The 72,089-nt window shown below is 39.2% G+C and overlaps 2 protein-coding genes and 1 long non-coding RNA gene across 3 annotated transcripts; 2 read left to right on the top strand and 1 right to left on the bottom strand.

Moving 5' to 3' along the window:
• The first annotated feature begins 21,126 nt into the window (after nt 1-21,126).
• Nucleotides 21,127-50,245, top strand: LOC110865068 (pyrophosphate--fructose 6-phosphate 1-phosphotransferase subunit beta). Its single transcript, XM_022114272.2, has 16 exons — nt 21,127-21,424; nt 23,207-23,362; nt 23,873-23,994; nt 24,079-24,132; nt 24,683-24,786; nt 26,686-26,794; nt 47,249-47,312; nt 47,393-47,481; nt 47,567-47,698; nt 47,799-47,969; nt 48,385-48,500; nt 48,604-48,715; nt 48,914-48,998; nt 49,115-49,159; nt 49,290-49,358; nt 49,902-50,245. Exons 1-16 carry the CDS (start codon nt 21,253-21,255, stop codon nt 49,976-49,978), a joined length of 1,677 nt encoding a protein of 558 aa, XP_021969964.1. The 5' UTR covers nt 21,127-21,252; the 3' UTR covers nt 49,979-50,245.
• Nucleotides 24,850-26,384, top strand: LOC110865059 (glutathione S-transferase T3-like). The gene is made up of 2 exons (XM_022114262.2): nt 24,850-25,281; nt 25,560-26,384. Exons 1-2 carry the CDS (start codon nt 25,005-25,007, stop codon nt 26,354-26,356), a joined length of 1,074 nt encoding a protein of 357 aa, XP_021969954.1. The 5' UTR covers nt 24,850-25,004; the 3' UTR covers nt 26,357-26,384.
• A 3,784-nt stretch (nt 50,246-54,029) lies between the features above and the next one.
• On the bottom strand, nt 54,030-56,909 carry LOC110935936. The gene is made up of 3 exons (XR_002589577.2): nt 56,700-56,909; nt 54,519-54,653; nt 54,030-54,144 (listed from the first exon to the last, which is right to left on the bottom strand). It is a non-coding gene; the product is annotated as an uncharacterized LOC110935936 (long non-coding RNA).
• Between the last annotated feature and the right edge of the window lie 15,180 nt (nt 56,910-72,089).

The raw sequence follows: 72,089 nt of genomic DNA, 5'->3' as shown, positions 1-72,089 counted from the left end.
CATCCCGGTTCGTGATTTCAACTGGTTCCTCGACGAACTGCAACCGCTCGTCGATAGTGAGTTCCTTAAAAGGAATTATGAGGGTCTCATCTGACAGGCACTTCTTCAGATTCGACACGTGGAATACGTTGTGAACTGCACCGAGTTCAGCTGGTAGGTTTAGCTTGTAGGCCACTTTGCCTATTTTCTCAATGATCTCAAACGGTCCGACATACCGCGGATTTAGTTTGCCCCGTTTGCCAAAACGAACCACACCCTTCCAGGGTGAGACTTTAAGTAAAACCCGGTCCCCGACCTGAAATTCCAAAGGCTTCCTACGCTTGTCCGCGTAGGCTTTCTGACGGTCGCGTGCTGCCGCCATGCGTTGTCGTATCTGTGCAATCTTTTCCGTGGCGTCCACTACAATCTCTGGACCCGTGATCTGACTATCCCCCACCTCTGCCCAACAGAGAGGTGACCGGCATTTACGTCCGTACAATGCCTCGAATGGAGCGGCTTGTATGCTGGTGTGATAACTGTTATTATACGAAAACTCCACCAAAGGGAGATGCTGTCACACCCCTAAAATCCACCTGCGGAGTATCATCCGCTTGAGGGCGTGACTGACCAGGATCTAGCCACCAATTATACTGAGCATTGATTAATAGCAAAATTATTCACCAACCAAAGTAGTTAGTAAACATCACAGTTTAAGTTCGATAATCAGTTTAGATAAACAGCGGAAGCATAATCCAAATAGTTTTAAAGACAGGTTCATAGTTCAAGATAATTAAAACCCAACACGCGGGTTTTGATGACCACTACACGTTCCCAAACTGCGAGCTCCTGAGTCACTGGTTACCTGCAAAGCATGCAGTAAGGTGTCAACAATAATGTTGAGCGAGTTCACTAGTTGTCCAGTTTTTAATTACCAAAAACTTGTTTCACCAGTTAATTTATCCGTTTATACATGCCATGGGGAGCTACCCCAAAAGTAAGCGACTAAACTGTTTTTCCAATACCGAATACTAGGTAACCGCACGTTTCCGCAGAATGCCCCGATGTCAATGTTCTATCATCATTGACGGATGCCTGAGTCCATTAGTTCACTCCCGATCCCATACACGGGCACGGTGTGAGGTTGGTAAAACCTAAATAGCGCTATCAACTAATAACCCGTTCGCCTGGCCCCGGCGACTAATCGGTATTAAGTAGTAGGGACTTAAGTGATAGAGTTTCGTTTAGTGCTGTTTGTTGCATTCCGTATAAACAGTAATTAACTAAAGGTTCCCAATAACAAGGGAAGAAAAGTAAGTTGTATCCCTCACAAGGGGATAGTGTTGTTTTTAGTTCCGTTTCCCAAACCACCGGGAACGCATGCTTTAAGTTGTGAACTCACCTTGGGTTGCTCGGTAGATTATTTACTCGGTCAATCACGTTGGTCACCACGTCCTAGCATGGTTACCAATATAGGTCAAGTTGGGGTACAAGTAATCACGTATATGATACACGTAATAAACACACATAATACATACAGTTATCTGTTGGGTTATTGGGCCGGCCCTAATATTTGCACAGTCATACAGAATTCAGCAACACATAGTCCAGTCAAACAGGTAGCCCAAACAAAACATGCTGTGGCCTAATAACCATAGTAGGCAGCCCAGTCGAGACAAGGCGGTCTCGACTCGAGAACACGCGGTCTCGAGTCGCAACCAAAAGATCTCGAGTGATCACGTTTTGGTCTCGAGTGGTGCTGGTCAGGAGTCGCAACCTCAGAGGTCTCGAGTCCAGTCTCGAGTCGAGATCATGAAGTCTTAAGTCGAGACCTTGCCGGTCTCGAGTTCCGGAAGTCCGTCTCGAGTTGTCATGTGGTGATCTCGAGTCGCAACCGAGGGTCTCGACTCGCAACCCCGGATACGTGCACAAGAATCCTTCTAGAACCTGTTCAATGTACTATCCAATAGAATTGCAGCTTCATGATATTGTGTACTATCCAACCACAATGCACAAACATGTTTTCTTGTCTAATTCTCATTTCAAACGGATCAAACACAGCACATTCAAACATTCAAGGCATATTCATGTCATATTCAAGTTGTTCATCATTTAGGGTTTTCAAACATTTAACAAAACCTCCTATGTTGCATTGAATCATCAAAACAGTGATCACCAACCAGAAATGCATTCAAAATCACATAATTTTGAATCACATATTCATTCAAAAAAAATCACATATATTGTAAGGCATTTATTCATTTCTACATTTCACAAGTCAAGCTAGTATGATAACCATCAAAACCATATGCATCATTCATCACATAACCATCATCTAATAAACAAATAACCATCTTTTATCAAACAATCACTTTCATTATAGATAAACAACAATTTCTCATGTTTTTGGCAATAAGCATCTAAAGAAGGCACTAACCGGCTAGAGGGTATGAATGGGTGATCCTCCGAATGATGGTTTTCCAAACTTGAACCGAGGATCCTAGGGTTGCCGGTTTGAATCCGAGAGATAATAGAAGAGGTGGTGCTTGGTTGTTAGGGTTTTAGTGAGGGAGAGAATGTAAGAGTGTAAGAGAGAAGGTGGGTGAGGGGTTTTATATCCATACCATGGTAATGCACTCTAATGGGCTCTCAAGTGGACTCGCAAGGGTGCGGCCCAACTGATGTGGGTCACTCGAGACCGGGTGGTCTCGAGTCCGACCTTGCGGTCTCGGCTCACTAATATACAAAAATATGTATCTATATACTCACATACTTAATACAAGCATCACATAACACGTCAAGGTAATTCATGAATTTCTAATTAATATTATACGTACACGCATAGTTAATATACATAGATTGCTCGGGAAAACCCAAAGTGTCACATTATCCCCAAGTTTTAGGAACTTTCGTCCCGCAAGTTAAGGCAGCCACTGTCAAGCTAGTATGAGTGAGAACGTTTCAACAGGGTGTCACATCATCCCCCCGTTAGCTTGGAATTTCGTCCCGAAATTCGGTTGTAGCTTCAGTGCTGGGGTTTTCGTTTGGGAACAACTGGGGATACTTGCACTTCATCTGGTCTTCCCGCTCCTAGGTGAACTCTGGGCCACGTCGTGAGTTCCACCGGACTCGCACGAGAGGTATCTGGCTACGTTTGAGGGTTTTGATCTCTCGATCCGTGATCTCAATCGGCTCCTCAGTAAAGTGTAGCTGTTCGTCAATAGTTAGTTCCTTGAAAGGAATTACAAGCATTTAATCTGACAGACACTTCTTCAGATTAGATACGTGAAATACGTTGTGTACCGTACTCAGTTCTTCAGGCAGATTCAATCTATAAGCAACCTTACCGATTCTCTCGGTAATTTCGAATGGTCCGATATATCGCGGATTAAGCTTGCCCCGTTTATCAAAGCGAACCACACCCTTCCAGGGTGAGACTTTAAGTAGAACCCGGTCACCGACCTGGAATTCTAGTGGTTTCCTACGCTTATCAGCGTAGTCTTTCTGACGGTCCCGAGCTGCCGCCATGCGTTGTCTGATCTGGGCAATCTTTTCCGTTGTGTCTTCCACCAGTTCTGGGCCTGTGATTTGGCTGTCGCCAACTTCCACCCAGCAGAGAGGTGATCGGCATTTACGACCGTACAATGCCTCGAAAGGTGCTGCCTGAATGCTAGTGTGATAGCTGTTATTATACGAGAATTCTACTAGCGGTAGGTGCTTTTCCCAATTCTTGCCAAAGTCGATCACACATGCCCTAAGCATGTCTTCTAGGGTTTGGATGGTCCGTTCAGACTGCCCATCCGTTTGTGGGTGATAAGCGGTGCTCATGTCCAAACGTGAGCCAAAGGATTTGTGCATAGCTTGCCACAAATCCGAAGTAAAACGAGCATCTCGGTCGGAAATAATTGAGGTTGGCACCCCGTGCCTCGAAACTACTTCCTTTAAGTAAACCTCCGCCAAGGTAGAAAACTTGTCTGTCTCCTTAATAGCCAAAAAGTGTGCGGACTTGGTCAGTCGATCTACTATTACCCAAATAGTGTCATTTCCGCGTTGAGACCTAGGTAGCCCTGTGACAAAATCCATGGAAATTTGTTCCCATTTCCATTTCGGGATTTCTGGTTGCTGGAGTAGGCCTACTGGTTTCTGGTACTCTGTCTTGACTCTTGCGCAAGTCAAACATTTGCTGACATATGTTGCTATGTGGGCCTTCATGCCAGGCCACCAGTATGTAGTCCTCAAGTCATGGTACATCTTATCCGAGCCAGGATGTACTGAGTAACGAGACTTATGGGCTTCGTCCATCACGAGTTCACGTAAATCTCCATAGAGTGGAACCCAAATGCGCCCTGTTACATAGTAAGCGCCATTTTCTTTTTGTTCTAATCGATGTCTCGATCCTCGCAGGGACTCAGCCCTGATGTTTTCCGGTTTCAATTCTTCGACTTGAGCATTTCGAATCTGAGTAGGGAGGTTAGACTGGATGGTAAGTTGCAATGCTCGCACGCGCTTTGGTGTAGTGTCCTTTCGGCTGAGGGCGTCTGCCACAACATTGGCTTTGCCCGGATGGTACTTGATGGCGCATTCGTAATCATTCAAGAGTTCGACCCATCGACGTTGTCGCATGTTTAATTCCTTTTGCCTAAAGATATGTTCGAGACTCCTGTGATCGGTGTAAACAGTGCACTTGGTACCGTACAGGTAATGTCTCCATATCTTAAGAGCAAAAATCACTGCTCCCAGTTCCAAGTCGTGCGTAGTGTAGTTTCTTTCGTGCGTCTTAAGTTGTCGAGAAGCGTAGGCAATAACTTTCTCGCGTTGCATCAACACGCAACCGAGCCCATGGATAGACGCATCGCAGTAAACCACAAAGTCGTCAGTGCCTTCAGGCAACGAGAGAATAGGAGCACTACAAAGGTTATCCTTTAGCCTTTGAAAAGCCGATTCCTGAGCTTCATTCCACTTGTAAGCAATACCTTTCTGAGTGAGAGTCGTGAGGGGTTGAGCAATCTTTGAGAATCCCTTGATGAATCTGCGGTAGTATCCTGCTAATCCCAAGAACTGGCGGACTTCGGTTGGAGTTTTGGGCGTAGGCCAGTTCTTTATAGAGTCGATCTTAGTCGGGTCGACGTGAATCCCGTCCTTATTGACCACATGCCCAAGGAAATGGACTTCTCGAAGCCAGAAGTCGCATTTCGAGAACTTGGCGTACAATTGCTCATTGCGAAGGAGTTCGAGGATAAGGCGTAGGTGCTGTTCATGCTCTTCTTGACTTTTCGAGTAGATCAGGATGTCGTCGATAAACACAATCACGAATTTGTCGAGATAAGGCTTGCACACCCGGTTCATGAGGTCCATAAAAACCGCAGGCGCGTTAGTCATTCCGAAAGGCATGACGAGGAACTCGTAATGACCATAACGAGTCCTGAAGGCAGTTTTGGAGATGTCTTCATCACGGACTCTCAGCTGATGATAACCTGATCGCAGGTCAATCTTGGAGTAGTAGCTCGATCCTTGCAACTGATCGAACAGATCGTCAATTCGCGGGAGAGGGTAGCGATTCTTGATGGTAACCTTGTTCAACTCACGATAATCGATACACATTCGGAAGGTGCCATCCTTCTTCTTAACAAAGAGCACCGGCGCTCCCCAGGGTGACGAACTAGGATGGATAAATCCTTTATCCAACAGTTCCTGTAATTGCGTAGAGAGTTCCTTCAGTTCTGCAGGGGCTAGTCGATAAGGCGCACGAACTATGGGTGCCGCTCCGGGAGCTAGCTCGATTTGGAATTCGACCTGATGGTGGGGAGGGAGTCCAGGTAGTTCCTCAGGAAATACCTCGGGGTAGTCACGTACTACTGGAAAATCTTCAATCCTCTTTTCCTTTTCTTGTGTGTCAGTGACGAGTGCTAAGATAGCGGTGTGCCCTTTTTGTAAACACTTCTGGGCTTTTAGAAACGAGATAATGCCTGTGACTTCTCCGCCTTTGTTACCTTGAACGATGAGGGGTTTGCCAGAACGGCGAGGAATATGAACCGCTATCTCTTGACAGAGGATCTCAGCGCGATGTTTGGATAACCAATCCATACCGATGACGACGTCGAAGCTTCCAAGTTTGATAGGGAAAAGATCGATACTAAACGTCTGACCATACAATTCTAGCTTGCAGTCGTGGATCACGTGCGTGGCCTCGATGTTTCTACCATTGGCTAACTCGACGATGTGCTTAGAACTTAATAATGCATGTGGGTGCTTAAGTTTCTTACTAATGCGTAGGGATACATAACTAGCATCGGCTCCAGAATCAAATAATACAGAAACATAGCGATCATCAAGTAGGAACTTACCTGCCACAACGTTGGGGTCATTCCTTGCTTCCCCAGCTCCAATCACGAAAGCTCTTCCCCTTGCACCATTCCCAGCATTGTTGTTTTGATCGTGGTTCCCAGCTCCCTGGTTGTTGTTGCGATTCTGGTTTAGCTCTGGGCAGTCCTTTCGCAAGTGTCCCACTGCCCCACATTTGTAACATCCACGGTTGTTTCCTTGTTGCTGCTGCTGTTGGGGTTGTTGCTGATTCTGCCTTGCTGGGAACTTACTTCTACAATCCTTGGCTTCATGCCCCATTTTGTTGCATCGCTGACACTGACCTTTGTTACACGCCCCATTGTGGTGTATGTTACACTTGTTGCACTTACGGTAGCTTCCCCGATAGCCACCCTGTTGCTGAGGGCCTTTGTTGTTTTCAGTTCTCCTTTGCTGGGCTGGAGCCTGAGTAGAGCTAGCATCCTTGCCCAGATTTCCATCCCACTTTCGTTTGCCATCACTAGAAGTTCCTTCCGTAACACTGATCCTCTTGGGCAACTTGCCCTCCTCCACAGCCTGGTTGGTGAGTTTGTGGGCAAGGTGAACCACGGGCTGTATGGTATTGAGGTTGGCCGAGGTCACATGGCTCCAGATTTCTGGGACCAAGCCTTTGATGTACAATTCGATCCTCCGATACATAGGTCGGGACATGTTTGGGCAAAGTGCAGCATAGTCGTTGGACAGCTTGGTATAGGTCTCAATCTCTGACCCAACCATCTTGAGACCATAGTACTCGTCCTCGAGTTTGTGGATGTCATCCCTGTGACAATACTCTTCCTTGATCATATCCTTGAAATCTTCCCATGCAGTAGCATTAGCAGTCTCCAAACCAAGCATTTGAATTTGCGCCTTCCACCACGAAAGCGCGCTTCCCTCAAGAGTACCAGTAGCAAACTTCACCCAATTAGCAGGGGGACATTCGCAGACAGCAAAGACAGCTTCCACCTTCTCGATCCAGTGCAGAAGACCTATGGCACCCTCAGTGCCATTGAAAGGAAGAGGCTTGCAATCCATGAAGGCCTTGAAAGTACAAACACGTGGTTGCGCAGGCGCATGCTGACCTGTTGTGAGAGCGATACGAATGGGTTTAGAGGTGGAAAGACGATGCGATGGTAGGATCTATACATCCTAAAATAACGAGTTTTACCTCCAGGGTGAGCTGCGAAAGCTGCAGCCACCGTGTTGATCAGGTTAGTGAACTGAGCCTGAGTCATGTTGACGTTTCCTCGTCCGCGTCCACTCATTGTCTTCATAACCAGAAAACATAGTATGAGTGTGATGTCATAGTATAGCGAGAATGAGATAGAAGAGGGGAGGCGTATCTATCTAGCTAGGCAAACTAGTACGTATAGCAAACAAGCAAGTAAACACGGGTCCGAGCTATGAGGTCAGATAAGTCGAGTCTTGCACTTGGAGTGTAGTGTTGTCACGAGTCACGGGTTATAGTCTGGTTTTTCTCAAAAAGATTTTTCCCCTTTTTAAAACCAAGTTCTCTATAACCAATGGCTCTGATACCAATCTGTCATACCCCCAAAATCCACCTGCGGAGTATCATCCGCTTGAGGGCGTGACTGACCAGGATCCAGCCACCAATTATACTGAGCATTGATTAATAGCAAAATTATTCACCAACCAAAGTAGTTAGTAAACATCACAGTTTAAGTTCGATAATCAGTTTAGATAAACAGCGGAAGCATAATCCAAATAGTTTTAAAGACAGGTTCATAGTTCAAGATAATTAAAACCCAACACGCGGGTTTTGACGACCACTACACGTTCCCAAACTGCGAGCTCCTGAGTCACTGGTTACCTGCAAAGCATGCAGTAAGGTGTCAACAATAATGTTGAGCGAGTTCACTAGTTGTCCAGTTTTTAATTACCAAAAACTTGTTTCACCAGTTAATTTATCCGTTTATACATGCCATGGGGAGCTACCTCAAAAGTAAGCTACTAAACTGTTTTTCCAATACCGAATACTAGGAAACCGCACGTTTCCGCAGAATGCCCCGATGTCAATGTTCTATCATCATTGACGGATGCCTGAGTCCATTAGTTCACTCCCGATCCCATACACGGGCACGGTGTGAGGTTGGTAAAACCTAAATAGCGCTATCAACTAATAACCCGTTCGCCTGGCCCCGGCGACTAATCGGTATTAAGTAGTAGGGACTTAAGTGATAGAGTTTCGTTTAGTGCTGTTTGTTGCATTCCGTATAAACAGTAATTAACTAAAGGTTCCCAATAACAAGGGAAGAAAAGTAAGTTGTATCCCTCACAAGGGGATAGTGTTGTTTTTAGTTCCGTTTCCCAAACCACCGGGAACGCATGCTTTATGTTGTGAACTCACCTTGGGTTGCTCGGTAGATTATTTACTCGGTCAATCACGTTGGTCACCACGTCCTAGCATGGTTACCAATATAGGTCAAGTTGGGGTACAAGCAATCACGTATATGATACACGTAATAAACACACAGAATACATACAGTGATCTGTTGGGTTATTGGGCCGGCCCTAATATTTGCACAGTCATACAGAATTCAGCAACACATAGTCTAGTCAAACAGGTAGCCCAAACAAAACATGTTGTGGCCCAATAACCATAGTAGGCAGCCCAGTCGAGACAAGGCGGTCTCGAGTCGCAACCAAGAGATCTCGAGTGATCACGTTTTGGTCTCGAGTGGTGCTGGTCAGGAGTCGCAACCTCAGAGGTCTCGAGTCCAGTCTCGAGTCGAGATCATGAAGTCTTAAGTCGAGACCTTGCCGGTCTCGAGTTCCGGAAGTCCGTCTCGAGTTGTCATGTGGTGATCTCGAGTCGCAACCGAGGGTCTCGACTCGCAACCCCGGATACGTGCACAAGAATCCTTCTAGAACCTGTTCCAAATGTACTATCCAATAGAATTGCAGCTTCATGATATTGTGTACTATCCAACCACAATGCACAAACAAGTTTTCTTGTCCAATTCTCATTTCAAACGGATCAAACACAGCACATTCAAACATTCAAGGCATATTCATGTCATATTCAAGTTGTTCATCATTTAGGGTTTTCAAACCTTTAATAAAACCTCCTATGTTGCATTGAATCATCAAAACAGTGATCACCAACCAGAAATGCATTCAAAATCACATAATTTTGAATCACATATTCATTCAAAAAAATCACATATATTGTAAGGCATTTATTCATTTCTACATTTCACAAGTCAAGCTAGTATGATAACCATCAAAACCATATGCATCATTCATCACATAAGCATCATCTAATAAACAAATAACCATCTTTTATCAAACAATCACTTTCATTATAGATAAACAACAATTTCTCATGTTTTTGGCAATAAGCATCTAAAGAAGGCACTAACCGGCTAGAGGGTATGAATGGGTGATCCTCCGAATGATGGTTTTCCAAACTTGAACCGAGGATCCTAGGGTTGCCGGTTTGAATCCGAGAGATAATAGAAGAGGTGGTGCTTGGTTGTTAGGGTTTTAGTGAGGGAGAGAGTGTAAGAGTGTAAGAGAGAAGGTGGGTGAGGGGTTTTATATCCATACCATGGTAATGCACTCTAATGGGCTCTCAAGTGGACTCACAAGGGTGCGGCCCAACTGATGTGGGTCACTCGAGACCGGGTGGTCTCGAGTCCGACCATGCGGTCTCGGCTCACTAATATACAAAAATATGTATCTATATACTCACATACTTAATACAAGCATCACATAACACGTCAAGGTAATTCATGAATTTCTAATTAATATTATACGTACACGCATAGTTAATATACATAGATTGCTCGGGAAAACCCAAAGTGTCACATTATCCCCAAGTTTTAGGAACTTTCGTCCCGAAAGTTAAGGCAGCCACTGTCAAGCTAGTATGAGTGAGAACGTTTCAACAGGGTGTCACAGATGCTTTTCCCAGCCGTTGCCGAAATGAATAACACATGCCCGAAGCATGTTTTCAAGAGTCTGGATCGTTCGCTCAGACTGCCCATCCGTCTGAGGATGATATGCTGTGCTCATGTCTAAACGAGAGCCAAACGCTTTGTGCATCGCTTGCCATAGTTCTGAGGTGAATCGTGCATCCCGATCCGAAATAATGGAGGTGGGCACCCCGTGCCTCGAAACAACTTCTTTAAGATAAACGTCTGCGAGCGTGGAGAACTTATCCGTTTCCTTAATAGCCAGGAAGTGTGCAGACTTGGTGAGTCGATCCATGATCACCCATATGGTGTCATTCCCACGCTGGGATCTGGGTAGGCCGGTAACAAAATCCATGGAAATTTCTTCCCATTTCCATTGCGGTATCTTGGGTTGTTGAAGTAGGCCCGCTGGTTTCTGATACTCCACTTTGACCTTTGCACATGTCAAACACTTGCCGACGTAAGTAGCGATGTGGGCTTTCATGCTAGGCCACCAGTATGTAGTTCTGATGTCGTGATACACTTTATCCGACCCTGGATGTACCGAGTAGCGGGACTTGTGAGCTTCGTCCATTACCAACTCGCGTAAACCGCCAAAAAGTGGGACCCAAATACGCCCCGTTACATAGTAGGCGCCGTCTTCCTTTTGTTCCATTCGTTGCCTTGAGCCGCGTAAGGCTTCAGCTTTGACGTTTTCGGGCTTTAATGCTACCATCTGAGCAGTTCGTATCTGTGCAGGAAGACTGGACTGAATAGTGAGCTGCAAGGCTCGTACGCGTCTAGGTAGAGTGTCTTTCCGACTGAGAGCGTCAGCCACAACATTGGCTTTGCCTGGATGGTACTTGATGGCGCATTCGTAATCATTAAGCAGTTCGACCCATCGTCGTTGACGCATGTTCAATTCCTTCTGCTTGAAGATATGCTCGAGACTCCGGTGATCGGTGTAAATAGTGCACTTGGTACCGTACAGGTAGTGTCGCCATATCTTGAGCGCGAAAACAACAGCTCCCAGCTCTAAATCGTGCGTCGTGTAGTTCCGTTCATGAACTTTGAGTTGACGAGAAGCGTAGGCAATAACTTTATCTCGCTGCATCAATACACAACCAAGCCCCTGTATCGATGCGTCACAATAGACCACAAAATCATCCGTGCCCTCTGGCAATGAGAGAATAGGTGCGCTGCATAGTCTATCCTTTAGGTACTGAAAGGCAATTTCTTGTGTATTACCCCAACGATAGGTAACACCTTTCTGTGTCAACATAGTGAGCGGCTGTGCGATCTTGGAGAAGTCTTTAATAAATCGTCTGTAATATCCCGCCAAACCCAAGAATTGGCGTATTTCCGTTGGTGTACGCAGTGCGGGCCAGTTCCTGATCGAATCTACCTTGGATGGATCGACATGAATCCCATCCCTGTTCACCACATGGCCTAGAAAGTGGACTTCACGAAGCCAGAAGTCGCATTTTGAAAACTTGGCGTACAGTTGTTCCTTTCGAAGAACTTCCAAGATAAGGCGTAAGTGCTGCTCGTGTTCCTCCTGACTCTTGGAGTAGATCAGAATGTCGTCGATGAAGACAATGACGAACTTGTCAAGATAGAGTTTGCACACCCTGTTCATTAGATCCATAAATACGGCAGGCACGTTCGTTAACCCAAATGGCATGACAAGAAACTCGTAGTGACCGTAGCGAGTTCTGAATGCTGTCTTGGAGACATCCTCCTCCCGGACTCTCAGCTGATGATAACCAGACCTTAGATCAATCTTGGAGTAGTAGCTCGACCCTTGCATCTGGTCGAATAAGTCGTCAATACGAGGAAGAGGATAGCGGTTCTTCACTGTGACCTTGTTCAGCTCACGGTACTCTATGCACATCCTGAAAGTGCCATCCTTCTTTTTCACGAATAGTACTGGAGCTCCCCAAGGCGAAGAGCTTGGACGAATGAAGCCCTTATCCAAGAGCTCTTGTAGTTGCTTAGACAGTTCCTCCAGTTCAGTTGGAGCTAAACGATACGGTGTGCGGGCTATTGGTGCTGCTCCTAGAGCTAGTTCAACTTGAAACTCGACCTGGCGATGAGGCGGTAGACCAGGTAAATCTTCAGGAAACACTTGAGGAAAATCACGTACAACTGGGATATCCTCTATCCTTTTCTCTTTCGCTGATGCATCAGTAACAAGTGCCAAAATGGCAGTATGACCCTTTCGTAAACATTTCTGAGCCTTCAAGAAAGAGATGATGCCAACCACAGCGCCACTCTTGTCGCCTTGAACTTCGAGAGGTTCCTTTCCCGTACGAGGAATACGAATGATCTTCTCCTTGCATAGGATCTCCGCCTGCTGCTTGGACAACCAATCCATTCCGATGACGATGTCGAAACTACCCAGAACTATAGGAATAAGATCAATCGAGAAGATCTGACCCGCTAGAACGATGTTACAACCCTTGACTACACGTGTGGCTTCTACGCTCTTACCATTTGCTAGTTCTACGACATGTTTGGTGTTTAGGGGTGTTGATGTACGTTTTAACATTTGGCTAACTTTCAAAGACACGTAACTTGTATCCGCACCCGAATCAAATAATACTGTAACATAAAAGTCATCAAGAAGAAACTTACCCATGACTACGTTGGGATCATTTCTGGCATCACCCTGCCCCAACACAAATGCACGACCCCTTGCTTCATTGCCGTTGTTGTTCCCGCCATTGTTGTTGTTGTTGCCATTTCCCTGATTGTTGTTATTGTTGTTGTTGTTCTGGTTCCTGTTTAGCTGAGGGCAGTGCCTTTTGAAGTGACCTTCAGCACCGCAATGAAAACACCCCTTGTTGCCCTGTTGCTGATTCTGCTGCGCTTGAGGCTGCTGCTGATTCTGGTTAGCAGGCCGAGGGCTTCTACAATCCTTGGCCTCATGACCCATCTTGAGGCATCTTTGACAGCGACCCTTGTTACACTGGCCACTGTGGTGTCTGTTGCAGTTGTTACCCTTTGGGAGGTTCCCTCGATAACCACCCTGCCCGTGGCTGCCTGAGGAGTGCTGTCTGGGACTCTGATAACTGTCAGTCTTTCGCTGCTGAACCTGTGACTGAACTGAAGCTGATCCCTTGCTGGAATCCCCATCCCATTTTCTCTTGTTGTCACTGGGAGTAGCAAGTGTAGTAGCAGTGGTATCGGTAGCAGTAGCGCTGATACGTTTAGGCAGTCTGTTCTGATCCACTGCCTGATCTGTGATACGATGAGAGAGGCGCTGAATAGCCTGAATGTTGTCAAGATTAGCCGATGTCACATGGCTCTGTATCTCTGGCGCTAATCACTTGAGGTACAACTCAATGCGCTTGATTGGAGGGTCCACCATAGTTGGACACAGCACAGCCAGCTCGTTCGACCGTTTAGTGTAAGCTTCGATTTCTGACCCAGTCATTTTCAAATGATAAAACTCATCCTCCAGCTTGTGGATGTCTTCCCGAGTGCAGTATTCACGTTTAATCAGTTCCTTGAAGTCATTCCAAGGGGTGGCGTTAGCAGCTGCCAACCCTAAGATCTGCACTTGCGCGTTCCACCAAGTTAGAGCAATCCCCTCTAAAGTACCAGTGGCATACTTGACCCTGCGAGCCTCAGGGCATTCACACATCTCGAACACAGACTCGAGCTTTTCAAACCAATGGAGGAGTCCAACCGCTCCCGCCGTGCCACTGAACGTGCTAGGACGACAATCCATGAAGTTCTTGAAGGTACACACAGGTTGCTGAACGTGTTGACCTAATGTGTAAGAACAGAATGAGGTTAAACATAAGAGTTGATTAGAAACGTAGGATCTAAAGATCCTAGGACGAGTTACGACTGCAGGGTATACCTCCTGCGTTTGCAGCTGCAAGTGCCGCAGCAACTTGTTCATTGATAAGAGCCGTCAACTGGGCTTGTGTCATGTTAATACGTCCGGCCATTGATCTTCACATCAAAGGCAACATAGGTGAGAAAGGTTCGCGAATAGTGCGATGACAGAAGAGTGTAAGCACACAGGTGTTCTCAAGCAATAACAAGTAGTGAGCAAAGTAATGTAAGCATACTACGAGCAAAGTTCTATGCAATTCTAACATGTAGGCAATAAACATAAACCTTATTACCTAGAATGTCGAGTCTTGCACTTGGAGCGAAGCGTCGTTGTGGATCGTTGAGCACTGTACTGGTTATAGTCTGGTTTTAATAAAAACGTTTTCCCATATTAAAACCAAGTTCTCTATAACCAATGGCTCTGATACCAATCTGTCACACCCCCAAAATCCACCTGCGGAGTATCACCGCTTGGGAGCGTGACTGACCAGGATCAAGCCACCAATCATATTGAACATGTAATTAATATATAAAGTAAATGCCATTCAACCACCAATATGAAAGGTGTTCAAAACATAAGTATGTTATCAATGTTTAGCGGAAGCGTATGAATAAAACCCAACATAGATAAGTATGTAATGTCATAAAGTGTTTAACAAACAATCACGATCCAAGCCCACAACGACCAGCTCCTCCCTGTGCAAGCTCCATGTATCTAACGACCTGCAAGGCATGTAACAGAGGATCAACAACTAGTTGAGCGAGTTCACAGAAAGTAAATGCGTAATAGTATATGCGTTTGTAACATGTGGCTCTACTGGGCCGATAGTACGTTCTATTGGTGGGGGCTTCCCATGTTGTATAACCACTAGACCATTCGTGACCATAAGTGTTCTACGTATCCCGAGAACAGTAACACGTACAAGTTTACGTAGGTCTTACGTAAGTAATCCTTCACAACCGAGGATAGGGGTACGCGGGGGTTTACGTAGGTTTTACGTAAGTGCCTGACATAACCGAGGCAGTAGTGAGTATAAGTTCACGTAGGTTTTACGTGAGTGTCCTTCGCAACCTGAGGACAGTGAGCAATACAAGTATACGTAGGTTTTACGTATGTGTCCTGCACAACCGAGGACGATGGTATGGTAGTCTAGTAACAGTGTAAGTACAGTTCTATTCAATCTCAATCCTTCAATCCCAATTCCCGTGCCCTGGGAATCCTATGCCTTAGTAAGAGTGTGAACTCACCTTGGTTTGCTCGGTATGCTAGGTTATGCACTCACAAGTAATCAGTCAAGTCCTATTGTGTGCACGTGTAATAAATCAGTTCATGTTCGTATTAATACGCAGGCAGTCTATAACATAAAACGTTTGACAGTTAATCATCATGTATCACATCTTTCACGTACGATTATCTCCCGTATTCATTGATCACATAAAACACACTGTCGTACATGTAACGCACACATGCAATCCTAGTCATGATAGTTCATCCATTCATCTAGTGCCATCTAATAATCGCTTAACATGTAAATAGCCCAACGGTACATCATATGGACACACATAATTTTACTCGTGCACACAACAAGTCTAGTTATTAACCATGTGTAGCCCATCTACTATGCAAGGCCCAATCAGGTAAAGCTTAACCCAACCGGCCCAACCAAACTTAGTCTATACATTACACTAGGGAAAGGTCGAACAATGGCTTCCCTACTTAAAGTTCGGACAGGGGGGGGGGGGGCCTGATGTCAAAAAAAAACTCGGTCAAAGGCTTCATTCCTTATAAAAATTCGGACAAGTAACATCATTAAAAAGGTCGGACCATGTCTATTTATATCAAAAGTCGGACACCCTTGTTTCACTTAACAAAAGTCGGACATAGCATGAACATCTCAAAACTCGGACATGGGGTATTGTTACAAAAAGTCGGATATGCTTACATCTATATAAAAGTCGGACAAAGGGGAGGCTCACAAAACTCGGACATGGCTCCTCTTTAAACTCGGACAAGTGAGCCCCCATCTAAAACTCGGATGTGTGTGATATGTGTGCAAAACTCGGACCCCTTTATGTTGTTTAAAGATCGGACCAAGTGGCATGGGTGAAAGCTCGGACCATAACCCCTAATAAAGGTCGGACTAAGGCTTGTCACTAAAAGAATTCGGACCATAACACATCATATAAAGCTCAGACACTTAAGGCATCAATAAAAGTCGGACATGATTACTATAATGAAACTCAGACAATCATCATGCGTGAATTCCAAACATTTCACAGAATCAATAGGATCAGAACAGTTACGTTTTCACATTTCATGACGAAGAGAACCCTAATCGCATTGAATCTGTCTAGCATCAATTCAATTATCACATCAATCATGTATTCTTAATCACCAGACAATTCGATTAAACAACCATTCAATGTCATTATCATTATAATCAGAATTAAATCAAAAATCACAGAACATTATATGGAGAATTAGGGTTTCCAAGGATTCACAAGAATCAAGAATTGATACAATCAAACAATGATTTAGGGTTTACAAGTATTACAATAATCCATAAACAATTACCTTGAATGATTCTAGAGAAGGAGAGGAATCAGGAGTGATGAATATCTTGGTGATGATGATTGCCAGAGAAAGTGAAAGTACGTGCTTGGATTTTTGTGAGAATGATTAGTGAAAAAGGGATTAGGGTTAAGTATAGTTTAAGTTTCACTAATAATTCTTTACACCCTTTATTATTATATTTTACAATAGTGCACCATCTCAAGCAATTTCACAGTTTCACCACCAAGTTTATGCATTTGACAAATCTTTCACAATCAACACATAACTATGTATAATCACACAATACACTTCATTGTACCGAAACGTATACCATTCCATAACAACTAATTGTGCAAATAATTAACTACACAAACAATGAACGTGCAATAAATGCGAAATAGGAATCTTGGAAATTCGAGTTGTCACAGAGGGGCCTACCATATTATGCATTAATAACTTAATTAATTATCTTTCAATATTCTGACCCTTTGGGATTGTATCCTTGCTGACTCAAACCACTGGGTTGAGGGTAACGTCACCTTCAAAAGAGGGGCCTACTACTATAACTAAGATAATCTCTTAAAAAGTGCAAAAGTGCGGAAATCATCAAAGGTTACATTAAAGGTGAATCGGATCCAAGTGATTCATCTTGTCTATCTGTTTTATTTTTATTTTTATTTTTAAGCATTTTTAGTTTTTATTTTTCATGTTAAAAAACCTTTTCTAAAAATTTTGATTTGATTAGACGTTGAGGATAAGCCGGTACTAAAAGCTCTTGTGTCCTTGGACGACCTGGGTATCTTACCAACGCTATACTACGCTCACGATGGGTGCACTTGCCCATATGTGGGTTTAGTGTTAGTATAATATCGTGTTTTATAAATTTAAACCTTGACTAATGTGTTAAAAAGGGCTTAAAATATCAATAAAAATATATAACGCTACACACGCATCAGTTTAGGATGAGCCAAAGGTTATTTTTGCGCATTAATGATAATTTGGAAGCTAAGTATGACTACTTCAAGCAAAGAATGGATGCAAGATGATATCTAGGATTCACCTCAATTCAAAAGGTAACTTCCGCCTTACGTATACTCACCTACGGAAACACTTACGACATCAACGACGAGTATTTGAAGATGGGGGAGAAAACAACACGTGATAGCGTGGAACATTTCTGCTTAGGTATATTTTTACTCACTTTTATATATTTATTTTTATTTTAAAGTACAATACAAATAAAATACGGTTATATAAATTTTTAGGTATATGTCAGTTTTATGGAAAACGTTACTTGAGAAATCCAATTTGGAACGACCTTCAACAAATATACGAGGTGCATTTAAAAAAACATGGAATACCCGGCATGATTGGTAGTTTGGATTGTTGTAAATGGCGTTGGTATAATTATCCAACTGCATGGCGAGGTCAACATACACACAGTGACCAGAAAGGACCAACGTTGGTTTTACAAGCGGTTGTGTCATACGACCTTTGGGTTTGGTCGGCTTTCTTTGGTGTAGTCAGGTGCATGAAAGACATTAATACCTTCGAGTGTTCACCATTATTAGAGGGTTACATTTCTAGCACGATACTGAAAGTCGATTTTCATGCAAACGGGAATGACTACGAGCATGAATACTCTTTGGACGATGGTATATACCTGGAGTATTCGGTTATTGTGAAAACGTTTTTTGAAACACTCGATATGAAAAGACAATATTTTAAAAACTACAAAAGTTTTCGCGAAAGGACATCGAGAGGTGTTTCAGGGTTCTTCAACAATGATGGCAATTTATATAAATCCTTGTCGTATATGGGATAAGGAAAAAATTCGAATGGTCATGTATGCTTGCATCATAATGCATAATATGATTATAGAAGAGGATGGAAAAACAATATGCCAAAACTATTTTCCAGAAGATAAGCAACAATGGAAGAGAGAATTTTAAATGGTCAACTATTGCGATCTAAGGAAATACATAACGCGTTAAAAGCGGATTTGGTCGAGCATGCTTGGGCGATTCGCCTAATTCGACACGATGGCGACATCGAACAAAACTATAAGGAAGAAGAAGTAGAAGAATTCGAAGCTGGGAACTTTGTAGACGGAGATTTGGATGTTGGAGAAAACAAAGAGGAAGAAGGAGAGAATGACGATGAAGACGAAGATTAAATGTAATTTTTAGGTAAATTACACTTTTCGTCCTTTATGTTTGCATCAGATTGCAATGGACAGCCTTTAACTTCAATAATTACAGTCACAATTCTTTATTTACAAAACCCATTACATCCTCGGTCCTTTAATCCTAACTTGGTTACTTTTCATGGTTAAATCTAGTCATGTGATTTGCACATGAGGGTATAATCGTCTTTTTAGCTATTTATTAAACAAATAAGAAACAAAACATTAATCCATATATGTGTTAAAACCCCTTTCAAATCAAACTCATCTTTCTCTCCCTACCAACCACCACTAACCACCATCACACCACTAACACTAACCACCACCAGCAATCACCGTAACATTCTTTATTTCTCTCTCTCTCTCTCTCTCTCTCTCTACGTCCTTTTCCGTCAACCATCCCAACACCACGAGTACCACCAGCCAATCTTAATTTTTCTATTTTCTTGTTCGATTTGCGGCAGTTGATTGGTGATTGGTTGCTATAGGAGGCAGGTATTTGTCAAAGGGTGGAGGAGAGGCGTTAAGAAGCCAGATCTGTAAATTGCAGATCTGTCGAGAGGGTGGAGGAGAAGTGTTGTTGCGGCAGGGGAGTGGCGGTGGCAGGGGAGTACCTCCAGTCGACCTTAAGGTTATTGTGATGGTTTCCTAAGGGTTTGCTCCATAATTGTCTTGGGAGGTTGTGTTTTCTTATATAGTGTGCAAAAAAGATTACTATTAGACCAATCTGCTACAAAGCAGGAGGGGTATTAGGGAAGAAAACTGTAACTTGCCATTGTGTAAGGAAAGATAACTTTTTGGTGCATTCAACGTATTCAAAGGTTAAAGCAAGATATAATTCATTATCTTTGTACTATGAAATCTAAATTGCATCATTGTCATCCTCTACCATCAAAACTGCCATCATCGGCCTTTTCTGCATAAAAACCAGTTGTATCAACTTTTTCTTCAGCGTTGGCAAAGCAGCACAAGAAGGGTTAGAGACGGTGGGTGTGGTCGAAGTGGTGGCGGTATGGTGTGGTGGTGGTGGCGGCAGGATGAGGTGGTGGTGGCAAGATGTGGTGGTTAGGGTTTTAGGGTTAGGAAATGAGGGAAGATGAAGTGTTTATGCATTTTTTTTTGTTTTATGTATTAAACATTTAAGTAAAAACATGAATTGACCAAAATACCCTTAAGTGAATAAACTTAAATTGATATTTTAACCTGGTTAGTTCTATAGGACATAGTGTGTAACATGTTTTGCAAATAAAGGATTGTGACTGTAATTATTGAAGTTAAAGACTATCTGTTGCAATCCGGTATAAACATAAAGGACGTGAAGTGTAATTTACCCTATTTTTTTATCGTAATGGTTTTATCAAATAGTGTAATCTCTTTTTTTAATTTAATAAAAGTTTTTTTTAAATAAACTGGAGATTAAATGAAAAAATAGAAAATTAATAATTAATAATTAAGTAATGATGGGTATGGGGCTTTATGACTACACCCTCTTGTGATATAAAGCCCCATAAAGCTCATCTTTTACGGGTTTCGTCACTTATCTCATAAGGCCCCAGAAAAGGTTTTATCACTACACATATCATAAAACTAGTAAAGAGTTATACGAAAAGCAATGTTTTAAAAACCGGTATTTTAATCGTACCGGGTTAGACTTAGAAATGGTTCAACCGGTTGAACTAGATTGTATCGGGCAGTTCAACCGTGTTGACTAATTAACTCTATAAATCCATAAAATATAATTTCAACTCAAAAAATAATCCAAAACTACACCATTACATAATAAAAAAATATTCCAAAAATTAATCTATAATCAAAAAATAATCCAAAAGTAGATGATTAAATACCCATTATATAGCAATTAGCAAACATTGTAACAATTAACAACATGAATGATTGAACAAAATTCAAAAAAAGGTAAATCTAGATGATCGGCTGAAGAACTTAATTTGAAAACACCAATGATTTTCTATCTTTGAGTAAGGAAGAAGTTTGATCAATGTAAATTGTAACTGTGTGCGCTAAGTTTTACAGTTTAACTAAGAAGGTAAATAGTCACTTTTTTATGCACTTAAAAATTAAAAGTTCAAAATTTTGACATTTGGCCTGGTATGAACTGGTAACGCTATACCGGTTTAAACCGGTATAACCTAATTTACCGGCGGTACAACTTCTTTGTTGTTTTCCTAATTTACCGGTATGATTCATGCCGGCCAAGTATCCGACATCCGGTTTAAGTGGCCGATTTAAACCGGTTTTTAAAACATTAAGGAAAAGTAGCAAAAACCTGATTGGACGTCCGTTAACGCAAGCATCTGCTAAAATATCATAAAGTTTTGTTCGTTGATTTCACTACTTGTGATATTTTCCATTGTTCGAAGGCAAACGCAGAAACAGAAACCCCAAGCAAGCAAGCAAGCAAGTGTCCACTATCAATGGCTCCGCTTCCTAACTGCGGTGGTAAGTCTCCGATGACTAGCCGTTTGACTTCCGTCTACAGTGAAGTTCAGAACAGCCGTCTCGATCATCCTCTTGCTCTCCCTTCCATTTTCAGAAACCCTTTCAAAGTCGTCGATGGTCCTGCTAGCTCTGCTGCTGGAAATCCAGGTTATTTACTCATTTCAAATTTCCTTTTTTTTTGTGTATGTGAAAGCGAATTGTGATTCTTCTGGAGTGTATGTATTTCATTGGTTGATGAAACTAGAGTTCGATTGTTTAGTTAGTTAGGTTGATTTTTTTTTACATGTTGATGATTAAGTATAAACATCTCAAGTCATCTTATATTTGTAGGGCTAAGCGAGCCTAGGCTCGTGCTTGGCTTGGCTTGTTTACGACCCAATCATTTAACAAGTTGAGCCCAAGCCAGACTCATAAACACTCGACCCAACTTATTTATTTAAATTTTCCTTTATATTTTCGCATACCAGTAGAATGAACTTTTCAACAACAATAACAACCATGCCCAGTAAAATCCATAGTTATTAAAGGCGTTAGGTGCACCCAAGGCGCATAGGCCTCGCATGGGGCCTAGGCGCAAGGCGCAAAAAAGCGTGGGCCCGAGAAAAAAAAGTGCACAACAATAAAAAATTAAAATATTTTTGTATAATAGAAAAATAATACTATTCTTCAAATAAAATAAACTAAAGCTATTATATAACATTTAAGATCGTCTATTTAATACCAAAAGTTATAAAATGCTAGTTTATTAGTGTATAAAAGTAGTTTCGTTAGATAAAAGTAGAAATCTGGCTATAATCTTGCCGGAATTTAGAAAATTTGGCCGGAATCTGCACATGAACCATCACATGGAGAATTTAAGCGCAATTGCCTTGACTTAAGGCGCAATTGCCTCGCCTCGCTAGGAAATTGGGCCTAGGCACAAGAGGCGATGGCTTTTAACAACTATGGTAAAATCCCACCAATAGCGGATCAATTGGTAGGGTGTGGGAGGGTGGGATGCATGCACACTTTACCTCTACTCTTGGGGATAGAGAGACTGCTTCCAGTGAGACCATCGGCTTTAAAACATCTAACAAATATATAAATAGCACATGCGGTGTGTGTGTGCACGTATGAAGCTACCAATATAGCATGAGTGGTGAAGGAGTACATGGTAAAACAAGACAAATATCACCTCACCAACAACCTATACATATAGATAAAAGATTAGAATGAACTTGTCAACAAAAGAATTTATTTTTTATATATAAAAAATTAGTGTTATATATGTGTGTATATATGTATATGTGTGTATATAAATTTGGGCTTTAGTTTAAATGAGCCTATGAGTCGAGCATACCTCGGCTCGGGCTTGTTTACAAACCGAACTGGCTTGGCCCGTTTATTTAAAACGAGCCGGAATGTTGAGCTCAAGCCAGCTCATTTATTTTTAAAAAATGTATTTTACACACACACACGCGCACACACACACACATATATATAAACAAAAATTATATTTTTAGCCTACACATAGCGTAGAATCTTCAAACAAAAGATTTATAATTTACATGTAATTAATTTAAGCTTTGATTTAAACGCCAAACGCGCAAGCAAATGAGTCATGCCTACCTCGCCTCGGCTCGGCTGATTTACAAACGACTTTTTCGAGGAAGGTTTGAGCTAGCTGCGAGCTTTTTAAACAACCTAATTGATGGCTTATACATAGTTATAGTTAAATAACCCTTTTAAGTTTTAACACACTGAGTTGAACTATTAAAGTTCGTTTACTCATATTTACATTATACGCCCTTGATCAATTACAATTTAACTAATTTACCCAAACTCAATATTACAAAATAACATAAGCTTGCTGAAACATCAAAGATTCTGCTATTTTAAGTTGCCATAGAAGGATTTCAACTTCAAATTTTGTTTGTTTTAATGTTTTAGATGAAATTGCAAAACTTTTTCCATCACTATTTGGGCAACCATCAGCAATGTTGGTACCTAGTGAATCTAATGAACGAGGAACACCTTTGAAGATAGGAGTTGTTTTGTCCGCCGGGCAAGCTCCAGGAGGACACAATGTTATATCTGGGATTTTCGGTTCGACTTTCATACTTTCATTGCCTATTGTTTATTTAGTTGAATTATGTTTATTATATATTTCTGTAGAGGATGGACCATGAGAAAACTAGTTTAAATGAGAAAACCAAAAAACTAACTAAAAAAAGCCTAAAAAACATGCCAATTTTTTTTTACAAATTTTTATAAAAAAATCGCTAATTTTTATGCATGGAAAAAAATTTTCAAAAAAATTTTTTTTTTTTTGTTGTATTACACATGTGCACTATTACGGATATAGTGCACATGTGTAGTACCCTTATAATGCACATGTGCAGTACAACAAAAAAGTTTTTTTTTTTTTTGAAAATTTTTTTCCATGCATAAAAACTAGCGATTTTTTTATAAAGAATTGTAAAAAAAAAAAAAATTTGGTATGTTTTTTAGCTTTATTTTAGGCTTTTTTAGTTAGTTTTCTCATTTAGATGTAGTTTTCTCATGATCCTCTCCCTATTTCTGTATCTAATATTTTTTTTCTCGTTCTCGGTGTAGATTACTTGCAGGAACGGTGCAAAGGAAGTACAGTGTATGGATTCAGGGGTGGGCCAGCTGGCATCATGAAGGGAAAATATGTAGTCTTGACTCCAGAGTATATATACCCTTACAGAAATCAGGTAGAATATTGATAAATTACTCATCTGAATTGTATGGATTTTTTGTTAAATTTGTTGATTTGTTTAATTTACTGCATCAATCAGGGAGGTTTTGATATGATTTGTAGTGGAAGAGACAAGATTGAGACTCCAGAACAGGTGTCAGTCATTGAACCATGCCTTATATGTTTCAGATTTTGCAGTTATTAATATCCATGTAAACACGATCAGTTTTATTAATGAAGTGCAACATAGTTATTAAAGGTGTTAGGCGTACCCAAGGCGCATCGGCCTCGCATGGGGCCTAGGCGCAAGGCGCAAAAAAGCGTGGGCCCGAGAAAAAAAAGCGCACAACAAAAAAATTAAAATGTTTTTGTATAATAGAAAATTAATACTATTCTTCAAATAAAATAAACTAAAGCTATTATATAGCATTTAATATTTAATACCAAAAGTTATAAAATGCTAGTTTATTAGTGTATAAAAGTAGTTTCGTTAGATAAAAGTAGAAATCTAGCTGTAATCTTGCCGGAATTTAGAAAATTTGGCCGGAATCTGCACATGAACCATCACATGGAGAATTAAAGCGCAATTTCCTTGACTTAAGGCGCAATTGCCTCGCCTCACTAAGAAATTGGGCCTAGGCGCAAGAGGCGATGGCTTTTAACAACTATGAAGTGAAAGTAGAAAATTTGGGTACTGGTTGCAGTTCAAACAAGCTGAAGACATAGCATTGAAGCTTGATTTGGACGGGCTTGTAGTTATAGGTGGTGATGATTCAAATACAAATGCTTGTCTTCTTCCACATAATTTTCATGGATCCGTTCAACAACCCCGATACTCCCAACACGCCTTCGAACAACCCGAATACTCCCACTAATCCGACCCAACCAAATGTTTTTTCGGTTCCGGGGTATTATCCAACGCTAGAACCGAACCAATTCTCCCAATTTTCATCGAACGCTTTTGCGTCATTCCAACAATCGCCCAACCAATTCACTCAAATCTCCCAAAACCAAGCTCTTCAACAAATGATGATGCGGGGTGCTTGGAACTTTCCACCCCAACCGATCCCGACACCCCCCGTTCAACCCCAACCGATCCCGACACCCCCCGTTCAATCCGAACCCGAAGATGATGTGGAGATTGTGCCCGAAACCCAACCGCCAAAAGGGAAAGGAAAAAGAAACAAAGGGAAACAAGTAGCGGGTGATGAAGCGTCGAAACCGAAGGCGATTAAATGGTCCCCAATCGAAGAAGAAGCATTAGCCAAGGCTTTCATTGGCACTTCCGACAACCCGGTAAAAGGTTCGTATTTTTTTAAAGTTTAGTTTTTAATTTTTTTAAAGTTTAGTTTAATATTTTTTAAGTTTAGTTTTTAATTTTTTTAACAGTAGGTTATGTTTAGTTTAGTTTTTTAGTTTATTTTTTAGTTTAGGTTTTTTAATTTTTTAACAGTTAGTTTTTTAATTTTTAGTTTATTTTTTAGTTTAGGTTTTTTAATTTTTTAGTTCATAACAGTAAGTAATTTTTTTATTATTTTATATGTTTTGTTTATTTAATTTTATTTGTTCGTTTTTTTATAGGTAACAATCAACCGGGTGACGGGTTTTGGTCCAAAGTATTGACCAAGTTTCTCGCCATGATGGACCAAGGCCCGTATAGAGATATCGACTCGGTTTCCTCGAAGTGGCGAAAGTTGAACACGACCGTTAATCGGTTTTGCGCGGAGTATAACAAATTATACACAAGTGACCGTCGTAGCGGGTGGAACGACGAAGATGTGTTCAAAATGGCATTGGAAAAGTATAAACAAAATCATGGTTCCAACTTTCCTCACGTTCGCGCGTGGATGGTTCTAAAAGACGACCCAAAATGGTCGCCCATTCCTAACGAGGTGGCGATGGCGAAACGCCAAAAAACATCGGAAACGGGTAGTTTAAGCGCCGGTGGGTCGGACGCGAGGTGTCACATTAACTTAAATGATGACGCCGACTATGACGAAGACGAGTATAACGTACGTGAACCCGACCGTCCACCGGGCCGAGACAAAACAAAAAAGGAGCGGGCCAAGGGAAAAGGAAAGGAAACGGTGGACCCGAACATGGTTGAGTTTATGGAACACCTAAAAGTGTACAACGACATATCGGCCCAAAAGTCGAAGACGAAGGAGCGGGCCGTCGAAGAAAAAAGCCGTGCATCGGACGAGAAGTTAAAAGAAAAGGTCCGATTGTCGAATGAGAAAATCCGAATCTCCGATGAAAAAATTCGGCTTAAGGAATGGGAAATAATGATGATTAATGTCGAGAACGAACCCGAGCCGAGACGTTCGATGTTGAAAAAACTACAAGACGACATCATGAAAAAGCATCAAATTATTTAACTTTATGTTTATTTTTATTAAGTCTTTTTTTTTAAGTTTATGTTTTTTTTTAATATTTATGTAATGTGGGTTTAATATTAATGAAAATATTTTATTAGTATATTTGTCAAATGTTAAAAAAAAATAAAATAATAAAAAAATAAAAAAAACATGGTGAGGACTATGACTAGGATCATCCTACCATGCCTTGTAGTTTTGGAGGATGGAGCATCTTAGTGAGGATTGTGACGTGTCGCCTACGTGGCGGACCATCCTCCAAGGATGGTCCATCACCATACCATGTAGTCTTATAGCTGGTCCTTGCTGCATCGTTTGATTATTGTATCCTACAGGAGTAAAAAGTTGAAGACCCGAGTGATAGGATGTCCAAAGACTATCGATGGTGACTTGAAATGCAAAGAGGTTCCTACAAGTTTTGGATTTGACACTGCATGTAAGGTAATTCCCGTTTATTAGACAGTCATAAACATAATTCGTATATATATATATATATATATACTAGCCGTTTACCCGCGCGATGCGGCGGGAAACATATCACTTAGGTTGGTGAGTTTAGGGCTATGTACGGGACGGTTTAAAACGGTTGCCTATAATTGTAATCACATTTAAGTGCAACAAAAGGTGTATAGGCTTACAATAAAGGATCATGAATAATACATGTGGACCAGGGTAACCTTCTGTTTGCCAACCCAAAGGCCACTTCACATTTGGCTAATCCAAAGTGTTGTTTCTGGTTAGATACTAAAGGATTCTTGTTTAAAGTTAGAAGATAGCAGAACAAATGACCAATAAGGAGAAAAGTGAAAACAATGGCAAAAGTAGAAGTGTAACAACCTTTAAGCAACTGATGTATGACTTTCTTAAATTGACATTAAAATTTTACACATCCATAAAAAGATGAGTTTTGGATTAGAATTCGAAAATCAGATCCACATAACCGTCGTATAAAAACAATCATATGTTTAAAAAGATTCAACTACCGCTTTTAAAGGGAAGAGGAGGTCTAGATTCTCTTCACACTCGTGGACTAATCTTGTAAGAGGTTCCGTTGTGAAAAATGGTTGACGAAGAGCAAGTTGTGTGAAATGTACACGCAGTAATCCACCCGTTCGTTTGTCATACTTTTTTAATATCTTGATGATACCTGTAATAAACCCAAAACAAATAGAAAGGTTTATTCAAATGATATGTAATGGATAAAGGAATTATCATTTTGACCCGACTCATTTGTACCTGCAAAATTTAAGGAGTCGTTTTTAAGAAGCACCATCTCGCCGTGAATGGTGACAAATTCTTTCCGTATCGCCATCAATTCATCACTGAATTCAATTTCGGATGTTAAGACTCCATCTTTGCAGCTTTTCTCCTTCACTCGCTCGATTCTATGTTTTAGCTCCTGGTAAAATCACCAAATGAGCAGGACCATTCGATATATGATAAATCATTGGATTTCCATCACTTAAGATTATGAACATTATAACAAAAGCACAAAGCATTTCAACACGTACTAAGCCGGTAATAGGCTAACTTAATAACCTCTTAATCAACTTAAAGACAGGAGAAAGTTATTAGCAGGTCATCATTAACAACTAATAAGTGAAAATTTGTACCTCTTTATACGCGATATGGGATGTGCATCACAAAGAAATTCGTTTTCTTTTCATTTTGGGTTGAAAAATCCCCAAACTGAGATATATCATACTGATGAACATCCCTAGGTCCCAAAGTAGCAGGCCAATAAAATAAGCTCCAATTCCAAATCATGAAAGTTATAACTTTCCTCGTAATTAAGGACATACAAAGGATTCATATTTCTAACTCATAACTCGCTGGGACGGTTTGTCACAACTCGCTTCCTTGTCTTTGGAGTCTATCACTACCAAAATCATTCCTATCAACACTTTTCATGTTCCTAGTTAGCAAATCTACATCATGGCATGTTGGTTCAGATTTACATTAAAGAATAAAATCTAGCAGCCAGGTCGCAAATGGAAGATCTCGAAAACCTAATATTAAAAATTTAAAGAGCACTATACAAGAACACACAATCTATGTTCAAAAGACCCCTAGGTGCTCAGGCGCAGCCCAGCGCACCAAATGTGTTGCGGCCTGAAATGTGAGCTTTCAGGTGATGCTTCAGGGCATTTTCTGGCCAAAATTCCAGCCAAACGTAGCCCTAAACAAACCTTTAACATGCCTAAAACCCCTAGAAATATACTATACACCAAGCTTAAAAAAGCTCTCGCCTTTTAAACGCCTAGGCTCCAGGCTTTGTGGGCTTTTGACAACATAATAATCAGGTGAATCCACTGTTGCAGGTTAACTCACTTGTTACTCATATAAAAGGTATTAGTAAATTGTATTAAAATTGTTTGAACTATAAAGATAGTTCGTAAATATAAAACATATACATAATTATATATTCCTAAAATGAAAAAAAAAAAGATGGCGCATGCTGTGTAACTGTCAAACCGCCAGAACGAAACTGTGAACTGAACCATACACATTTCAAACTGATCGACTTGCTTCGATTTGAGTGATTGGATTGGTTTTAATGGTTTATCAACGCCCTTAACACTTTGTAATTTGGGTTGTCCCAGAAAAAAATGAGAACTAATATGATGCATACCTGCAGAAAGAGGCTAGTTAATCTTGGGTAGTCGAGCTTCAAGATTTCCAATGAGCTATAGTTGCTGAAGTGGAAAGCATGTAAAAATTAGCCTTTTAAGTTATTAGAGCATTACAACAATAAAATATAATACCTGAGATTGAGAAAGCATAAATTAATACAGGCCACATCAACTTCTTTCAAATATGCAGATAACGAAATGTTTAACGATGACAAATTAGAAAACCAAGCAACTGACAGGATGAGTACTTTCTTGATATTTGGACAACCAACACAGTTGAGATTTTGTAAAAATCGTTGAGGCTGGTTAGAGCCCATAGATGATAGATATGCCCAATCAGCACTAAAACGCCAGTTTAGGTCATGCATTCAAACTGACGTGAGTTAAATGAGTACAGCAAGCAAGAAGCTCCTCTATGGAAGCCTGACATAAGGTCCCGTACGATAAGTTCAATTCCCGCAGGGTCGGGAGAGCCGCGTCTTTGTAAAGAGGTTCGACACGAGTGCATGCTTGAAATTTTAAAACCTTACAAAAAAAAACAGTGAAACTCATAAGCCAAAGACCAGAAATATAAAATAGAGTAAAATATCATTTTCGTCCCTGATGTTTGGCCAGTTTTGCAACTTTCGTCCAAAGGTTTGTTATTCCACATCTGGATCCAAAAGGTTTAGAATCTTGCAATTTTCATCCGGCTCGTTAACTCTATCCATTTTCCTCCGTTAAGTCAGGGATATTTCCGTCTTATTTGTTAACTTAAAGGGCAATTCGGTCTTTTTCACTTTATGTACAAGCATTTTGCATAATATACAAGTATTCAAAATACCCTTAACGGAGAAAAAACAAAAATATCCCCGACTTAACGGAGAAAAATGGATGGCGTTAACGAGCCAGATGTAAGTGGCAAGATTTCAAACCTTTTGGATCCAAATGCGACAAAACCTTTAGACGAAAGTTGCAAAACTGGCCAAACCTCAGGGACGAAAATGGTATTTTACTGTGTAAAACTAAAACAAAAAACAAAAAAAATTTCAGCATCCAGAAAATAAACCTTTAACTGCAGACAGGAGGCTAATACAGGCTGCAAATTGGTTAAGAACGTGTAGGAAAGATCGAGCGATGTCAAATTTTTAAGCTGGCGGAGAGACAAGAGTCCGTCAGAACCAATAGATGGGCATGACATTAGAATTAGCGATTCAATGAGAGTACATGATGCGGTAGTTGCAGATAAGCAGTCGCCTTAGAGAGTGTGAGGTAGTTGAACAGCTATTGGTTTCTTGTTTATTAAATATTTCAAGCGATTTAAGATTCTCCAAATCAACAACTGAATCCTTTTAGTTGGTAATTAACTAATAATATTTATTTTCTATTCAAAATCCAATAATATGGTAGCTCATCACTCTTTTTAGACCCTATGTACTGGTACAATTATACAAGATCAGCATGCTTTAGCATACCGTTATTATAAATATTAAAAAAAAAAACCTAAACTGGATATGAACAAAAAGTCAAAAACATACTCAACGTTCAAGACCCGCTTGCCCAATCAAAACTTCTTTGACAACATGTGGAGCGTCAAAAACTTGGTCAAGCCTTGAATATAGGCCCATGGATAACATCTGCTTGTTTCATCAGATTGGAAACAAATTAGCTCCATAAGAACATGGTTTTAAAAAACGGTTGAGGTGTGCGCCTCGAGGCGCGCCTCAAAGCGAAACGGCCAAAAAACGATTCTGACCTCAGGGGGTTTATACTGTTTGTGCGCCTCAAAGGGGCTGAGGCGCTAAAAAGGTTGCGTCTTGGAGGTTTTAGATATTTGTTTTTGATGTTTTTGATGTTTTTGCGTTTTTGTATCAATTTTAAGCAGTTTATGTCTTTTTGTGCGTGTTTTTTTATTATTTTGATGAATTTGATGATTAATTTAGTTAGTATTACTATTTTTATAAGATATATAATATTTATATTTATTTTTCAATTCCGCCTCGGGCTTACGTCTCGGTTCGCCTCGAGGCTTACGCCTCGTGAGGCGAAGTGAAAACGCCTCTAAACTCGTTTCCATTTTTTTAAGCCTTGCATAAGAAGCGTATAATATCAAATAAAAACTACATCACTTGCCTCTTGAGAAATATTAAATGGCTCTGGGTTGCGATTTCCATTAGCAACCTGGTTAAATATGGCAACATCAAATGACTTAAGGTTTCTGAACAAGAGGTCACGGTCAGCAGAATCTTGTGTGATAAAAGCCTGCGTTTAGACAGAAAAAAGAATTAAACGATAGACAACGAGAAAATAAATATAAATATCCATACTGAAAATTTCAAAATTTTAAGGTACCTTCCAAATGTAACAAGGAACATGACTCTCTAAGTATGAAGTATGAAGCATGAAGCTGGGTTGAAATGTTGACCTGAAGCACGATTAAAAATTAATTTAAGAAAATAAATAATAAAAACATATCCATACTGAAAATTCAAAACACAACATGAAGTAACCTCAATTAATACAGGCCCCTACACCTCCTTCTTAAACTCATGTTTGTGTGATTGTACCCATTGATAAGCATCAAAGATTTTTTCAGCTTCAGAATTTTTAACGCCTGTAAACATTTATTTTTAATATTTTCCATCTCCCTTAATCTACAAAAGATACATGTGAAAATATTAAACCGGGCGTCAAAGAAGATTATTACGCGCATACAATGCTGACATGGCATAGAACAGATTATTCACCTATCTGCGGTTTGCCTTGCTAATTGTTTATTTCGTTCTAAAAGCTACTCTTTTTCTTTCTTTTGATGTCGTTTCTCTCTTGCAGAAGCTTCCAGCTCCAATATTTCAGCACCTAACTTTTCCTGCAAATATAAAGTAATTTTTTCGAATATTAAAATAAATATTTTCAGATGCATAAACATTTGAGTGAAATAAATTCGACTTACAATTTGCTCTCGGGGAGTTTCATATGGTGGAACGTTTTATAGTTCCAGCTCAGCGTCTAACTGTTTCAGCTTTTGCTATTCGTTTCTGACGTGTGTTCTTGCCTCTCTAAATCCTCCATGTCATTATGCTTCCCTTTCACTTTAACACCCTATATAAACTGCCACAAATATATTACCAACAACTTAATAAAAAAAAACTGCAAACACGATGACTACACAGCTTCACAACATGCTAAACGATCAGAACTTTCACACAATCAAATAAATATCATCTACCAAATAATACATGAGATCGTTTTCAAAATTGTTCAGTATAAACATGAACAATTAGATAACACAGTGAATAATTAGATAACATCACAACTGGTAACTTGAAATCACATATTAAATACATTACGTATTAAATCAAATAACTCCTAAAACACCATGAATAATTAGATAACATCACAACTGGTAACTTGAAATCACAAAAACCGAACCTGATGAGAAAAAATCAGCCGAATCTGAAAATGTTGCAAAGTTTCCCCCAAAGTGAAAACCCTAATTCATTGTCACACTAACTGCACAGATTAAGACCAAATAATATGAAATATAAAAGCATAATCATTTATAAAGAACATATACGCACCTGTGATGGTATGAGGTGTAGAGAAAGGAGGTGAAAAAAAGATTTCGTAACCCTAGATCTGGCGATGTGCATCTTAAAAACCCTAAAATCGAATTCGAACCCTTCACCACCTTCAAACTCAGTCAATTGGGTGTCGTATAGAGAGAGATTCATTGATCTGGTGTCATTGAGAAAGCCAGATCTTGCTTCGCCCAGAGAAACCCTAGATCTCCTTTTGAAACCCTAGATCTCCTTTTGAATCGCCTGGAGAGAAAGCAGCTCTACGGGGGCGGATACAATGCTACGAGAATGAGAAACCCTAAAATTGATTTGTGTATCCGTGTGTTTTTTTCTGGGTGAAGGGTATAATTGGGATTGTAAATTATATTGTGCTTTAGAGGGTTGTATATTATGCTTTAAAAGTGTTTTAAGGAAATTTCAATGACTTTAAGAAGTCCTTTGGATATGTATATTATACATAGTATATATATATATATATATATATATATATATATATATATAGGATAAGGATCATGTGAGAAGTGATAGGCTAGTTGAGAAACTTGAGAAGCATTCTGGACCACACATTTTTCTAAGCCTTTCGTAATATACACATATGTATAGTTTAAAATTGACTATATAATACACATATGTATATAGTCAATTTTAAACTATACATATGTGTATATTACGAAAGGCTTAGAAAAATGTGTGGTCCAGAATGCTTCTCAAGTTTCTCATATAGGGTGGACTTCTCTTAGGATCCCTACCCTATATATATATATATATATATATATATATATATATATATAGGGAGGGGTTAACGTACATTAAGTGTTATCGTACATCACATACGCGAAGCAGGGAACCGTCGGATCCGGCCCTAATCACGCATGGGACACAAAAATAACGCATGGGATCATTTTTGTAAGATAATCACGCATTGGACCCTAATTACGCTAGTTCATTTTATGAAACCTTGTTAATAATCACGCATGGACTCTAATTACGCTAGTTGTCGTACGTTAATGTAGGTTAAGGGTTTTTGTACATTATACTTTCTCTCTCTCTCTCTCTCTATATATATATATATATATATATAGGGTAAGGATAGTGTAAAAAGGGCCTAAAGTGTGAGAAGTGTGAGAAGTGTATTATAACACTATATATAATACTATATAACATCATATAAACACCTTATAACAATATGTAACACCATATAATACCATATAACACTATGTAACACTATATATCATTATATAACAAATATAACACTATACATCTATCATAGACATGCTATCAGACAAACTATAGTGTTATATTTGTTATATAATGATATATAATGTTACATAGTGTTATATGGTATTATATGGTGTTACATATTGTTATACGGTGTTTATATGGTGTTATATAGCATTATATATAGTGTTATAATACACTTCTCACACTTCTCACACTTTGAGCACTTTTTACAGGATCCTCTACCTATATATATATATATATATATATATATATGTATTTCATGTATTAAACTTAGGATATATCATTCTTAAATGTATGTATGTGACAGTATATTCGAAAGGGTGTGTCGGTAGGTTGGTACCGTTTCAAATGGCGGTTACTCCCGCCAAAACTCAACCTCCTTCACAACCGTTTCTATTCCTTATGTATATATGTCTGTTGCCGGGAACATATCTCGGTACCAAGACAATTAACCGTTTAATTGTCCTCTCAAATTCATCATCACACACACTACTATCATTCTCGATTCACTGTTAATATGGAACCAAACCATAATGATGATTCCGCTGCAAATCAGTATGAAGGCTATCATAGTGGTATCAGAGCACCAGGTTATTCTGATCCCAGGGCATCTTCTACAATACTACCATGTCAACACTGTTCAGACGAAAGACGGGAACGAAAGTGGCTGATGAAGCGATGTTACTATTGTAACGTTCCTGGTCACCAAATTTCAAACTGCAAAAAGAAAGAAGATGATGAAGAATCTCAATTAATACGTCTCGCTATAAACACTGGTATGCAACAACAATGTGACGATGAAGACGAAGATTACAGAAATGGCCAGAAAACAGAGTATCTCGTGGTCGGAACCGACGGAGGATTTTGGTCGGAAATGTGGTATGTAAGCAAAACTCTGAAACATCATTTTTCTGGAAATCTTGATATGTTTAAGCGCATTAAATGCATGAACGATGTTGAAACAAAAACTGGTGAAAATCAGTTTTATTTCATTCGGGGTATAGGAGTCGTAGATATTGTTTCAGGGGCAGAAAAGATCCGGGTTCAAAGTGTATTCTATACACAAGACATAGATAGAAATGTTCTAAGTTATGATCAGTTAATTACACTTGGTTTTACGGTGAAGTTCACCGGTGATAAGTGCAAACTCTTTCCAACCTTTAGTGTACCCCTAAACAATAACATAAGTCCGAGATCAGGACTGACAAAGGAAGATGAGATAGGTGTTGTAGAGAAACAGAATATGATGAACAAAGAATCAGAGTTTATGAAGTTCAAAACAAATTATCTGAATGACTACTTCGAAAGACTGGAAATATCATCAAATGAACCGGACTGGAACATGATGATACTTCAAACAATGAAATTCAAGGAATTTTTAGATTGTAAGGCTTTACTCGACATGATGGACGATGATGAATATGTCAAAAAGTACAAGTTTATTCTGCAAACAAAGTTTGAAGAGATGGTGGAGTGGTTTATAACGAAGAAACTGGGGGTGACAACAAGGCCAATTCCGGCTTATGTCTCAAACAATCGCAAAGTGAGTCTGTTAGATATGTATTTGGAAATAGAAAAGGAAGGTGGGCATCGAAGAGTGACTGAAAACAATCTGTGGCCAAAGGTGGCCAAAGATATAGGCTTTGAGTACAGTGATGGTGAATTAATGTGTCTTATGTACGCAATGTACTTGGATGTCCTTGTCTATTACTACAAATTTAAAACCATTCAATCAAATGTTTATGATAAAGAAGTGACAGATGAGAAGGAAGTGCTGGGCAGTAAGATGGATCCGAGAAGCAGCCGGAGTGAAGGAGGTGATGCTGAACAAGATGCAGGTCATGATGAGAGTCAAGTGGTTGCTGAAAATCCAATGGAGCACTATGCACTCTTTATCGACAATGGATGGAATGAAATCAAAAGGAGGCAGACCAGAAGGACGTTTGATTTTAACAGAGCAAGAGCAGCAATGGACGATGCTAATGCACGTGTCCTTAAATACTCTCGTAAACAGAATCATGTTTAGGGGAGAGTATTAGACAGTCATAAACATAATTCGTATATATATATATATATATATGTATTTCATGTATTAAACTTAGGATATATCATTCTTAAATGTATGTATGTGATAATATATTCGAAAGGGTGTGTCGGTAGGTTGGTACCGTTTCAAATGGCGGTTACTCCCGCCAAAACTCAACCTCCTTCACAACCGTTTCTATTCCTTATGTATATATGTCTGTTGCCGGGAACATATCTCGGTACCAAGACAATTAACCGTTTAATTGTCCTCTCAAATTCATCATCACACACACTACTATCATTCATCATCGATTCACTGTTAATATGGAACCAAACCATTATGATGATTCCGCTGCAAATCAGTATGAAGGCTATCACCGTTATGGTACACTACTTCGTCTTTCCACGTGAAGTACTGATGCGTTCATTTTAGTCTGGTCAGTACCAAAGCTTGATTTATATGCACACACACATACATACACGTGTGTATGTGTGTGTGTGTGAGAGAGAGAGAGGGTAGCTTCTCTCAGAATCATAATATAAGCTAATATAAGCTGGCCCTTAGTTTTATAATGCTAGAGTTTCTTGGTTTTCGGCAGACAAGTTACAAGGAGAGTGATCACATCTTGTTTTAGACTTTCAATATATACATCAAACCTTTTGTATGTAGTAATACATTTTCTTATTGAGAATTTTTTATACTTAGGCCTTCCATAACCTTTTAATAGAGGTGTCAGTTTCAACCCATTTACTTTTGATCAAGTCAATTTCTGTTATATTTTCATTTCTAACGGGTCAAATAGGCAAAACAAGGGTCAAAAGGAAAAGTGTCAGAAGGGTTGAACGAGTCAAAAGTCACCCAAGTGTAATTTTAAGTTTTAACACATACCAACCTGCTACACTGCCATATTGAAAAAGTTAGATTGTTACATATAAGTTTAATCATATTTAACACGAACTCCTTATACAAAAAAAGTATTCCCTTTTGGCACCTACCCACACTCCCAGTGTTACTCTAGTTTTGGATCATCATCATATCATCATACTCAGTCAATCCCACCAATAGCAAAGCTAAGGTAGGGTCTGAGGAGGGTAAGATGTAGACAGCCTTACCTCTACCCCATAGGAATAGAGAGGCTGTGTAACACCCCCAAAATCCACCCGCGGAGTATCACCGCTTGGGAGCGTGACTGACCAGGATCAAGCCACCAATCATACAGAACAATACATATAATAAAAGTAATTGTCATTTAAACCAAACCAAATCCATATGAAAGGTGTTCCAAATCATAAGAAAGTTATCTTTGTTTAGCGGAAGCGTATAAATAAAACCCATCGTAAACAAGTATCAAATATCAAAAGTGTTTAACAGGGTAACCACGATCCAAGCCCACAACGACCAGCTCCTCCCTGTGCAAGCTTCATGTATCTAACGACCTGCAAGGCATGTAACAGAGGATCAACAACTAGTTGAGCGAGTTCACAGAAAGTAAATGCGTAATAGTAAGTTCGTATGTAACATGTGGCTCTACTGGGCCGATAGTACGTTCTATTGGTGGGGGCTTCCCATGTTGTATAACCACTAGACTATTCGTAACCATAAGTATCCTTCACAACCGAGGATAGTAATAAGTATAAGTATCCTTCACATCCGAGGATAGTAATTTAGTATAAGTATCCTTCACAACCGAGGATAGTAGTAAGTATAAGTATCCTTCACAACCGAGGATAGTAGTAAGTATAAGTCTACGTAGATTGTAAGTATGTGTCCTGCACAACCGAGGACAGTGAATAGCACAAGTATGTGTCCTGCACAACCGAGGACAGTGGTATGGTAGTCTAGTATTAGTGTCAGTACGAATCTATTCAACCTTATTCCTTCAATCCCATTCCCAAGCCCTTGGGAATCCCATGCCTTAGTAAGGGTGTGAACTCACCTTGGTTTGCTCGGTATGTTATTGCTTCTAGGGTTTGCTAATCGTCTAAGTCCGTTACACACGACCTAGGATATATTGCACATGCTTCATTCAGTTAGGGTTTACAATCCTCGATATTCAAGCAACGGTGTGTTGTGTGCTTATCGTGTATAGAATGATATCACATATGTTTTAATGTCACAAAGTGCGTTTGGCAATTAATCATCATGCAACATAAACAGTTAATCGCATCAATACACTTAACAAGGTTAACATACTAGCAGAGTTAATAAGCTTAACTCAGTTAATAGGTTAATCATAGTTACATGTTTAACAGAGTTATATACGTACTTAACAAGGCTAACAACTTAACATGTTAACCACTAAACAGTCCTATCTTTAGAACTCAGACTTTGATGCTCATTCATAACAGTCGGACAATGTAATGTACGACATCATTAAATAAAATTCGAATATCAAAAATTATACAAAACTAGGACCAAAACCTTAACAAACTCGGACCACATGATACTCAATAAAGATCGGACCAAGTGTGTTATAATGTTCAGACCTCATGTGGGTTATTAAAAAATTCGGGCAAGCCATCATTTCACAAAACTCGGATATATATATATATATCACACACAAAACTCGGACAAGGTTCCCCAAGACAAAACTCGGACTAGTGGGGGGGGGGGTTTCCCCTTTATGAAAGTCGGACCAAGGTTAGGATCAAACAAACTCGGACCCCCTTGCTTATCAACAAAGTCGGACCTAGCTTCTTCAATTAACTCAGACAGAACTTTATTTAATTAAACTCGGACATCAAGTCCATATAAAACTCGGACAAGGGCCTCAATTCCTAATCTTGGACCACATGTGTTTGTTTTAAAGCTCGGACAACTTATAAGGGTCATGAAGCTCAGACAATGTTTACAAGCAAAACTCAGATATCATACACATCTATAAGAAATTCGGACAGCTTGCATTATAATAAACTCAGACAATTAGATTCAAGGTCGGACTAACATATCATATCAAAACTCAGACAATTATAATAACTCAGACTAACAATAGCGTGAATTCCAATACAGAAAAGAATCATATCAGCTACATTTTCATACGACTCAAAACCCTAATTCATACATTTTCACAACGAACTGTTCAATTATCAATCGTCCATTCTTCGTATCTTGCATCTTAATCATCAAACAATGATTCCACATCAACCACACCCATTTCACAATAATCAAACATCAATCAAACACAGAACTATCACATGAAAACTAGGGTTTGCACATATTACAAGAATCAAGAATTTATGCAATCAAATAATCAATTAGGTTTACAAGTATTACAATAATCTATAAACAATTACCTTGAATGATTCTAGAGAAAGAGGGGAATCAAACTTGTGATGTCTTGCCAATGATTTGGTGATGATTGCCAGAGAATTGTGAACTACGTGCTTGGATTTTTGTGTGTGTGGTTTAGTGAAGGATTAGGGTCAAGTATAATTAAGTTTTCACTAATAACTCTTCACACCCTCAATTATTCTATTTTACAAAGGTACACCATCTCAATCAATTTCACAGTTTCACCACCAAGTTCACATACTTGACAAGTCTATCACAATTAACAAACAACCATGCACAATCACACAATACGATTCATTGTATCAAAACGTATAAAGTTCCATATCAATAAATTGTGTAAATAATTAACTACACAAACAATGAACGTGCAATAAATGCGAAATAGAAATCTTGGAAATTCGAGTTGTCACATTATCCCCAACTTAAAAGAAATTTCGTCCCGAAATTTGGTACGCACTCACTAAGGAAGCTAGGTAAGCTGTATTGTTCACTGGTTTTCCTGGGGTGTCACATCATCCCCCCGTTGATTTGGAATTTCGTCCCGAAATTCAGTAGTAGTAGCTTCAGCCTTAGTAGTGGTTGCATTGGTTTCGAATAATTGGGGGTACTTTTCTGTCATCTGGTCTTCGCGTTCCCAGGTGTACTCTGGGCCACGTCGGGAGTTCCAACGAACTCGAACAAGAGGGATTCTCTTGCTTTTGAGGACCTTAACATCCCGGTCCGTGATTTGAACTGGTTCCTCGACGAACTGCAACCGCTCGTCGATAGTGAGTTCCTTGAAAGGAACTATGAGAGTCTCATCTGACAGGCACTTCTTCAGATTCGACACGTGAAAAACATTGTGAACTGCACCGAGTTCAGCTGGTAGGTTTAGCTTGTAGGCCACTTTGCCTATTTTCTCAATGATCTCGAACGGTCCGACATACCGCGGATTTAGTTTGCCTCTTTTGCCAAAACGAACCACACCCTTCCAGGGTGAGACTTTTAGTAAAACCCGGTCCCCGACCTGAAATTCCAAAGGCTTCCTACGCTTGTCCGCGTAGGCTTTCTGACGGTCGCGTGCTGCCGCCATGCGTTGTCGTATCTATGCAATCTTTTCCGTGGCGTCCACTACAATCTCTGGACCCATGATTTGACTATCCCCCACCTCTGCCCAACAGAGAGGTGACCGGCATTTACGTCCGTACAATGCCTCGAATGGAGCGGCTTGTATGCTGGTGTGATAGTTGTTATTGTATGAGAACTCCACCAAAGGGAGATGCTTTTCCCAGCCGTTACCGAAATCAATAACACATGCCCGAAGCATGTCTTCAAGAGTCTGGATTGTTCGCTCAGACTGCCCATCCGTCTGAGGATGATACGCTGTGCTCATGTCTAACCGTGAGCCGAAAGATTTGTGCATCGCTTGCCATAGTTCTGACGTGAATCGTGCATCCCGATCCGAAATAATAGAGGTTGGCACTCCGTGCCTCGAAACAACTTCTTTAAGATAGATGTCTGCGAGAGTGGAGAACTTATCCGTTTCCTTAATAGCCAGGAAGTGTGCAGACTTGGTGAGTCGATCCACGATCACCCATATGGTATCATTCCCACGCTGGGATCTAGGTAAGCCCGTAACGAAATCCATGGAAATTTCTTCCCATTTCCACTGTGGTATCCTGGGTTGTTGCAGTAGACCTGCGGGTTTCTGATATTCCACTTTGACTTTTGCACATGTCAAACACTTGCCGACGTAAGTCGCGATGTGGGCTTTCATGCTAGGCCACCAATATGTTGTTTTGAGGTCGTGGTACATTTTATCCGAACCTGGATGTACCGAGTAGCGGGACTTGTGAGCTTCGTCCATTACCAGCTCGCGTAAACCGCCAAAAAGTGGGACCCAAATACGCCCCGTTACATAGTAGGCACCGTCTTCCTTTTGTTCCATGCGTTGCCTTGAGCCGCGTAAGGCTTCGGCCATGACATTCTCGGGTTTTAAAGCTTCTATCTGAGCAGCTCGTATCTGTGTAGGAAGACTGGACTGGATAGTAAGCTGTAGCGCTCGCACGCGCTTAGGTAAGGTGTCTTTCCGACTAAGGGCGTCGGCCACAACATTGGCCTTGCCTGGATGATACTTGATGGCGCATTCGTAGTCGTTCAGTAGTTCAACCCATCTCCGTTGACGCATGTTCAAATCCTTTTGCTTAAGAATATGCTCGAGACTCCTGTGATCGGTGTAAATCGTGCACCTGGTACCGTACAGGTAGTGTCGCCATGTCTTAAGCGCGAAAACAACAGCTCCCAGCTCTAAATCGTGCGTCGTGTAGTTTCGTTCATGAACCTTGAGTTGCCGCGAAGCGTAGGCAATAACTTTGTCACGCTGCATCAATACACAACCAAGCCCCTGTATCGATGCGTCACAATAGACCACGAAATCGTCGGTGCCCTCTGGCAATGAGAGAATAGGTGCACTGCAAAGCCTATCCTTCAAGTACTGAAAGCGGTTTCCTGGGAATCTCCCCAACGGTAGGTGACACCCTTCTGCGTCAGCATAGTAAGCGGCTGTGCGATCTTCGAAAAGTCTTTGATGAATCGCCTGTAATATCCCGCCAAACCCAAGAATTGGCGTATTTCCGTCGGTGTACGCGGTGCAGGCCAGTCCGTATCGAATCTACCTTGGATGGATCGACATGAATCCCATCCCTGTTCACCACATGGCCTAAGAAGTGGACTTCTCGAAGCCAGAAGTCGCATCTAGAAAACTTTGCGTACAATTGCTCCTTTCGAAGGAGTTCCAAGATAAGACGTAAGTGCTGCTCGTGTTCCTCCTGACTCTTGGAGTAGATCAGAATGTCGTCGATGAAGGCAATGACGAACTTGTCAAGATAGGGTTTGCACACCCTGTTCATAAGATCCATGAAGACTGCAGGCGCGTTCGTAAGCCCGAATGGCATGACAAGAAACTCGTAATGTTCGTAAGCCCGGACTCTCAGCTAATGATAACCAGACCTTAGATCAATCTTGGAGTAGTAGCTCGACCCTTGCAACTGGTCGAATAAGTCGTCAATACGAGGAAGAGGATAGCGGTTCTTCACTGTGACCTTGTTCAGTTCGCGATAATCAATGCACATTCTGAAAGTGCCATCCTTCTTTTTCACGAATAGTACTGGAGCTCCCCAAGGCGAAAAGATAGGTCGGATAAATCCCTTATCCAAGAGTTCTTGTAGCTACGTCGATAGTTCTTCCAATTCGGATGGAGCTAAGCGATACGGTGCGCGAGGTGTAGGTGCTGTCCAGAACTATAGGAATGAAGTCGATAGGGAACGTCTACCCAGCGAGGATAATATTACAACCCTGAACTATGTGTGGCCTCTAGGCTTGTACCATAAGCTAACACCACGACAGGTTTGGTGTTCAAGGGAGTTGGTGTACGTCTTAACATTCGACTAATTTTCAAAGACATATAATTGGTATTCACACCCGAATCAGACAATATAGTAACATAGAAGTCGACAAGAAGAAACTTACCCATTATTACGATAAGATCGTTCCTTGCGTCACCCTGACCAATCACGTACGCACGGCCCCGGCGTCATTGTTTCCTCTGTTTCCCCCAACGCTATCACCATTGTCGTCCCTGATTCCATGGTCGTGGTTCTGAGTCTGGTCCTGGTTCATATGCGGACAATGCCTCTTGTAGTGATCTTTAGCATCACACTGAAAACATCCTTTAAAACTTTGTTGTTGCTGCTGATTCTGTGAAGATTGAGGCGGTCGTTGTTGTTCTTGAGTTACAGGACGTGAGTTTCGACAATCCTTAGCTTCATGACCAATCTTGAGACACCGCTGGCAACGACCCCTGTTGCACTGGCCACCGTGGTGTCTGTTACATTTGTTGCACCATGGGTGAATTCCTCGATATCTTTTCTGCCCATGACTACTAGAAAACTGCTGTCTGGGGCTCTGGTAGTCATCTATCTCTTGCTGCTGCGTCAGAGGCTGGACCAAAATTAATCCCGTGCTCAGGTTTTCATCCCACTTGCGTTTGTTATCTCTAGAAGCACATGCAGTATCAGTCTTAGCTCGTTTCGGTAGTTTGTTCTGTTCTACAACCTGGTCTGTGAGACGATGAGCCAGTCGGGTGGCTTGCTGGATAGTGCCAAGGTTAGCTGTGGTCTTATGATTCTGAATTTCGGGCACCAGACCCTTGAGATACAATTCGATGCGTTTGGTGGGAGGGTCTACCATAGTAGGACAAAATGTGGCTAACTCGTTTGATCTCCTCGTATAAACTTCAATTTCAGACCCCACCATCTGTAGGTTGAGGAACTCTACCTCAAGTTTGTGGATGTCCTCTCGACTGCAAAACTCTTCCTTAATTAAGTCCTTGAACTCGTTCCAGGGGGTGGCATTAGCAGCTGCCAGCCCTAACATCTGAGCATGTGCTTTCCACCAGGTTAATGCAGCACCTTCGAGTGTTCCAGTAGCAAACTTTACCCTACGTGACTCAGGGCAATCATGCACCTCGAAGTCAGTTTCGAGTCTCTCGAACCAATGGAGGAGGCCTTCAACCCCCTCAGTTCCACTGAAGGTACTAGGTTGGCAATCCTTGAGATTTTTGAAGGTGCAAGCAGGTGACTGAGCGTGTTGACCTCCTGCTTGTATGGCTGCCAGTGCCGCAGCAATTCGTTCGTTAATGAGTGCCGTCAACTGGGCTTGTGTCATGTTGATATGTCCGGCCATGATCTTCATAGCAAATGTAACGTAAGTGAGAGAGGTTCGCGAATAGTGCGATGACAGAAGAGTGTAAGCACGTAGGTGTTCTCAAGCAATAACAAGTAGTGAGCAAAGTAATGTAAGCATACTACGAGCAAAGTTCTATGCAATTCTAGCAAGTAGGCAATAAACATAAACCTTATTACCTAGTATGTTGAGTCTTGCACATGGAGCGAAGCGTCGTTGTGGATCGTTGAGAGCACTGTTCTGGTTATAGTCCGGTTTTAATAAAAACGTTTTCCCATATTAAAACCAAGTTCTCTATAACCAATGGCTCTGATACCAATCTATAACACCCCCAAAATCCACCCGCGGAGTATCACCGCTTGGGAGCGTGACTGACCAGGATCAAGCCACCAATCATACAGAACAATACATATAATAAAAGTAATTGTCATTTAAACCAAACCAAATCCATATGAAAGGTGTTCCAAATCATAAGAAAGTTATCTTTGTTTAGCGGAAGCGTATAAATAAAACCCATCGTAAACAAGTATCAAATATCAAAAGTGTTTAACAGGGTAACCACGATCCAAGCCCACAACGACCAGCTCCTCCCTGTGCAAGCTTCATGTATCTAACGACCTGCAAGGCATGTAACAGAGGATCAACAACTAGTTGAGCGAGTTCACAGAAAGTAAATGCGTAATAGTAAGTTCGTATGTAACATGTGGCTCTACTGGGCCGATAGTACGTTCTATTGGTGGGGGCTTCCCATGTTGTATAACCACTAGACTATTCGTAACCATAAGTATCCTTCACAACCGAGGATAGTAATAAGTATAAGTATCCTTCACATCCGAGGATAGTAATTTAGTATAAGTATCCTTCACAACCGAGGATAGTAGTAAGTATAAGTATCCTTCACAACCGAGGATAGTAGTAAGTATAAGTCTACGTAGATTGTAAGTATGTGTCCTGCACAACCGAGGACAGTGAATAGCACAAGTATGTGTCCTGCACAACCGAGGACAGTGGTATGGTAGTCTAGTATTAGTGTCAGTACGAATCTATTCAACCTTATTCCTTCAATCCCATTCCCAAGCCCTTGGGAATCCCATGCCTTAGTAAGGGTGTGAACTCACCTTGGTTTGCTCGGTATGTTATTGCTTCTAGGGTTTGCTAATCGTCTAAGTCCGTTACACACGACCTAGGATATATTGCACATGCTTCATTCAGTTAGGGTTTACAATCCTCGATATTCAAGCAACGGTGTGTTGTGTGCTTATCGTGTATAGAATGATATCACATATGTTTTAATGTCACAAAGTGCGTTTGGCAATTAATCATCATGCAACATAAACAGTTAATCGCATCAATACACTTAACAGGGTTAACATACTAGCAGAGTTAATAAGCTTAACTCAGTTAATAGGTTAATCATAGTTACATGTTTAACAGAGTTATATACGTACTTAACAAGGCTAACAACTTAACATGTTAACCACTAAACAGGCCTATCTTTAGAACTCAGACTTTGATGCTCATTCATAACAGTCGGACAATGTAATGTACGGCATCATTAAATAAAATTCGAATATCAAAAATTATACAAAACTAGGACCAAAACCTTAACAAACTCGGACCACATGATACTCAATAAAGATCGGACCAAGTGTGTTATAATGTTCGGACCTCATGTGGGTTATTAAAAAATTCGGGCAAGCCATCATTTCACAAAACTCGGATATATATATATATATCACACACAAAACTCGGACAAGGTTCCCCAAGACAAAACTCGGACTAGTGGGGGGGGGGGGTTTCCCCTTTATGAAAGTCGGACCAAGGTTAGGATCAAACAAACTCGGACCCCCTTGCTTATCAACAAAGTCGGACCTAGCTTCTTCAATTAACTCGGACAGAACTTTATTTAATTAAACTCGGACATCAAGTCCATATAAAACTCGGACAAGGGCCTCAATTCCTAATCTCGGACCACATGTGTTTGTTTTAAAGCTCGGACAACTTATAAGGGTCATGAAGCTCAGACAATGTTTACAAGCAAAACTCAGATATCATACACATCTATAAGAAATTCGGACAGCTTGCATTATAATAAACTCAGACAATTAGATTCAAGGTCGGACTAACATATCATATCAAAACTCAGACAATTATAATAACTCAGACTAACAATAGCGTGAATTCCAATACAGAAAAGAATCATATCAGTTACGTTTTCATACGACTCAAAACCCTAATTCATACATTTTCACAACGAACTGTTCAATTATCAATCGTCCATTCTTCGTATCTTGCATCTTAATCATCAAACAATGATTCCACATCAACCACACCCATTTCACAATAATCAAACATCAATCAAACACAGAACTATCACATGAAAACTAGGGTTTGCACATATTACAAGAATCAAGAATTTATGCAATCAAATAATCAATTAGGTTTACAAGTATTACAATAATCTATAAACAATTACCTTGAATGATTCTAGAGAAAGAGGGGAATCAAACTTGTGATGTCTTGCCAATGATTTGGTGATGATTGCCAGAGAATTGTGAACTACGTGCTTGGATTTTTGTGTGTGTGGTTTAGTGAAGGATTAGGGTTAAGTATAATTAAGTTTTCACTAATAACTCTTCACACCCTCAATTATTCTATTTTACAAAGGTACACCATCTCAATCAATTTCACAGTTTCACCACCAAGTTCACATACTTGACAAGTCTATCACAATTAACAAACAACCATGCACAATCACACAATACGATTCATTGTATCAAAACGTATAAAGTTCCATAGCAATAAATTGTGTAAATAATTAACTACACAAACAATGAACGTGCAATAAATGCGAAATAGAAATCTTGGAAATTCGAGTTGTCACATTATCCCCAACTTAAAAGAAATTTCGTCCCGAAATTTGGTACGCACTCACTGAGGAAGCTAGGTAAGCTGTATTGTTCACTGGTTTTCCTGAGGTGTCACAGGCTGCTTCCAGTGAGACCCCCCGGCTCGATGGTAGTTTTGTATCAAGCCTTGGACATAAGGCACATAACACTTGGCAATTAAGACAAAGGCCAATTAGTACATGTACTCCCTTGTCTTTCGGCTATCAACGCCACCACATGATGCGTGATTAACCATCCCCCTCTTTTAACATTATTTTCACGAAATTAGTAAAATAACGTTAAAATTAGTGCATTTCACTTTTGCGCACCGAGCGCCCACACATATATACATTATATGCGCATACCGCAAGTGGGGCGTATTACTCTAGTTTTGGATGCGTTTGCTAATATGAGTGTTACACTGTCCATCACAAATCACAATATTTCTTTGCTGGGTGATCAAACCATCTTTATGTTCACGTTATCTTTTATCTCTTTATGATCAATGATTTCCTCGTATATTGATTATACAGATCTATGCTGAACAAATTGGAAATGTCATGGTAGATGCTCGTTCTACAGGAAAATATTATCATTGTGAGATTCTTAACCTTCACTTTCACTTGGAAGAATTTTGTATGTTTTTTATCAACTTCTTTCGACTTTATTTTTCACAGTTGTACGACTTATGGGACGTGCTGCTTCTCACATTACATTAGAGTGCGCTTTGCAAACTCATCCAAACATTACTCTGATTGGGGAGGAGGTACCGAAACATAACATACATGTTCTTTAACCATGAAAATTTGCATATAATTAAAAAAGTTTTATTAAATCATCTTACATTGCAGGTTGCTTCCAAGAAGCTGACTTTGAAAGATGTTACAGACTACATAGCGGACGTAATTTGTAAATGTGCAGATCGTGGTTATAATTATGGCGTGATACTGATACCCGAAGGGCTTATTGATTTCATTCCTGAGGTTAAAAGCTTAAAAATATCATATGCCTGGTTTAAGTTAACATCTGTATTAATACTCATATATATATTTTTTTACGAATTAATATAATGTTGGTTTTCAGGTGCAACAACTTATTGCTGAATTAAATGAAATTCTGGCCCGTGAAACTGTAGATGATAATGGACTGTGGAAACAAAAACTTACTCCTCAGTCTCTGCAGCTTTTCGAGATTCTTCCGTATGCAATTCAAGATCAGTTGATGCTTGAAAGGGACCCACATGGCAATGTCCAGGTATTTTTTTATTTAATATTTTTTTCTCGGTTTTATTTTTATGTTTTTGGTTAAAGTACACGGATGATCCTTATGGTTTACCAAAATTTTGGATTTGGTCCCTATGGATGGTCCCTGTGGTTTGCACTTTGTAACGCATTTAGTTCTCGTCCAACAAATTTAAAGGTTTTAGCATGTCCAAGTTAGGAACTAAATGCGTTACAAGGTGCAAACCACAGGGACCATCCATGTACTTTTGGAAAAAGTTGGGGGCTAAATGCGTTACAAATTGCAAACCACAGGGACCATACATGTACTTTTGGAAAGCTAGGGACTAATGCTAAAATTTGGGTAAACCACGGGGACCATCCATGTACTTTACCCTATGTTTTTTATTGGAAAGTTTGATGTTTTAGTTATCTTGTTTATACATTAGGTTGCCAAAATAGAAACAGAGAAAATGCTTATTCAAATGGTTGAAAGTGAATTAGAGAAGCGAAAGCAAGTTGGTCAATATACTTACCAATTTAAAGGGCAATCACACTTCTTCGGGTACTTTGACACCCTTCTATTATTTGTGTTACAAGTTTTAAATTTAGTTCCGAGTCGTGTGCTATGGGCCCCACTGTTTTAATTTGAAACTTGTACCTGTTAGGTATGAAGGACGGTGTGGTTTGCCCTCAAACTTCGACTCTTCTTACTGTTATGCCTTGGGTTATTGTGCTGGAGCTTTACTCGAGAGTGGAAAATCCGGATTAATATCTTCGGTACGTATGTCAACTTTTTTAAGCTCCTAATATATCTTTTTTTTTTTTTTAAGTAGAGGTGGGAAATATACCGGTTCTCTAAATTGGGTCAGTTATTGTTGTATTTTAATTTCAAAAGGGTAGCAACAAAAACAGGCTACATTATTACTTTTATATTGTAAAATGATTATTACAAATTTTATTATTTTATCTCCTCAGGTTGGAAATTTGGCTGCACCAGTTGAAGAATGGACTGTTGGTGGAACTGCATTGACTTCTTTAATGGACGTTGAAAGGAGACACGGTAAGCTGAGGGTTTGACTTTCATTGACTTTGGTTTGACTTTCAGTCAAATATTTTAAATGTCACTAGACAACAAATAAAACCGAGGAATCTTGTCCGCTACCTTTAAATTGGCAGGTAAATTCAAGCCGGTGATAAAGAAGGCAATGGTTGAGCTTGATGGTGAGCGACATTCAAATTCTTTTAGTTAGCGATACTTGTTTGACTTAAAATAGTCAAAGCTATACGCGCATACTTGTTTTTTTCCCCTTCAACTCAACCATTTCTAATTTTAGTATGCTGATGTTTTCAGGTGCACCATTTAAGAAATTTGCTTCAAAGAGAGAGGAGTGGGCCCTACAAAACAGATATATAAGTCCTGGTATGCACTTGGCTTCATAAATTTGGTATCCCATTTTCAAACCTAACATGTCAAAACGGGGCTGTTAGAAAATAGTTGCGCCCAAAGCAAAGAAAGTCGGCCGTCTGGGATCCAGACGGTTTGCTTTTTGCAGTCTGACGGTTTAATGGGTCGGTCTAGTTTGAAACTTGGAACCGGCCGTTTAACCCTTGTTATCTGTGTATATATCTGTGGATCATCTTTATCATTTTAGAAATTTTAGTACGAACTTATGATTTTATGTAAAACATCAGATCAAACCGCCAAACCACCAAACCACCAAAACCGAACCGGTAAAACTGGCCAATCCACCCAACCCGGCTGGTTTGGTTTGCCGTCTTTCAAAACCATAGTTAGCAATTCACCCCCATAACATTCATCAAAACCATCCGAGCCGGACCTTGAACATTCCTAGAAACTCTTGTTAGTAATCAAAACGGGCCGAATTGGGTTGCAGTCCTACCAACTGTGTCCAGTTTTTTTTTATATCTTTGTTAAAACTTAACTAACAAATTTGTTTTGTAGGTCCGATTCAATTTGTTGGAGTAGAAGCTGATAGAGCCAACCACACCTTGTTGCTGGAGCTTGGAGTCGAGGCCTAGGTTCATCCTGCTCATTTGCATCGCGGTATGTTTGGCTAATTACATGATCCCTTCTATGAAACAAAACATGTTATCTATATTTATTACAACCAGAATCCACTCATTCTGTGTTTTTTCTGGTTTAGAACTTCAAACATTCTATTCCAGAATTAATGAGCCGAATGGGTATAGGATTTGCGGGTTGTTGCATTGAGATTACATAATGTATATATTGTTTGTAGATAAATAAACAAACTAAATAATGATCAGGATGAAATAATACTTTGATATGAATGTTTGGAAACATCCAGTTAAAGCCTTAGAAGCGGGTACTTATGTATATACCTCTAATTGTTTTAGAGGCGTTAATCCAGTGTGTTACAATTATCGGGTATTACAAGTTAGTTTTTAGACATTATTTGAACAAAATTACCTAAATGATCAATGATGTAACGAATGTGTTATTTGGGTTAATCAGTTGAAGGGTTATTTTGGGTTAAATGAGCTCGAATGTAAAAATAAGTTTGTTTAACAAATGAGCTAGGATATGATATTCGAACTTGTAAATCCCTTTTTAATGTTGATTAGTTTGATACTATATCTACTATGATAGTTCTAAAGGATTTTTGGATTTTCAGTTGCTAGAATTAAATACAATTTAGATTGTTAATTGGTTTGTGTGTAATTATGAAATTACATTAGTTATAAACATAAAACTAGAGTAATTATCTTGAGATGTAGAGTAATTATTGTATAAGCAAAGTAATTACAGATTAGAGTAATTATTGTATAAACATGGTAATTATGTAATTACACAGCTTGTATTAGGGCCGAAAATTCTGACACGAACACGATAACACGACACGAACCTACACGAAGTTATCATGTTTCGTGTTTGATCTTAACATGTGTCGTGTCGAAAACAGGTCGACACGATAAGACCTTAACATGTTTCGTGTCTAAACAGGTTAAAACCCGTTAACATGTTAAGACCCGTTACGTACATGTTAATAATTAAAAATAAAAAAAAAATAAATATGGGTGTGGAAATAGGGTCATCAGTCGTGGGACCTAGGATGAATTATACACAAACACACGCGGTTCTTTTTCCACAATCCAAACCCTAATTTTTAAATCTCTCTCACAAACACCACCATTCCCAATTCGGTTCATAGCTTCCCCAATTCGGCCGTGTTCGTGTCTTAAACAGGTTGTTTTCGTGTCTTAAACGGATCGTATGATACGTTAGTAATTTTTTCGTGTCTTAACAGGTCGTTTCGTGTAACATGTTTATTAGCAGGTTCGTGTTCGTGTTTCGAAAATTTGACACGATAAGATTTCGTGTCGTGTTCGTGTCTTAAACGGATCGTATGATACGTTAGTAATTTTTTCGTGTCTTAACATGTCGTTTCGTGTAACATGTTTATTAGCAGGTTCGTGTTTCGAAAATTTGACACGATAAGATTTCGTGTCGTGTCGTGTCCGTGTTTACGTGTTTCGGGTTCGTGTCTTATCGTGTTTGTGTCTTATCGTGTTCGTGTCTTAACAGATCGGGTTGACCCGTTATGCCAGCCCTAGCTTGTATTGCTGGTGGCAGTGGCGGAGCTTGACCAAAAGTTCCGAGGGGGCGGAAAGTCATGGGACCCAATTTATATATTGTATAAATATTTAAGCAAAATAATTGGGGGGACAATCCTATATAATTTTAAAATTTTCGGACGAAAAATAGGAAATTTTACACTTCTAACCGAAACATTCAGGGAGGTGGGTGCACCCCCAACTTTACACTAAGCTCCGCTATTGGCCGGTGGTATCCTCAGTTGTGGTCTTACTCATATGGCTATTAGATCGTGGGGTATGGTGGGGCGTGGGTTGGGGGCATGGTGCGACGACACGTGGAGTATGGGGCACCCAAGACCAAAAGCCAATTTTAAAGGGGTATGGTGGGGCGTGGCTGGGGTGGCGTGGAAAAAAAAAAACAATTTCAAAGGGTTAGTGCTCTTGGCTATTGAGGTTCCGCCATGTCATGTGGGTAGCCCCGCCCGACGCCCGGGCTGAAACCCCCGCCCAAGGGGCCACGGCGAAACCTAAGCCCACCCGGAGTGGTGACGTGGGCGTTTGTACCCAACCCACGCCCCAACCCCCGCCCCCATACCCCCCATAGTCTTACTCTTGATCATGTGAACGTGATGAGGTCGAAAAAACAATGACGGAGTAGTGTATTATTTTGATAAGAAAGTAATATTTAGTTATTTATAGTATAGAGTAATTATGTTTTAAACTAACTAGAATAAATAGAATCAACTTGAGTAATAATCAGAGGAAAGATTCTTTGTACTCGAGTTCAACACGCCAAATTAAAAACAACATTCATTGATACAACCATATCCAAACTTCTAACATTTATACAAATCAGACCCAAACACCTAACATTAGTTCAAAAGATTATAAACTGCTAACATGATTAACTGATTCAAACAAGCATTGATTGCCTTAGTTTGATTTTATCTTTTAAATCCTTCTTCATTTCAGTCTTTTCTTGTTCTTCTATATCTCGAAATTTCAGTGCATCCGTTAAAGATCATTTCGCGCTTTGTTGATTTCTGGCAACAAGAGTTTTGACAAGAATGTATTCCTCAGTTCATTAAGTTGTACTTGTTGAACATCTTCTTTTATTGAGAAACTGCAATCCCATGCATCAACCCCCGTATAAGTTTCCATTTGGCGCATGCATATAGGGGTGTTCAGAAATTCAAGGAAAAATAAAAATAAGGGAAAATAAAACTTAACACAATAAAAAATACTATTCTAATTTTACTGGAGAGTAATATAACTATACTTTTTTTTTTACATGTAAATACGATTCTAATTTTATTGTAGCGTAATTATATAAATATACTAGTTTAATAGAGCAATTAATTACATGATTAGACATTTAAAAAAATGCTGTAATAGATTTCTAAGTTAAATTCTGAATACATATCAATACGAGGTTTGTCACAACTTTATACCTTCACACATTCCTTCAAACACCAACTTACCCATACACTGATTTGTAGACAAAATTGTTGTGGTTTTACAAAGTTAGATAAATTAATACAATAAAAAAACAAAATCTACAAATGACTAAAGCGGTACTCATAATCTATGAAGCACGGGGACGGCTTGGAACATTGAGTACCCGTGTCGGGGACGGTTTGGGGATGGAAATGCCATGGGTACATCCCCCAAACGTTTCTGGGAAATTGGGGACGACAGTCAGCCAGACGATTCCCACTACTAGAAAACATGGTTTTTGTCATGTAATTTTTGGTTACAAAATGGTAACAATTTCCTTATTGTCACCAGTTTGCCACCGAAAATACGGTGACAAAAATACCCGTGTCAATTGCCCTAATGCCACCAAATTGCCACCATTTTTATATTTTGCTACCTTATTTTACCACCATAAAATTGGTCAAAATTATTTGCCACCGCTTCATGTTTGCTACGCTCCGCCTTGTTTGCCACCGGGTTGTGACGCGTTTTCATACCATTTAGCCACTGGTATTGCCACCATTTAGCCCCATTTAGCCACCGATATTGCAACCATTTAGCCACCGATATTGCCACCGTTTAGCCACCGGTTTTTGCACATTTTAATACCATTTAGCCACCTATATTGTCACCATTTAGCACACAATTTGCGAGTTTTGCCACTGATATTGCCACCATTTAGCCACCATTTTTTACACAATTGCAGCCATTTGCTACCATTTATTTGCTACCTTACTGATTACTGGAATATTGGTTTTTAATTCAGATTTCTTTTCTCCCTGCTATTTTCATCAAAATTACATATCAATAAAACTACAAATAATATAAAAAAAGTCTAATAAAATTCCAAAATTATATAAAACATCTTATTTTCAAAAGCATATAAAAAATACCTACTAATATATAAACTAATTAAAATTATCCTAATAAGATAAACATCTAAACATTCAAAACCAAGTGTTTATAGCCTATCTTCGAACTGTAGCTGTTAACATAGCTTCAATTTGTGACATCCTATCAAGCAACGCATCTGTATCCACCTTATCTTTTTCTTTGTCAGCCAACAACCCCGCAATAATTCCATTGAACCTTTCTTTTTCTTCATCTTTTTCCTTAACGAGCTCCTTGATAACTAAGTTCAACTTTTTAATCTACAAAATAACCAATGAATAGAATCAAGAAATCAGAATTAACGAAAACTAATAATGGGTCAAGTTGGTTGCAAAGAAAACAAAATACAACTGTGAGCTACAATTCAAGTGCTAGAAGCGAAATAGCATGTTCCAGTTTGATTACATATTAAGAAGGAAATTATACCTGATTTTAAAAACATTTTTTTTTTTGTATGAAACAACCCGTAAAGAAAGTGTAATCAAATCATTATGAAATTCCTTAACATTCTCACTTATTTAAGAGCATCAATCCTAACAATAAAAAAACAAGCATCTCAAACCAAACAAACATAATAACAATGGGAAACGATACAAATGCACAAAATTTATTAGTCTAAAAGGATTAAAAATACCTTAGGGTCTTCTCTGATGTGTACACACGGGTCACTATCATTGCCTAACCCGTACACTTGTACTTTATTCTTGCCCTCAGCTCGTGACCACAAATCTTTGTCAAAATTTGGATGTGCATTACGTTCTTTCCCATACTTGAAAGTAAAGAAATTGCGAAAGTAAAGAAATTGTGAGGTTAAATTGCGAAAGACGAAAACTTTTGAGTTAAAAGTAAATAAAATCAAATAGGTTTGGATTAAAAGTGAAAAATCAATTTTTTTTAAATCCCCCTAAGCAATGGGTACACCCACCCACCCTATGCATACACTTATTTAAAATTTATAGTATAGAAATTAATAATAGCTAAATAAATGTGAGACCAAATATGTAGTTGTTTATCATGTAGTTGTTTACTAAAAGTGAGACCAAATATGTATAGACAACTCTATGCTTATTCTCTCAACCAAAGAACAAGATCATTTGGCCGGCAAATGAACATAAAATTGACTGTTTGACTATTTTATGTGCACTTGTATAATCAAACATATCTTAAGATTTAATTGTTCAACTTAAAAACACATCCTCCAATATTTGGAGCCATTAAAAAAGATGAACGATAAGAACTATGGGGACTGGTCCAGCATAAGATTTGATTATTTAATCATTCTCAACATTTTCTGTTTGTTGTTTTGCACTCTGAGGGCTGTGTGTATATATAAATACACACTCCAATAGTCCTGCTGTGTATACAACGCAACAACCTTACTGTTTTCGCCTTTTCGGGTCTAATGTCGCCATGTCTAATGCCAGCTGTCGATAGAGCCGATAAGCAATCGTGACAACATCTAATAGTTTCATCTGACCCGAATTGACCCAACATGATCATGTCGGCTACTGTTTTGCCAACCGGGCTCGTGATCAGAATCGGCGTGCTGCACCGCGGGTTGTCGCAGTTCCCGCTCGGGCCTGGTTTTCGACATGATCATGACACTCTAAAAGGTCTTTCTTATGAAAAAACTCTGGCCGAAAATCTTTGGAACAGGACACGAGTTTCCGCACGGGATGGGTTTTAGGCCGACACGAGTTTCCGCACGGGACGGGTTTCGGATCGCAACGGGTTTTAGGCAGACACGGGTTACCGCACGGGATGGGTTCAGATCACATCGCGCCAATTAAAAACTCAATCGAGGCGAAGACCATGAGGCTCGTATCCTGAACCATGGGTAATGTCGTTGTTCGGGTTCTCACAAAAGCCGTAGTAGAGATTTGAATATGCAATCATGGACTCGTAGCCTACTTCATTCTCTACACCTGTTTTGACCCATGACCTGACCCGAACCAAACCGACCCGTTTGCCAGGTCTAACCAAAATAGACACGTCTCGGAGACGGCCTATAAAGGATTACGGACATAGTAAATATTAACTACGAGTTCAAATTGTAAACTATATGATCAACATGGTGAGGCCATTACTTTAAAGCTTTTTGTTAGTGACTATATATAGGTTACAAATAATGTATAGAATTTATTTTTATATACAAGTTTTGTTTGGGTACATGATAGAAACAAATGAGAATTATAAAAAGACTACAATTTTTCTATAATACAATGGAGTGCTACTTATAGTTTGGAACTGTGATGGTCTCTTTGAAAATTAGTTTGGTATATCTGCTTGATTGCTTGCTGGTAACTATTCGTTTGATAAGTCTTGCTCTGCTAAAGTGATCTTCGATGTGCACTTTATTCATTTTGTGTCTCACCTACATATTTTGTGGTTAAATTCAGGTTTCATTGCAGACGTACAGTTTAGATGCAAATCTTTGTCTTCTTCGCTTGTATCAGGTTACTAATTTCAAAACTAATCAGTTTAATTAATATACAGACAAGCAAATGAAGATCTATTGCTTTGAAGATTACAAAACATAATCCAACTAACAATTTAATATAATAATAAAGCACACAACATGAATAAACAATATCCATAAACAAATACTGGAAGTATGACAGTATTTCATCTAGTTTCAAAATCCTCAAATTGGAACCCTAATATCAGAAACACAAAATGAAGAATCTCGAATAAAAACGAAGCCCTAAATCGAGAATCACGCTAATAATGGGACTTCTATGTTTTCAAAACCTAAAATCGAAATCAAACAAAACCGTAAAACCTAAAATCAAGGGTTAAGATGAGAGATTCTTACTTGAATATATGGAGATGTTTACGAATCTACCATGGAAGACCACCAAATCGATCCAATTAAATGGTGCAAAAGGCTTAGTTCTTCGATCAGAGCAAACGTATGGAAGCAGAGTTCTTTGAATGGCTTGACGTAGGGGAGCGGGTGGAAGTAGGGATTAAAATTTTGGAAGGGGAGTTATTTGGTTGGAACCCTAATTAATTGATTTTTGAAGAGCGCAGATCCAAAAAAAGAAAAAATAATCCGTCAATTTAAATTTTTATATTGTCACCGATAATATGGTCACAATTAACAAATACCTTTTTATTTTTCATGCTTTTCTGTATTTTTACCACAAATTGCCACCAAAAATAAAAAGGTGGCAAAAATTGCAACCACTTTGCTACCATATCATGATAAATACACGAATTTTCATTTCCGTGGCAAATCGGTGGCTAAATTTGCTACCATTTTTTCGGTAGCAAATTTTGGTTACAATTACCCAATTTTCTAGCAGTGTCCGGGACAGTGAGAACAGCCGTTTGACGTTTCGGGGACGTTCCAGTTTATCATTCAATCGTAACATCATCGATAAAGAGAAATGTAATAGGGATGAAGAGGAATATGAAGGTCTGCAATAAAAATGGAGATGAGATGAACCTGCGAAAGAGATGGGAGGAAGAAACCTGGATGGAGGAGGAGACGATGGAAAGAAAAAGTGATGACAGTTTATTCAGAAGTGTGAGAAGTGTATTATAACACTATATATAACACTATATAACACCATGTAAACACCGTATAACACTATGTAACACTATATAACACCATATAATACTATGTAACACTATATGACACTATATAACAATATATAACACTATACATCTATCATAGACATGCTATCAGACAAACTATAGTGTTATATTTGTTATATAGTGTTATATGGTGTTATATGGTGTTACATATTGTTATACGGTGTTTATATGGTGTTATATATAGTGTTATAATACATTTCTCACACTTCTGGATTAATGTACAAGATCCTCTACCTACCAATATATATCCTGTTATATTTTATACTAGATTATAGACCCGTGTATTACACGGGTTTAAGGATAAAAATTATAACTTAATAATACACGATCGAGATAGGTGTCATATTTACTTTTTTTAATGAAATATCGCAAATATATGATAACCATACCATATTTACTATGCTAGGGTAAAGTTCTTGTACAAATAATCTTAACATACTAAACATACAAATTGAAGGAAAACTCAAAAAGACAAGGTGTCATTTTTGTAATTATCAATAACTATCAAAGTTACTCTACAAATATACCTAAAAAACCTAAAAAAAAACCTAACCCCCCTCCCCCCTCAAAAAAAAAAAAAAAAAAACTAACCCCCCCCCCCCCCAAAAAAAAACCTAACCCCCCCCCCCCACACCCAAGCTAAAATGCTAAAAACTAAACCCCCAAAAAAACCTAAAAAAAATAAAAAAACACAAAAATTATTTTATTTTTTTTAACATTTTTTTATTAAAAAAACGCTGCTTTTAGTAGCAGCAAATTTTTTTTTTTTTTTTTGCTAACAAAATGTAGCGATTTTTTAATAAAAAAATGTTAAAAAATTGTGTTTTTTAGGTATTTTTGGTTGAGTTCCCATTTGTATAGTAACTTTGATAGTTGGTGGTAATTATAAAAATGTCACCTTGTCTTTTTGAGTTTTCCTTCAATTTGTATGTTTAGTATGTTAAGATTATTTGTATTTGATCTTTTGCGTACTATGCTAACCATTTCATTTCCTTAATTATGTGATTTTATTGGCATTTCTAAACCATTTTGCACGTTTCTAATTTTTTAGCTCACGAAACATTCTTATAAATATATCTAATCATTTTTAATAAGTCGTCCATGATATAACATTTATGTTCTCATCTCACTCTCCAATTTATTATGGAGTTGTTAACCAATGTAGATACATGTTTGCTTTATGCTACTAGTACTTTTTTTTTTACATAGCTTGGCTTTGTTATGACTTGTTTTGATTTGATTCTGGTTATATTTTTGTTATATATAACTTTTACATATTATTGTAACTTTTTATAAGTATATTTTATTTTTTCTCAGACATAAAAACCATAACATCAAAGTGGTTAATTATGAAATTGCATTGACCGTTTATTAAGATTTAGATGAAGTCACGACAAGAAATAAAGTTCCATGATTTGCTACTTCCATTGCCCCTCAAGTTGTATGGTTGAAAATAATTATGTAAATTTGTGTATACAATATTAAATTATGTAATTTTAATCCTCAAACACGTGTAATACACAAGTTTATAACCAGTGAAATTAACAGTAAATTTTTTAATAAAACTCATATCGAACATAGATTAAAATAAATACGTTGCAACACTGTACTCGGAATTTTGTAAAAGTTGTTCTAAAAAGGAAAAATAAATAAATTAATGTGATCTTGGAACTTTTAAATATAAAAAACAAATTAAAAACACATAAATTAATAATAATAATAATAATAATAAATCACACAAATAAATTTCCTAATCTAAATTTACTTACATACATTATCTTGATTTTTCCACATTCGTTTAAATTATTAATTTATATATATATATATAATATCATAATATATAATATATATTTATTTGCAATCTTTTATTAATAGTTAGATATTATACTATATTTTATTATATTATATTATTTAATACATTTATATTAGTTGTAGATAATTATTATTAATTAAATTTGAATTTATACATTTATTTCTAACTATATTAATTAATATTATACTTATATTATATTATTATTAAAAGTGAGAAGGCATCAGAGAATGACACGTATACAAAAAGATTTTCATTTATTACTATAAGAAAGATTTAATTTTTTAACTAAATAAAATTTTAACCATTGATGTTATAGTTTTGGTTACATTTGACCCTAAATGTTTTCTAATTTTTTTTTTTTGGGTAAAGGGTTACCAACCAAAACCAAACAAACAAGTGAGGAGCAAAAACACACCTCAGTTCTCTCGAAAGACATGCCAAATGAGAGTAAACAAGCGCAAAATGTAGGATCGTGTTTTGACCCGAACGAGTCTATCAGAGGAGTTTTGATCAGATACAGGTGCGGAAAACAAGTACCTGATGTAGAAACAGCTAGATATTCTCTTAAATCACTTTGTTTATTGATATAACAGCGTTTACATTCAGTTCTCACACCGGCAGCACCTCGGTATGGAATCAAGAAGGTTACAAATGAGATCCGCTTATGGGGTATTTATAGTGCAGGTAGGTCCCCACATATGGACATGTCCGTATAAGCGGACCTGACACATAAGCGGACCTACTATGTACGTATAAGCGGACCTGACACATAAGCGGACCTACTATGTCCGTATAAGCGGACCTACTCTCTAAAACACATATACTCTCCAGTTTTCTCGTAAAACGCGCCCTAATCTATACAATACAATGTATAACATGATCGAAGACGAAATCAACAGATGTAGTGCACCAACACAAAAGAAACGCAAAAACAAACACACCAATCAACTATGACTATAGACACAATAACCCATAAAAATAAAACTAGCCACAATCATCATCAGCTACTATAAGACCCCGCGGCAACGCCCACTCTTGCAAAATTCTATCCGTATGAACGGAATACTTGAACTTCATCGATTGAAGCTTTAGCCGAACATTAGATAGAATAACATTAACCAGCTGCTCATGATTCCTTCGTTTAGTCGAAAATAATCTCCTATTTCGTTCATTCCATGCAAAGTAAACCGAAGCGCTAACCACAAGTTTAGCAATAACATGCCCCGCCTGCTTCGAATTCGCTATCCCCATTAAATGATCAAAGATAGCACTCTATCTGTTAGGGATCGCTCCCATGTCCGCTGTACCTTTGACACCGTCCCAAACTAGGGAAGCATAGCCACACTCAAAAAACAAATGCTCATGAGAGTCGGGACCTGAAGTACACAATGAGCAGCACATAAGATTAAAATTAGCATTACCCGAGGCATTCCATCTGCTCATAACATCTTGAGTCTTCAACTTCCTATTGACAATAAGCCACATTATAAACGAGTGTCTAGGAATAGCTTGCGAGAACCAAACCAGGGTAGACCAATGGACCTCATCTTGAGTAGCACGAATATCATCCCACACCGATGAAGTGCCAAAGTCAATTATAGTCCCCATCTTATTCTTCCACACCAGCTTATCTTGCTTCGCTTCATCCAAATTGATATCACGCAAGAGCCTCAAAACCGGAAAACGACTAGTCCAAGAAGAAGGCCAATGCCATCCACCCTGGCCGAATACATCAAACAGTTTGGTCTCCATGTTAAATCCCACATTAGCAATTAATCTAGGAGTAAGTATAGAATAAAGAGGACATACATCATCCCATTCAAACCAGACCATAGTATTCTTACCATCACCAAAATCGGTCAATACATGGCATCGAATATGTGGTCGTAAGCTTAACATTTTCCTCCAACTCCAAGTGATGTTACTTTTCACCGGTACATCCCAAAACGATCTACCATTGAGGCGATAAGAATGGATCCATCTAACCCATAACGATTCCCGATGGGTGAGGACACTCCAAATGTGAGCTGTCATCAAAGCATCGTTCATATCTCCAATTCTACGGATCCCCAACCCACCCTCATGCTTTGGCACACACACAGATTTCCATTTTACTCTAGCTTTTCCTTTAATATCATCACCTTGAGCCCATAAAAACCGTTTCATCCTATCTTCAAGCTCCTTAATGATACACTTAGGAAGGATAAACACCGAAGCCCAGTAAATATGCAAGGATGAAAGAACTGAGCGAATCAGCTGAAGTCTCCCTGTGAACGATAAGGACTTATTCCTCCAGTCCGTGATCCTAGACTGCATATTCTCAACAAGTTTTTTGCAATCTTTGTATTGAAGTCTAGAGGAAATGAGCGGCACCCCTAGATACCGAACAGGTAATACCCCTTCATCAAAGGACATTATGGTACGAATACAGTTTTTCACCGAATCCGCTACATTACCAAAGAAGACCGTGCTCTTACCCATACTAAGAACAAGGCCTGACATATCCTTGAATAAATTTAGCGCCTCCATAATAACTTGCACTGACCGCTGATCACCGCTTTAAAAAAGAAACAAATCATCGGCGAAACATAAGTTAATAATTTTTTGCTTCTCACACTTACTATGGTATGTGAAAGCTTCAGACCTCATGACTTGACTTTGCAAAATAAGTGTAAGAACCTCCATTACAATGGTAAATAAATATGGAGACATGGGGTCTCCTTGACGCAACCCTCGTCTACCCTTAAAGTAGCCATGAAGATTCCCGTTAATTGCCAACGAGAAGGAAGTGGATGTCACGCAGGCCATGATCCATTTAACCATTTTCTCATGAAACCCGAAACCAACCAAAGTCTTCTCAAGAAAACTCCACTCAACCGTATCATAGGCCTTCTGGATATCCACTTTGAATGTGCATCTAGGAGGACCAACGTTCCGGTGATAGTTATGCATAAGCTCTTGGGTCAAAAGAATATTATCAGAAATCCTTCTCCCGGCACAAACGCAGACTGATTTATGCTCACAATATCAGCCAATCCCTCCTTAATCTGATTAGAAATATTCTTGCTAATGCATTTATATAACGTGTTACAACAAGAAATCGGACGATAATCAGTAACAAGCAACGACGTACTCACTTTAGGAACCAACGATATTATGGTATGGTTTAGTTGTTGAAGCAATTTTCCATTGTGAAATAAATCCTTTATCGCCCGACAAGAATCAACCCCAACAATGTGCCATGCCCTTTTAAAAAAGATTGAAGTGTACCCATCCGGCTTAGGAGCTTTATTCCTAGCTATAGAAAACATCACCTTTTTTATCTCATCGTCCGTGACCTCACGCACCATGTATTCAGCTTTCCCATTAGGCAAAACACTAGTAAAAAGATCCGGAGAAGGATCCTTATTGATATTACCCACACCTCCAAAGAATCGAGAGTAATGATCCACTAATGCTTGCGGCACCATCCCCCTTCAAAGAGAGTACCATTGGCGTCCCTAATAGAGAATATTCTGCTTCGATGATTCCTGGCTTTGACAACATTATGAAAAAATTGGTATTCATATCACCCAAGGCAAGCCAATCAACTTTAGATTTTTGTTGCAAGAACAAAGCTTCATCACGGACCGCCGACATGTAGTCTTTAAGTAATCGAGCATGCTGGTCCGTTAGACTAGTACTCATTGGATTAGCATCAACCGCCCGTTGACAATCGTCCAAACTCCGCCTGGCCACCTTCACCTTATCATGAAGATTCCCTTGCTTTTGAAGCAGTTTACGTAACGGGGTTTTCAATGCTTTAAGTTTCATCACCACTTGGAACATTCGAACCCCTTGCACATCCGATCCCCAAACCCGAGTCACTTCATCTAAGAAACCTTCCTTATCCACCAATAAATTAACAAATTTAAACGGTTTAGGTTTATCCCTCGCAACATTCGGCAATACCAGAATACAAGGGGAATGATCTAAAATACGATAAGGATGGAAACAAGCGGCTGCCGAAGGGAATGCATCGATAAAGGGAGTATTCCCAAGGATTCGGTCTATCTTTTTAAGAACATCACCTTGGTTTCTTTGCTTATTCGTCCAAGTATAATGCAGACCCCAGCTATTAACATCAAAAACTTCAATATTATTGACACGCTCCTTAAAATCCCTCATTCCAATACTACCCATAGACGAACCAGTGAAGGAGTCCTCCACGTACAACGCCGAGTTAAAGTCACCCATTATCACCCACGGATTATCTTTCATAAAGGAATGATGTAAACACAAATTATTCCACAATTGCTGACGGTTATTATAATGGTTATCAACATAAACAAATGAACAAAACATCGTTTTATGATCAATCTTTAACACAATCTGAGTATGTATAACCTGATCAGTTTGAGACAAGACCATGACATCTACCAAATTAGCATCCCATCCCACCATGATACGCCTCCCTTTAGCACAACATCCCGAGTTTGTAGTCCAACTCTATGACCGACACACTTTCTTACAAACATCTGAAACATTAGACCCATCCACATGGGTTTCCATAATAGCACACACTTGTAAATGATTATCAGTAACAACCATCCGAACCTCTTTTTGTTTCAGGGACCGGTTCAAACCCCAAATATTCCATGCAGCGAGACTACCCATGGAGACCAGCTTCACTGGGTGTGCTTGCACCCTCAGATCTTGTGGCTTCCAACTTCGTATCCAAAAACGTTGGAATTTCAGCTAGTAATTCATCAACAGCGACACCTTTATCAATAATCTCCTCATTCCCATCAGTAGTATCTCCTGGTCGACCCTCCATCTTCTTCATCGTACCATCCTCTTTAGTAACCTCCAGATTATTCGCAACAAGCTCGTTAAGAACATCGAACGGATTAGACGTGACTACACGAGAGGGAGAAGGCCTCTCCCCTCCAGATTTGTTTTTAACAACCGGCTTATAAATCAATTTCTGCTTCTGAGCTTTAACCTGAAAATTCGGCTGGCCACCTTTCTTATTTTACCTTTCACATCTTAAAACTCATCATTCTTCTTATGAGCATCATCAGCAGCCATAGGTTTCGGACTCTTTGGGCATGAACTATTATCATGTCCAAAAACACAACAATGAGGGCACCTTAATGGCTCCCAATCGTACTCAACCTTAATCTTAGCTTTAGAGAATCCATTACCATCCATAGACGGGACAGCAACCATAACACTTCTTTTTAATTCCGTACCAGCATTAACTTCAATAAGTGCCCTAGCAAAACTGCTTCTTCCCGAAGATTCTGAACACATCGAGGCCGTGTAAGAATCAACCATTTTTGGCACTCCTATCTTCGATGCTAGCAGACTCAATCCATCCTCAGTAAACGCCGGGAGCGGCACATCATGCATTTTCACCCAAACCTGAATATCAGTTATTTCCTCTTTCATTAACGTAGCCGAAGGTGACCATTCTTTAAGGATAATAGGGACATTCCTTATCGTCCACGACCCGTCCTCCATCAGTTGCTCCATGCCTCTTTTTGTTTTAAATTTAAAGAAGAAAAAAAAACCCTCGCATTCATCATCATCCTTGTTAATCCATATTTCGCCCAATTGTTCTTCACAAAGTAGTCTACTACCGGATATGCTAGTCGCTTCCCCAAGAAGTAACCATACAACGTATTCTCAAAACGATCATGAACCACCTTGACAGACGAGACAGGAATAACATCTACACCCTCCATGGAATCCGACGACATGCGTCTAAAGTTTATTTTCACTCCCTCTTTCTGCGCTTGAACAACCTTTGCAAAGGTAATCGGCTGCCTGGTCTCAATCCCCTATTCAGTTCGTTTGTTCAGATTTACTTCCTGTTGCACTTCAGTATCTTGATTATGATTTACATGGGAAGGTTTCTTGAAGTCAGCACAGGTAGTAAACTTGACAGTCCGTTCTCCCACGGGTTTGGAAATATTGGACAAGCCATCCAATATACAATTCCTTTTGTGATATTGTTGTTCGTGATTATATGGAAACTATGCGATATTAACTATTAACAAGCTATAGGATACTCTATATCGATTCAGAATTGTTTATGATTTTGTAGTAAGGAGTTAGAATATTTTTATTTTTTTTATTTTTTTTTTGCAGTACCTTTGTCATACCCGTGTCTTAGATTTTTGAGTTTTGTCGTTCCTCATACCCCAGTCGCGTACTCGTTCCCGTGCTATATAGCTTATAATTCATCAATTGGAGTAAATATGCATCCTACTATCAATTGTTTGTCAAACTTTGGTCCAACTACAACTTTCCGGTTAACATAAGGTGATTTATATGCAGAAATCACCTTTAATTCTCTCTTTTCTCTTTGTTGTTCAAGGGTAGTATGTGTTTCAACTTATTGGTTGGTTGTAGATTGAAGCATTGGTAATATTATTTTAACTGATGAGATGTCGGCTTCAACTGAGTCATCTTGAACATGTGTTCCATCACAATCACTTTTAATATTGTCACAGGGGGTACAGTGTCGCATCGGTGAAGGGCGGTAAACTTGGTTTACCGAAGTAGCAAACCAATGCCAGCATAAGTTTACCGATCAAAGTGGGTTTCATGCGGTGAGCCTTCACCGAATTGGGGAGAGGGAGGGAAGGAGAGAGAGAGAGAGAGAGAGAGGGGTGTGTGGTGGGGTCCATGCCATCTCAACCAATCACACATTTTTCCTTTTTTTAAATAGTTTACCTATTCCAAAGTGTCTAACCACATCCAACGTGTTTGAGCAATACGTAAACAAAATAGGTAAAATGACGTGACACTGTATGATTGGGTGATATGAAAGTTTACCTATTCAAAATGTCTAGCCACTCCCTACACCCTAAGGCTAGAGCAATTACCCTATATATTAAAAATCAAAATGAATGAATAGTAAAATCACTAAGTGATGAGCAAATGGTATCGGGTACCGGTATCGGTATCAAATTCACCAAATCAGGTGTATTTTCGGTACCGGGTCGGCACCGGTATTCACCGGTTTTTACCATCAAATATCGGTGTCATACCAGTACCGACCGGTACCAAACTGTACCATACCAGGTATATTCGGTACCTGTACCTACTTTTGGGGATTTCAGTAACGGTATTTTAGGTACCGGTTGGTACCGAGCTCATCAAATCATGTAGCAATGTAGCAATGCAAGTAATTGCACCATTTAGATTACTTTTCATACACACAGTAAGTAAACTGTATTTCGTTTGAATGAGCTTTTATATACACAACAACTTATTTTGCTTTCTTTTTTGTCTTTTTTTCTGTAATGAATGAATTGTAGCATTTAAAATTAACTTGGATATTTAGATTATTGATGAGCAAATCGTATCAAATCCTGTAATCAAACCGGTATCGTGTCGGTGCCAAATTTACTATACCAAATCATTTTCGGTGTCACACCCCGAAATTATTAGAGCTGGCGTGACTGGACTGGTATCTTCATTGCACAGCGGAAGCAAATATAAGCTAAGACTTCTAGAAATTGAACGCCCGCTAAGTACTCGACTCAACATGGTTCACCTATTCCAACCGTGCCTTGTCTTAGAAATGCAACCTGAGAAAGAAACATGCGAAATATCAACATAAAGTTGAGCGAGTTCATAGTTTGTTTGTAAAAGATTTAAAATAAATCTTCTGAATAACCGGTTTGTGAAATAATATTGAGAAAACGAATTTAGAAATCATTTTCTTGCCAAATTATATGGAAACTTTGTATTTATAACGCATTATGTTCGTAAAACCATGTATTTGTAAACTCTCGTATTTGTAAAATTTGTATAACCGTCAATGCCCACCCTGACTTTGACTCCACGCCCGCATAATCCTATGCTTTGAATTTGTATAAAATATGGTATGTTACTTGTAAAAATCAGGTATTTTTGTAAGTACGTATGTCCCTGGTATGTAGCAATAAGGAAATAAAGAGATCACCACTGGGTTGCAAAGCCAATGGTATGTGTGAAGTGATGCAGGAAGACTCAAACCTAGCGGATTTGTGCGTCGGGCACTTAGTCACCACATGGTCCACTCGGCGGACTCAGGAGTGGGGCTCACTACACCCAAATAGATCTATCACTAATGTCCCTCGGTCCTACAACGAGGATTAATGGCCTTAAGTTCCACCTACCCACTCACATGATCTAAGTAGGAAAAACCCTCCCTACGCTAACCATACCATGTATAAAATGTCTGAAATAATTGTAACATGTATTTACCCCAGTTTCTAAGACTGAACCTCCCCAGCCACTAAGGCTGAACCTCCCCAGCCACTAAGGCTGAACCTTCCCAGCCACTAAGGCTGAACCTCCCCAGCCACTAAGGCTGAACCTTCCCAGCCCCTAAGGCTGAACCAAACTCTTGTATTTGTATTTTCCCGTAGTTTAGAAAACTAGAATTTGTGTGTATGCATATTTCGAAAAGTTTCGCTTGTTTGCAAAAACCGGTATAAAACATAAGCCTTGCGTAAACCATTCGTGTCCGTTAAAACTTGCTTGTAAAATGGTTTATAAAAAATGTAATTCTTGTATGCTTAGCAAAAAGTGCATGTCTTTCCACCCCGCAAACATTTACAAAAATGTAAAACAGTAAAAAGTGGGGGTTATGAACTCACCTGAATATTCCTGTGCGAAGCTAGTCTAATTACGACTTCGTGATGTCGTTTCCAAGAAGAGACTTGCTAGCGTGCATTCTACAATATTCCTAACACGGAATATCTTATAAGTTTCTAAATAACGCAGTAACTAATCTATGTGTCATCAAGCTCTACCGAATCGTTAATCGAACGATTCAACGATGAGTAGTTAACTTATCGGAAATAATGAAGTCATATTTGATAAGTACCGTTTATTGTCGATAATAACCAATAAGTCTTGAGAAGACTTGATTCTCGAGAGATTTTAGAAAAAAATAATAAATATTTATATAAAAATATATAAATATCGTTGAAATTGCGTTAGCCGTCTCGAGTAGTAGTACGTGTATAAAAAGAATATTTATATGAAAATATCATATAACAAACTCGTATCATATAATGCGTCTTGTATATATTTGTCAAAGCATGCGTATATACCGTTTCGCAGTTTGAAATGGGTATAAAAAGTTATATTCATTTTACAAAAGTATCATCAAGGTGTTTGTGGTTGAAAATAAATATAAAATATATTTATTTTTATAAAACGATTTCGTGTTTGTACGAAAGTTTGAAATAAATGTAAACTACATTTATCTTATAAAACAAATCCGAGTTTATTTGATGTTTGAAATAAATATATAAATTATATTTATTTTTATAAAGGAATCCGAATTATTTGAAGTAAACTATTGCTACCTTTAGAAAAGGAGTCGGATTGTTTGACGTTTGAAGTAATTTATACGTTCCTTTATAAAAGAATTTGTCGGAGTTTCAAAGTTTCGAATAAACATAATAACTATATTTATTTGTCATAAATAGTTTTTGAATCGTTGCTTTCGAAAGTCGTACAGTGTTGTCGTTCTTAAACAAATATATAAACTATTTATTTCGTAAAAAGAAGTCGGATTATTTGATGTCGAATCAAATATGTATATGATTTGTTCGTATTGTTGTAGATTTGAAAGAAAATTATATATATATATATATAAACCACATTTGTTTTTACAAAAATAAACCGTGTTATCATTGTTCCTTGTACGCTATAAAGTGTCGTCGAAAGCGAAATACATTTGTATATGTATTCATTTGATAGTTTCGTTTTATAATAAAACTCGTTTTATTTACGGATTTTCTCGAAAGACGGGCACAGTTTCCTCTGTTTTTGGACACCCTGACAACACAAGTTGTCGTTATTTATCAAGATTCAACAAGTTTTCAAACAAATATTTATAAACTCAAGTTATAAAACAAGATAATATATGAAACCGCAAATTATATATACGATTTTATCATTCGGTTCGAGAGCTCGTTTGTCATGTGTAAATAAAATTATAAATATAATGTAACGAAATCACGTCTTTAAACTATTACCATAACTCTCGCCGAGTCGTCGAAACATGGACTGAGTTGACCAAGTCAACTGAGTTGACTCGCTTCCACTGTGTTGACCGAGTTGACTCGGTTTGACCCAGTCAACCAGAACTGTTGACAATTCCCGCAACTTGACCCGCACCACAGCCGACCCGAACCGAACCCGCTGACCAGTTGACTTTGTTGACCGTGTAGCTTGACCATCCTTGACCGGCTATGACTGTTGACCCGTAAAAAAAATCCGAAACAAACCAACCCGAGCCAAAACCGAGTCGAACTCGAACAAACAGATCACTATTAGCATCATCTTCATCTAAATTTTTAGAAACAACAGATGAAGGAAACGAGATTTTACCGACAAAATTCGTCGAATAAATACACGAACCATCGGACCGAGACTTGGGAACCTGCTGAGCCGAAACACGCGTAACCCGAACCGGACCAAGCCGAGCCCGAAATAACACCAACACCACCCTCTTCATCAGCTCAATTTTAACACCACCGTCATCCTCTTCACCGGAGCAATGGCCGGAAACAGGAAATATCACCGGAACCCCAAAAATCAGAAATGAGCAAACCATAAAACTACTTGAACTAAAGTGAATCGGTACTTACTGGGCCAGTCGGAGATGAAAACATGTCGCCTGAGAGTCATGTAGGAACGTTAGACGACCTGACGAGTCGATCAGAAGAGTGCTTAGACTAAATCAGAGGCGGAATTCATTGATTTGGTCTTTGTTCAGCTTGATTTCACTACTTAACGTCTCCTTTATTGATTATCTAACAAATATACAAGATCCGGAGACAAACAGGCAGGGCTTCGCCGTACACACACACAACTACACTACCGATCTGCTTGAATGGCACACCTATATATAGGCACATGGGTTCGCTTATATGGACATGTCCATATAAGCGGACCTCTCATCTTGACAAATAAGCAAACCTATATGGTGACTAATAAGCGGACCTCCTAATATGACACATAAGTGGACCTATGTAGAACACATATTCTTGATTTCCGTTCACTATACAATCAGCCCTAGCCTAAGACTCGAACTAAGATGTAGTCGACAGACAACTGCACCAACAGACTCCCCCTTGAATGTTGACGGAATCTTCAGTGAGAGTCTTCAAACATTGACAGCACTTCAATCTTGATCGGTCTTCTTCAGGAACTCTTCCTGGAATCACGTCTTCTTCAGGAACTTCTTCCTGGAATCATATGCCTGGATCTTTCTCTGGTTCTAACTTTCGTCAGACTCCCCCTATCATCAAGCTGGGATCGCTGCCTGGTATTTGTTATCACCATTGAAATTAATTCCTGGCTTTATCATTTTAAGCTCTTCTCAGGTTCTGATGTGTCTCATGGCCTTTCGTAGCAACAGGATCAGAAACCTGCACAACTCAAACAATCTATCACAAACAAACACAATTGTGATTCAACTTAATGAATCAACTAATTATTTAAGAATATTCAAAAACTTTATCAAAATTTGAAACATTCCAATTTCTGATTCAATTTAGTGAATCATTTTAAACATTTCAAACTATTTAACCAACCTGTTTGTTCATCATGTCTAGCCTTTGAGATTTTTGAATATCAGCTCTCCAACATCAGTTGTCGAAAATCTTTTTGGATTTTTCAAAATATGAAACATAAAGCAAAGACTGAAATTAAATGCAGAACAAACATGTTTTTGGGAGTTCGTGCAAGAGGATCATATCAGCTGCTGACTAAACACTAGCACCGTTAAGCTGTTATTTCATTTTAAGCTTTTAAACAATTCGCGTAGATTGCCGATATTCTGATCCACTTAAATTCTCACAAAATGTTCAACCTGTTCAGGATACAGATTTAGTGTTTTAGAACTTAAACATCTACATGTGTCCCACCTCAGTATATACTCCCGTATCCAGACCTGTTAGGATCTAAGGCTGTCTGTGATTGTGTTTGTTTGCATAAAACGAATAAGTGCAGCAGAAATGAGTAGCAAACTTTGTAAACACAAACAAAGGAAAGTGTAGATTGATAAACAATTGCTTTTCATTGAGTCAAAAGATTTACATAAAAGCAAAAGACTACAGTGCAGGCTTACAATCTAAACTCCCCTCAGCCTGATACACCAGAGTTGGTTGCACAAGATGAAAGGATGAATTGAGGAGAAAAACTCACTCAAAACGATCAAGTGTAACAGTATAGAGTACTGTCATACTTATAGGCAAACCAAACTACTGATATGCTTCAGCTGACGTCACCATGATAGTGACATCTAACGACCTAACAAACTATAAATACTGTTCTATACAAACTACTGTTATGTAACATCTGATAATCACTAAATTACAAAACATAAGGAAACTACTGCTTCACGTTTCACTGTTGTAGCCTTAGTACAGATGTTGAGTCTTCAGTGCTTTCTTCAAAGGTGATCAGTCTTTGAGAGGGCAGTGCTTGAGTCTTCAGCAGTACTTAGGATACAGCAGTAGATAAAGCAACAGAGTTTGTCTTCAGCAGTTGTTAGATAATCATCAGAGTTTGGTTTATCAGTTGTTGTAGTTGAGCAGCACTTAACATCCATCAGCTGTTAGATAACCACTGTCAAGGGGAAAGATTAGAGTAAACTGTTGCTTATTAAGTGTCTACTGATGGGATCCAGTTTTGGCTTTACATTATCTGTTCCTCTGTTAGGGTTCAATCCCAACAATCTCCCCCTGGAACAGATAATGCCAAAACCATTCCTTATTCAGGACCTTT

The sequence above is a fragment of the Helianthus annuus genome, chromosome 1 (assembly GCF_002127325.2).
Source record: "Helianthus annuus cultivar XRQ/B chromosome 1, HanXRQr2.0-SUNRISE, whole genome shotgun sequence".
Classification (NCBI taxonomy): domain Eukaryota; kingdom Viridiplantae; phylum Streptophyta; class Magnoliopsida; order Asterales; family Asteraceae; genus Helianthus; species Helianthus annuus.
Note: the sequence above shows the minus strand (reverse complement) of the source record. Positions and strands in the feature narration are given on the sequence as shown.

What these genes read in the sequence shown, in the direction of transcription:
- LOC110865068 (XM_022114272.2), top strand. Translation starts at nt 21,253, where the DNA reads ATGGCTCCGCTTCCTAACTGCGGTGGTAAGTCTCCGATGACTAGCCGT. An exon ending in CTCTGCTGCTGGAAATCCAG is followed by an intron (nt 21,425 to 23,206) that starts GTTATTTACTCA and finishes TTAATGTTTTAG; the next exon opens with ATGAAATTGCAAAACTTTTT. An exon ending in AGATTGAGACTCCAGAACAG is followed by an intron (nt 24,133 to 24,682) that starts GTGTCAGTCATT and finishes TACTGGTTGCAG; the next exon opens with TTCAAACAAGCTGAAGACAT.
- LOC110865059 (XM_022114262.2), top strand. Translation starts at nt 25,005, where the DNA reads ATGATGATGCGGGGTGCTTGGAACTTTCCACCCCAACCGATCCCGACA. An exon ending in TTCCGACAACCCGGTAAAAG is followed by an intron (nt 25,282 to 25,559) that starts GTTCGTATTTTT and finishes GTTTTTTTATAG; the next exon opens with GTAACAATCAACCGGGTGAC.